Source organism: Gavia stellata, chromosome 12 (genome assembly GCF_030936135.1).
Source record: "Gavia stellata isolate bGavSte3 chromosome 12, bGavSte3.hap2, whole genome shotgun sequence".
Lineage (NCBI taxonomy): Eukaryota > Metazoa > Chordata > Aves > Gaviiformes > Gaviidae > Gavia > Gavia stellata.
In genome coordinates this window covers 20,932,309-20,993,548 of record NC_082605.1, presented here as the reverse complement: position 1 = coordinate 20,993,548, position 61,240 = coordinate 20,932,309, and the positions used below count along the sequence as shown (strand labels likewise).

At 38.6% G+C, this 61,240-nt stretch overlaps 1 protein-coding gene across 1 annotated transcript; it reads left to right on the top strand.

Moving 5' to 3' along the window:
* The first annotated feature begins 5,149 nt into the window (after positions 1–5,149).
* Positions 5,150–59,970, top strand: SHQ1 (SHQ1, H/ACA ribonucleoprotein assembly factor). Its single transcript, XM_059823297.1, has 12 exons — positions 5,150–5,164; positions 7,469–7,651; positions 8,709–8,773; positions 9,658–9,780; positions 10,544–10,695; positions 12,555–12,667; positions 14,191–14,318; positions 24,838–24,992; positions 28,656–28,709; positions 31,288–31,411; positions 39,020–39,140; positions 59,180–59,970. The coding sequence occupies exons 2-12, from the start codon at positions 7,509–7,511 to the stop codon at positions 59,826–59,828; spliced, it is 1,827 nt and encodes a 608-aa protein (XP_059679280.1). The 5' UTR covers positions 5,150–5,164; positions 7,469–7,508; the 3' UTR covers positions 59,829–59,970.
* Positions 59,971–61,240: the final 1,270 nt, after the last annotated feature.

Sequence of the window (61,240 nt, the reverse complement as noted above, 5' to 3'; positions counted from 1 at the left end):
CAAACTTCATAAAAAAATCAGTACCTGTAGCAACCCCCTGAAATCCTCAACTTGTACAAATGTGTGATTTTATACTATTGATAAATTCTCTTTCATATATAGGAGATGTGTCAGCAATGTCTGCATAAAAACACCAAGGTAAACATTATGAAATCTGAAAAACATTCTAAGGGATTTGTAGAGACTTGTTTCTGTGACATGCAGTAGTGTACCACTTACCTGCCTACTTGCACCATTTTCTTTCAAATTAAGTTGTGCAAATTATCAACGCTTTCGTGCCACCAGCGTGCATGCTCAAACAGAATCAGTTCCACTGCTGGACTGAAACAGAATTACATTGCACAGCTTCAAATCAGCACCGCTGAATCCACTGCACTCTCCGAAGTGTTCAACTTTGGCAGCAATGGACTGGCCACGATGTGTAGTGTTGATACATGACAGTGGCTACTGAGATATTCAGTCAAATGGCGTAGATCTAAAACAATAGTGAGAGCCAGCTTAAATAAAACTTCACATATTTTAGACTTGAACAAATTTATTAATACCAAGTGTGTTTGGTGTATTTCGTGTTGCCGACACAGTATCATGGCATCGTCGTATATATTAAAAGGCAAATCATTCAAAGGCCTGTACTACAGCGTAACATTTTTTTATGTAGCTCTGTAAGGAACTAATTTAAAGCATAGTTATATTTTGAGAAAAACTTAAAAATGAAGCCTTCTTGGTCAATTATTTTTTAATTACAATTTCTAAGGTTGTGTAACAGGTACTATTTTCCGCAGCAGCCAAAGATTCAGGCAACTCAGTGGAAGAGTAAATGACTGGGTTAAAAGAGCCAGGTTGCCGCAAACAGGGCTATAACAGAAATACACCCTCTACAGATCAGGCATAGAAGATTATACCACACACTATCTAGTGAGTAATAAATTTCAAAAATTCACTGTCCTACAACTGGGCTAAAAACCCAGACTAGCAAACAAAGGTGCTTAAATGCTACTTCTGGAGTATAAGTTGAACAACTCCAGGGGCTCTTAACACACAAGAGACCACAACAGATCCCCAGGAAGCTGTTTAAAAACCTGAAAGTTGCTTCAGCACAAAACCCCACAAATACGTGCCATACCTGATGTGCCTGCCTCTGCGCTACTCCATGGACTGTTGATCTAAGAACTCTCTTGTGGAGCAGCAGCAGGTCAGGCTCTCACATTAGGGCCTCTGTGTTACAGTTACTGATATTACAGTTTATGTCCTTCAGTCACTAAGAAGCTAAACTGTAACTTAATCTCTCACAAGCAAACTTTACATATGCCTACTTCAAAGCAAATCGGACATCTGTCTAGCAGGTAACACCACAAAATGTAACACCAAGAAACACATTACATACTTATATCCCCGACTGTTACTATTTTATTCTCGTAAAGACTATTTCAAGTTTGATCCTGAGTTTATAAAGACAACCATCCTGCCTCTAGAAACCGATGTTGTTTTCCTTATCTGAAAAAGCACAGAAGGCCTTTGTGATCCAAGATCCTTCCCTCCTCTGCAGAAATAAAATGAGAAGCTTTATTATCTTTGGATAATGGAAACTGCAAGAGGAAAGAGCAAAAATAAAGCTATGAAGATATCATGGTATTATGAACACAGTACTTCTGTAAGTGAAACTGTTAAGGATTATAAACTCCTGGAAAATCAAGTCTACAGGGAAAGCAAACTCAGATTAAAGTGCATTAGATTTGGAGAAATGCTTCAGGCCATTATATAAAAGAAGTAAAAATATTTGGTTTTCACCTGTTTTCAAAGTTAAAGGGAAGAATAATATAAATTTTACTCAAGTGTGCAATGGTATCTTCTATTTCCATCTCAGGAAAAGCCCTCAATTATCATTTACATTGTTAATTGACACAGAGTTTTTGCAAAGTCTAAGTCTGACAATTACAGAACTATTTTTAGTTGTTTATAACAATTATAGCACTGATAATTTAGATAATGGAAATAGTTATGTATTATATTGTATTTCACAACATATTTCACAGAGAAATATGTTTCTGATTGAAACATATACCTACTTTATTTCCGTTTGTTTCCTGGGTAGAGAAACAGTTTTCTTCCTCTTTTTACTTGTTAAACTAAATGCATATTTTGTATCTGATTACCATTTTTATGTACATGCCAATTATATAGCTAGAATATATTATGTATCTTATTTGTGGGATTATGCCAGATTAACTTGTTATTTTTAGCCATGTAGAGGTAATTGTGCTCATAAATTGCAAAGCTTCATGTTTCTATTTTTGAAAGGGACAGCAAGTTTTACTAATTACTTGCCCAAAACATTGTAGATAATGCATTTTTGTTTTTCAGTGCTCCATTAAACATATAGCAGCCAAATTCACTTCTTCATCAGAAAGATGCACCAAAAGATGTAGTCTTTCTACATTTCTAAGTAAAAATTTTTCATTACCATTCCTAAAAACTCAGTATACATTTTACAGAAGAAAGCAATACAAATTTCTTAGCGATGCTCCTTCATGCTTTACTTCGATGGAAAAGCAGAATGGCTGATGCACCAGTTTCTTCACTGAAATCAGCATATAAGTATTTCTTTTACAAGGAAAGTATTACCAGACAAAAAAGGCTGGGAGTTCTTAGACTCTAAAAAAAAATAATTCTGAGGCAGTCTCGGAAAGTGTCAGTTAGACAAGAATAAACTCTCTGATGAAACATCTTCCTTATCTTTCATAGACTTGTCTTATGCAAATTTGAGTTTATCCAGAGAAGATGGTGCCTACTGGTTCATAATTCAACTTCCTGTCCAATATTCTTATTATAGATTACATCAGTAAGGTCCAAAAGTTTATTAGTGCTGAAGTTCCCTGGAAATGCATCAAAAGTTTCTGAGGACTTGATCGAGGCCTTGGTCCAAGTCAAATCAGCATCTGAAATTAGATGTCATTAACTTTTTAATATAAAAAAATGCATTTTATATGCCATGCATCTTTAATTTCTGCATGTAAAAACCTGGGACACAAGAAAGTTTAGGCTGAATATTAAAACCATCCACCAGTTTTAGATCAAGGAGGAGAATGATCTATTTTGAAGCAAGTATTTATTTTTTGTGCATGTCAATGTCGCGTTAAGGGTACGAATCTGATACGTGGCTGAGGGAAACCCTCCCGTTGAGTCAGGGGGTTCAGGACAGACCCCCTTGCTTTCTAAACTCCTCCTCAGAGGGGAACTTAGGTGGGGCTGGATGCGGCCTTCGTCCCAGACTTGGTCAATGGTTTATGTCTAAAGAATTTTTGTGGTTAGCCACTTATCAGAGTCAATGTTTGCCTGTCAGAGCCCTCTCAAGGACTTTCACTGAAACAGTTTCTCAAAGTTGAAAAGATAAATGATTTATTAAGGCAACAGATATAAAAAGTTTGGAATTGCCATTGATAAATACACTTACTGCAAAAGCCGAGCTCGAGTTAGTAATTCAGTGCTCTTGTTAATATTTTCCCGGGTAACATCCGACGTAGTCAGAGGCACGAGACTTACCAAAGAGGCGTCTCTGCTTGGGAAGGAGAGAGGTCCAGGCCTGTCGACCTGTCCGGTAGTTGAAGCTCTCCTCCTCAAAATGGAGGATTCTAAATGCCAGATATATGCTCTTGGTGAGGTGGGACTGAGTCAATTGTCGTGTGCCCATTGGCTTTTAACAAGGCTTTTTGCATTGTTGATCAAGTGTGGGGTGAGAAACACTTTGCACAGTATTTAAACTGCTGGTTCAGTTCTGTACAGGAGTGAAGATGTTTTCTCATGAGGAGATGTCATATTCAGTGGATTTCCAGCAGGAAAAATCGATCTTTATCAGCCTGGAAGATTGTATATATTTTTTTTTTTTTTAAAACTTCATTAGCAGAAGTTATGCAATTATGTTGTTTTCCCTCCAGGAAAAGCATTTGAATGCATTTCAGGGGGGGCAGGGAGAAGAAGAGAGTCAGTAGCATTTAAAAATGTAGAGAATTATCTGGAACCAGAATACCTTTCACGGTCTAATGACAGAAAAATCAGATTAATTTTACATTAGGTACTATATTTGAAAGTAAGTAAATTATGGTTTTTAAACTAACTTTTCTGCTAAAAGCAATTTTTTAAGCTTCCTGTTGCATTCTCCCCTTAATGTTCTATTTCTTTTGATTCATCACGATCTGCCTCTATTCACATTGTCAATCTTGTTCACATTTATCAGCTGTCTTAGAAGACACTTATGTAATGGGGAATTCCTGTTCTGAGAGTGCTCATGGGGTCACTCTTCTGTTCACTCTATTTCTGCAGCCCTCCACTTCAATGTATTTCAGTTCTTGAAATCCTTTTATCCTTACCACCTCAATTTAAATTACATTAGGTCCAAACCTTCCATTCCTATTTACTCAGTTCTTAACTTCATTCTTTCCTCTCCAGAGGTACTTGTTCTCACCGCATGCTTTACTTACACATACAAGCATCTTATATTCTGAGCTGCAAGACACACAATCTACTTTCAGTAGCCTGTTACGTTTAAGAAACAGTATGCAACCGTGTCAGATACCTACAGTTTTAGGTGTGGCTGCAGCTATCACAAAGGAGGAATGAGCTGAAGTTATGTAGGCAATCTTCACACTACAGCACCCCATCCTCTGACTAGCATTTTGCTATCATTTATCAGGATTGCAGCTGTTGGGGGTTAGGATCCCATCAAATACTGCTTTCATCTCTCGAGATCGTTAGACCTCCCTTAAACCAGGACGCCTGGCCCACCATCTCATGACTTTTGTTAAAAAATAAGGCCAGTGGGGGGAACCTGAGGGAAGGTTCTCCCTCGCCGGCGCGGCCCGGGGCGCCCCGACCACCACCAGACCGTGAGGGAAGGCCAGGCCCGAGGGCTGGCGGAGGCTCCCTCGGCCTCCCCCCGGCCCGGAGACGGCCCACTTGTCGGTACTACGCTCTCACGCCTCCCGTTTTTCTCCTCTTCCGAAGGCGGGCGGCCCCTGAGGGAGGCGGCCGGACCGGGGCAGCCCCTCCGAGCGGAGCTGCTTCCCGCCCCGCCGGAGCTGCCTGCGCATGCGCACCGCCCGCCTCAGCGCCCGCGCGCGCGCGGTAGAAGGCGGGCGGCCGTGAGGAGCGGGACCGCGGCGCGGTCGCGGTGAGTGGCGGCGTGGCGCCGGGTGGGCCGTTGCCTCGGCGGGGCGCGACCCGAGGGGAACGGTGCGGGATACCCCCCCCACTAGCAGCCGCGTTCTCGTAGGGCTTGTTCGTCTAAGAGACGGTGGGGAGCGGGGTGGCGGCGGTTCGCGGCCCTCGGCCGTGGTGCGGGTCTGCTGGTGGGAGCTCGGCTCGTCCCGCCCCTCACCGCGGTCTTAGCGACTTCCCCGCTTGTCCCGCGGTCGTCAGGGGTACGGCCGAGGGGCTCCCTTGTGTGCCCCGCGGTACGGCTTGAAAGTCGGCCTTTGACCCAGGTTAACGAGCAGCGGAGGGAAATTATGCCTCACTGTAGTGCCTCTGAGGGAGAGCAGAGCAAAGCGTTTGGCCTTTTTCCTGCCAGCCCTTTGCGGCGACGGCAACACTTAGTTCTGCTGGGTGGCGGGTTCTTTTTCCTCTAGAGCGTAGCAGGTTTTCTTACAGAGAAGGCTGGGAAGCTTAATTATTTTGGGATACTTGCTTGTAGACTGGAGCAAGCGCTGCTGGGGATGGAGTAGTGCATTGCTGTGGGATGGGCGGCAGTGGTTCCCAGGCTGCGGAAAACCTGGGGTTTGTGGGGGAACCCCCAGATTAGTTTGGGTTAGTTAATTTGTGCCAGGGGTGCCAACAGTGCAGCAGTGCTCGGAGCGGGAACAGCGGGGCCTGGCTTTGGGGCTGCTGTTAAGTGTTACGAACCTCTGATTCGGGAAAATAAAAGTGCAGGTTGGCATATCACCCTTGAAAGGTCTAAATGAGCTAGTGGATTTTTGTTAGCTCCTATCCCATGTTGTTAGACAGCATGTGGTGTTTAAATAGATAAGAAGAAAGTCCACAGAAATGTACATTGGCTTGCAAGGGTTCTTCAAACCAGGTATTTCCTATCTAATTACAACTCGATAAGCGCACGGCAGCTGCTCAGCCTGGAAAGTGGGAATGTTGCTCTGGAATCAAGTGAAAGAGGGAGTTTCACTTCTTTCATACTTGTCATTTGAGGTAGCATACCCATATGAATTACTGATACGAAAAAATGGGTGATCTGTTAATTTAGCCCTATTAATGGTTAAAGCTCCATGTATGCTCATGAAGTTGTAAGAATGGGGATGTGTTTACTAAAGATAACTGTGAAGGTGAAAAGTAGCTCTTTCCTGGGTAATAGTTCTGTTTTGCATTTTTTGGTGAAAATATTTTTGTCTTAAAAAGTTAACCTTCAAAAGTTTGTGGGTGTGTGTCCCCCCCCCCCCCCATTAAAAAACTGGATTCTAAGTTAAACCGAGGAATTATCTTGCATTTTAAAGTTATTGAAGAGTCAGACGAGTAGTGTATCAGGTGAATGGTACTATGTAAATTCCTTTTCTCATGCTAAATATATATGCATGCTTATGTACCTATGGTTCTGATGGATGTTGACCTAAAGTGTCCTTAGAAACACTTGGTTAAGGAGATCCCAGATATCCTCTAGATAATTCAGTTACAATTACTGTATTATTTATGTTTTCTTTGACTCAATCTTCAGAAGGAATGCGACGTTATGCTGGTTTTGGATGCTTCTTCAAAATTCGTGAAAACACTGCAAACTGATCAAAATAGTAAGCATGTTTCCATTGGACATCCTGTGTGTGTCAACTGCTCATGTTTAAACTGTTCAGATGGCTCTTGTGACATGAGCCCACTGCAAAGGAGCATCTTTGACTTACTGTGCATGTACTGTCCCAGTGGCTTATGCGTTAAATTTGATGTGAAGAGCAGTATGCTTAGTGTGCATGCTCAGATAATCTTTTGGGGTGTACTGAGTCTTTTGCTTGTATTGTGGCTGATATGTTTATGAATTATAAAATACAGCTTGAATTTTTTAGAAGTAGTACTGTTTTTCAATATTTTTCTAATAGTGATTGGTGATCAGTTCACTAATGAACTGTAGAGATCTAACATCTGTTATGTGGAAAATTATAATAAACAATTACAAAAAGCTGCCAAGTTCTAGGACTGAATTTAGGGTGTTTTTTATGTGGAATATAATAGGTGCTTTCCTGTGCTCCAAATGTTTGCATTCATTTATGTTTAATTATTTCATTAAGGTGCAGAGAGGTGGTACCTTCAGATTCTTCATAACACTTTTTTCTTTTTGTTGCTGTTGTCATGAGTGTTTTCTCCTTGAGCATGTGGAAGACAACTTTGTGAGAATGTTCTTCATACAGAATTTTGAAGAGACACTATTTGCTTTCATAAATTGGGAACTGCAATAATCTTTCTTGTTTTCCTATTTTGATAGGGCCACACAGCCAGTGGTTGCTTTTCTTGCTGGACTCATCATGATAACTCCAGCTTTTGAGCTGACCCAGGATCCGGACTTTATTACAATAATAATCAAAGTACCTTATGCCAGAGCTTCAGAGTTTGATGTGTATTTTGAAGGGGAAGATTTTAAATTTTATGCTAAGCCGTACTTTCTCAGGCAAGTTGTGGAAGGATTTAAAAAAAAAAAATAATTGAACTTCATAAAATAAATAAGTCAGTAGAGGATGAACTTCATCTTGGTCCATTCAGAACATTCCTCATTTGCAGCTTTTACACTGTAGATGGCAGACAGCCCATTTTGTGCAAGGAATTGTTTTTATGGATCTGGCCTCTTTGTTTCTAGCCATTGAATCATGTTAAAAGGAGTTTAAAGAAATACTTTTCTAAATTTACTTTATAATAGATTTTTAATTGTAAAATGGCAAGACAATTCTGTGAATGTATGCAAGTTGTGTAGAATAAGTGTCTTTTCCCCTGTTGAGAGCCAGCTACAGTATATTTGGTGAAGAATGCATTTTCATGCACTCATAATAACATAAGTGGTGAAAAGTCATGTGAGTGGAGGCAGTAGGAAGTGAGGTTCCAGGCTGTATCTTTTCTCTAGATAGCAAGTTCAGCACTATGCTATAGAAAAGGAACAAGAGGCAGTCTCAGTATGAAAGTGTTAAGAGAACCTTCGGCATGTAAGAGCTGACGAGCTATTAACCTTTCTTATTTTCCATTTCCTGTATTCTTGGACATGCTTCCCCTACGTACGTTAGTAGACCACAAGGGATTTTAGTGGACTGGTAGAATGCAGTGAATTGGTTGTTCTGAATAAGCAGTACAAGAACTCTGGATGAGTTCTCATATCCTGTCACTGTGGGTTAGCTTAGAGTTTTTAAATTGCAGAGTCTTCCAGGTGTTGCACATAGTGCCAAGGCTCTCATCTCTGTGGTGGCTGTAACCTTGTCCAAGCTGGGAAACCCGGAGTCACAAATTTTCCCTGTCTCAGATGCTGATCCAGATGCTGATCTCTTGTACCAATAGTTAGGGAAAAAGATTTTGAAGTACATGGGGTTTTAACTGCATGACTTACATTAGTATCAACAGAAGTCATGTAGTTAAGTCCTTTGTACTGCTTTTGGAATGTGCTTTACATTTTTATAGGTTGAGATGTTAAGTTGCAGAATTAGTCAGGCATTTAACGAGGCATCTCATTTTTTTGCCCACAGATTGACACTTCCTGGAAGAATTGTAGAAGATGGCAGAGAAAAAGCATCTTATAATACGGATAAAGGTATTAGTTAATGTTCTTAGTATATGTGCCATTAAAAATGCTACTAACTCGCCAATAGTTTATACTTCGCTGCACTGGAATTGTATAGAACTTGAGTGAATTATATAGTACTGGAAATAAATGTAAAATTTCTTAAGACTTATACAGTATAAAAAAATCTTGCTCAGAATTTATTGTACTTATTTAGGCCATCCTTCAGCACAAAGGGTGTGTTCAGAACTGTCCTAATAATGAAACAATTGCGTACAAGTCCTCTTCAAGCCCTGTGGTGGCTAGACATGTCACTGTACCAAGATCATTAGTCTAGTAAATCTGCAGAGAAGTCAGGTGGTGCTGAGTAGAAGTGAGATAATCCTGAGGCAGTCTCTTGGTTATGTCTTAAGAGAGAAGACATTAGCCTTTCTCCACACATTTAAGGTGGAAGGTATTTCTGGAATAAAATATTTACCTTCTGGAATTAATGTATTCATTAAAAAAACCACCAGCAAAAAACCCTATGATTTGCTGTTTGTGAAGCCTTTATTATGTGCTTGACTTAAGATAATAATCAGATTACTGAATGTAGTTTCCTGTGATTAGTTGATTGCTGGATTGGTGGAAGGATTCAAAATAAGACAAAGCTTGTGTTCTGTTGGTTTGTGTTTATACAATATGAGTCAAGAGACCGCAGCTGGTTAGATATTCTCTTTAACGCTTTATCTTTGAAATTGTTGATTTTTGTGAAACTTCTGAACTAAGGTTAAAAATACAGAAATCGATGCATAATAAAATGCTACCTGCATATGTCCCAGTTTCTGTGAGCTTTTTTCATTAGAGCAAAAATGTACGTTTCTGTTTGTCTTGGATATTTTAATGCAATAACTATATTCTGACTTTCCTTTAAGGAACTTTTACAGTTCTGTTACCTAAGGAGATTCCTGGCCAATATTTTGAGGGACTAGACATGCTGACATCTCTTCTAGCACCAAAGAAATCAAGATCAGCAAAACCTTTAGTGGAAGAGATAGGTATGACAAAAAAATGTTATTTATACTAGTGATGCATGTACATAATGAAATATTATAGATCGACATAGCGATATATGTAGAAAAATAGAGTTTTTCTATTATTGTCTCGCCCAAGGTAGGAGAAGGGTGTGAATGAATCTGAAAGTATAGATAAGTATAAAAATAAATGTGTTGTAGGTGATACGCATGTCATCTTAGGCTTAGTTATGTTTACATTTTTCCAAAATGTGCTTAACATACGCTAATCCTTTGTAGATCTTTGTACCCCTCTAGTGGCTGTATAATACACACACATTTGAGAATTCTGCTTCCTACAAGCTAGCACAACGGGACTTTTAGCTCAAATAGTAGAAGCTAATTAAAACCATAAGTTCTAGTGGATGACTTGCTTAACATCAGTATTGAACAGACAAGAAGGTTTGACTTTCTGTGTTTTAACATCACTTTGCTCCTGTCAGGGTTCTCCTAGCATCAAATTCTCATCTTGTTGAAATCAGTGGAACAATTAATTCAGTCTTTGAGTGAGTATACTTAAACTTTAGTGTTCCTGGTCTTCATTTTCTGAAAGTTGGAGAATTTGGAGCAGGGCCTATGGATTACTGATGTAAGCATCTGCATCTATAATCCAGTGTTGTGTAAGATTTCTTAAAAGATGTATTGAAATGAGAGAGGCTTATTGTGTTATCAGTGTTTGCCTTTCTATTAAATCATACATATTTTCTATGTAATAATTTTTCTTTCTCTGACCGTGCAATGTATACAGCTGCCTCTGCTGAGTTGTCTGAGGAGAAGGAAGAAGAATTTGACTGGGAAATAGAGCAGACCCCTTACGAAGAAAGCGCAGGAAGCACTCTACCACTACGCTACTGTTACGGATTTGGGAATTTGCGGTCAGGGGTGTTCCAGCGGCTGCAGGTACATGCATTTTTGTCTTTGCCTACCATAAAAGTTCTGGGTAACTTTTATTGTTGGGTGGGCTTCCTGGCTCATTCCGTAGTCAGGAGGGGATCGTTAGGTAACTGTTCTTCTCCATTATACCATTCTGTGACTGAGAATATTAGGGTGTTGCAAGTAGCAGGACAGACAATCCTTGTTCCTGCAGAAGTAGGGTGTGGTGGAGACTGAGTTAATTGTGTAGCAGAGTGAACAGGCCGATCTGTTTCTGCAGTAATTTCAGTGTTAGAGGAAAGGGCTGAATGGGATCCTTGGTAAAAATGGCCTCTGGAAGTGGGCTGCTGTCACCAGCATGGTTCAGCTAGCCTGAGAAGGCACGGAGGAAAATGCCTGTGTGAAGTAGGCCACATGCCAGGTGAACAGTTCTGGCAAGCTGTCTACAGGCTGTTAGCAGCACAGCCCAGCAACAGTACAGCTGAACGCACAAGAGCAAAGTAAGTGCATTTTAAAGCTCCTATCCTACCAGTTAATCCGCAAAAGCAAATTTCAGTGCGTGAATGTAACCGTAGTAAATCCTGCAGATAGCAGGTGGGTAGCTCCCTAACTAAGGGAGCTTTAAAGTTGCTAGTGCCAAGGCCCAGCAGTGTGTGTACCCTGTCTCCTTAAGATAGCTGCCCTGGCTGTTAACAGCTGCCCCGCTAACCACTTTTGCGTTAGAATTGCGTTGTCTTCTATTCTGACTGTAAACATGCTTAATGTCGATGTAAAGTGTATTTCAAATGCCAAATTAAATTTATTTTTAAATCAAAAAGAAAATACTCTATTAAAAAAATAGAAAATAAAGCTGGCTAATCAAGAGGTCCTGTTACTGTTTTTGCATTAAAATTTTTTCATTGTGAACTTCATGGTAATTTTCTCTTTGTACTTTTTATTTTAAACTTGATTTTTCTCACAAGACAGTAACTTTTGATGTGTGCACTCTTCAAGGTATCTGCTCACCTGGTATTGGTAGGATTTACTAGGGTTATGCTGATGCACTGAAATTTGCTTTTGTGGATTGATTGGTAGGATAGGAGCTTTAAAATGCAGTTACTTTGCTCTTGTGTGTTCAGCAATTTCTTTGATTAATGAATAGACTGAAGCTAATGTACAACCTGTAGCATGCTAGGTAGTATAATAATATTCATAGTATACAGAGCTCTTATTAAAATAGTAGATGATAACTTAATTTTTTGTAGTGTTCCTACTCTAAGCAATTTAAGTTGTAACTGTTTAAGGCAACTTAATTTTGTATCTCTATAACTCATTATTGCATGACTTGTAGTATTTTCAGGGTTTGGAGCAGAAGGATTGCTATTTGTGGAGAAAGTATTTACATTCTGTTAGGATATGTACAGTGGTTTATTACCATGAAATTTGGGAAGAAGTACATTTCCTATCAGCATTAATGTACCACTACTTAATGATGCTCAAAAGGGCACTGCAGTTGCCCGTTAATGTATGGCCGCTTCGGAGTGTGAGAGTAACCTCAAAAGTCGCAAGAACAGTATCTATGTTTTTAATCTTTGCAGTTGTGTGCTTTTGTTAAACACTGCAAATTTTGTCGTAAGGCAAAATAACCTGCCTGCCTTATGATAAAATGGCCTGAATAGACTTCATAGTATCATGAATTCTAAGGAGCTTCAAATAATTGAATTTCCTTGGAATTTTCATGTTTTATTTGCACAATGGAGCCTGAATTTGGAATATTTGAAAGGGAGGTTGAAGAGCAACTAGGGATTTCAGAGTAGTGCTGATAAGTATCCTTCCTGAACTCTTACTGCATAAATCTTGCATATCATACCTGCGGCTTGGTCATACAATTTTTGTCCCATTTGCAGGATGAACTCAGTGATGTTATTGACATTAAGGATCCAGACCAAACTCCTGTAGAAGAACGTAGGAGGAAACGCCTGGCAGCTGAGGATGCCAAGTTTGAGCCTGATCATTACCTGTGAGTATTGGTTTACTTCCCCTGGTCAAGTAAAAGTACCTCAGTTGAAATATATTAACTTCTTCTTTTGGTAAATGATTGGTTTTGAGATCACTTTTGGAAATAATAGCTTTACTTCATATTTGTCTGTTTCTTTGTCTTGTCACAGCAGGCTTAGAGGGTATTCTTAAGTGTGACACCGACACAAGACATTGCTTCTCTGTTTTGGGGTTACTCTACTGTTTAATTACTGCTTAAGTCTGTATTCAAGCAGGGGCTGGTGTGAACTGTTGCAGAACATTGTTTCATAGTTCACCTCTTCAGCAGCTGAGTAGCCAATCCCTGCCAGCGTTTTGGGTTGTAGATGCCAGAACTTGTAGATGTATTCCCCTTGTGAAACAACGATTACTGAACCATTCTGGTCTATGAGGAAGTAAATTTGAGTTTTGAAGTTGTGAAGATTTTGTCTAGGCCACTTTGTTTTTTGCCTTCATGACATGAAACCTTTTTTCAGCAGAATGAGGAAAAGTTCCAAACCAAGGCTTTGTTTCGTTGTGCTTCATCCCATGTAATGAAGGTGGAAAGGATACCAACCTTTCTACAAAAAAAATGTTTTCCTGCTTACCCTCATGAGAAGGACAGCTCTGGGAGAAACAGTGGCAAACAGAAGTGTTTTGTGCATTTGAGGAGAATGTATGCTGGCTGATATTTTTAAGTTACTTTATAAAGACGTTGAAGGAAAGCATCAAAAAATCTGTCAGTGTGAGAGTAAAGCAAATTACATTCTGTGTTCAGTAAACTGGGCAGGCTTTGTATGATGATTGAGAAAGTGTTAAGAAGTTTCCTGCATTTTTTAGTTCTCAGTATTTATATTATTGTTTGGCTTGAAGAAAAAGCTGAAATGATAAGAGGAAGCTTAGAACTTGAATCCTTTAGTATAAATCCTTCCAGAATTACTGTATTGAGATTTTTACCACAGTGGTTTTGTGCTGAGATGGAGGTCATTCCTCTTGCAGAATTCATGTGCAACTCTTCTTTTTCCACCTTGTTACAACATGCCTTTGTTTACCTGAAAGTCAGTCCCTATCCCTACTTCATCTTTGCCCTTCAGCTGTGTACCCTTCCTCCCCAAAGTATACGTAGTCTTAAAGTGGGAGAGCTTCCCAGTAAAATCAAGTTTGCTGCCAGTGACATTCTCTGAGAAGTCTTCTCTTTGGAATGTTTTCTTCTAGATTTATCCAGAACAAATCAGGCTTGTTCACCTTCATGTCATGCTGCAAGCTCATCAATTTCCTAGGCTTCTGGGTGGCTCAGGAAAGGTGGAGGAAGTAAGAAAGGGGTACTGTAAGATAAGAGAATATTGCTTATGCTTTTAATAATGATTTATTTTCTGGTTTTAAGTCAAAGAACAGATACTGGTCAGGTTTGTTCTATTGCTAATGTATGGAAAATAGCCTGGAGCCAAGTCACATGTATTCTATGTGTGCATTGAAATATACATACACTATAAACTGAAATAAATAGCATATGACTTTTTTTTCTAGAGCTGACTTTTTTGAAGATGAAGCTATCCAGCATGTTTTAAAGTACAAACCGTGGTGGGTTGATGCTCATAAAAAAATGATAGCCTTGCAGGGAGAAAGTCATCAGGAACATGACACTCATACATTTGGTGAGAACATATATGTATAGACACCTGTTGCTTGAATGATAATTGCTGTGATGCTATGTTATGTTCTAGGTTATTGTTCTTGAAGGAAAAAGTATGGTTTTACCCTACAATTTTCAGTCTTAACTGTTCTTTTTAGAGGGGTATTGTTACTTCTCCTGTCCTCAAAGAAAAATTTTTTTCTGAGGGACAGTTACATTCTGAAATCTTTGAGACAGTTGTGTGTGGAGCAGTTGACAGTGGATTATAAAGTGGTTATTTCATCTTAAGCGTTTAACTGTTAACTATGTAGTGTAATGTGTGATCTCTTTTTTGTCTGCATAACAAATTTTGAAATTAACTGTTCATAAAGGCCGTTGTAGAATTTCAGGTATCTGTGAAGAAAAAGTTCCCTTTTAAGGGTATGCTGTAATCTTTAAGATTTCAAAGGAGCTGCTGGTGTCAGTAAGTCATGGCATCTGAAATCAAATCAAAGCTATCTTTGTGTGGCAATTGTGATAGCTAGAAAGTAGGTCCTTTGTTGCTGGTGCTTATCTCCTCTTTCAGATTTTTCAAGTAACTGTTCTCCCTTTCCTAGCTAAGTTTTCAATGGAAAAAATAGTCAAAACTGTTTTTTGTGCGCACTTCCAAATACGGTGCAGACACCTCACAGCAAGTTTTCCAAGAATCAGCAGTGGAATACTGTACTAATATTAGCCCTTATCTCTGTTTGATGAACACATGTTCTGTAGGATGTTTTGTTTTATTTATACAGTACGACAGAAGTTCATGGTATTTATTACTCTACTGCTATTTTTATGGGTCTCAGACATTTTTTAAAGAAAATCTTTGTGTCCGTTTAGAAACTAAAAGGGATGGTTTCAGGTTTAGTAGATGAACTTGAACAGTACAGTTAACAGATAACTGAGATTACTTTTCCATATACAGTGATTGCAGAGAGCATTACAGGTTACTATTATGCATATTCTTTTATTGTCCTCTGTTCATTTCCTATGTAGTATGAAAATCCGATATTACTAAAATAGATAATGATAATCCCTTCACCAGGGGTTCTTAACAAATATTAGTGCACTAATAATGCCTGCACTTTCACATTTTCTACAGGAGAAGAACAATGGGATTTGGGTAATGTTGTGTATTTTACTGTGAATGAAATCTGATCTTCGTTACTGGTCTCTTTTCAGCCTCTGAAGCCAGAAATTGTTAATTATATCCATCATAGGCATTTGATTTAAAGCCTTGGACAAAGGTACAAGAGGCTTGAAAATAGAATAATGAGGGGTTCTTTTGTTTGGTTTTATCCATTCACTCCTTAGTAAATGAAACACTGCTAATGTTTTCCTGTGTTAAGGAATATAATGAAAATGAAGAGCTGCTGGATGATTTTACTGATAAAGAATGTTTTTACTCCAAATGGAAATTCTGAAGAAAAACATACCTATGTTGCTGGGGTTTAGGGCCAACAACAACAGACAAACTACTTGAAAGCCTGGCAAGCCTGCTGATGAAAGTTATGCAGAAAACGGGGCTACATAAAAGATCATGTTTTTCTCTAAACAATTTGTTATAACAAATACTTATTTAATAAGGATGATCAAAACTTACTTGGACCTTTGCATGGCTGAGTGAAGAGGCTCACATAGTTTTGAGGATCTTGAGAAAAGTTAAGTAATGGCAGAGGCCGTCTGGTGTTTGTGTTATGTTAATGACAACAACCCAGCCTTTCCCTTGAAAAAAACCCCACAAAAACCTCTGTTTTGGTAACATTGTTACTAGTGTTTGAATGGCAACAGTGGCTGGGGATGGCAGGCGGCTGTGTGAGGATGTGAAACACTTGGAGGTTCCTAAACCAGAGTGAGCTGTGGTGAAAGAAACCGCCATGAGAGGGAGTACAGGTTCCAGTTGAAGGTCTGTTACGAATGGAGGTACACCAGGGCCGGAGGTGGGTCCAGGCTGTCGGACCTGGATTCTGATCATCAATAGGACGAGTTCCCTGTGGTTTTGTATTGCTTTTATACTTTATCCAGTCAAAGGGATGGTCCGGCTAATCTGAGTTGCAGATTCAGGAATTCTTACAAGCTGAATGCAATTTGACTGCATATCTGCATTAATATGTATTCCAGTATGCATGCTGAGTAAGTGGAAGAAGTGACATAGAAAAGGCCCAAAAAAGAAACAAGGACTGTGCTAAGTGAAGGAGCTTCCTTACTACTTGAAATTTTATGTTACTTCCAGTAGAACCGGGGAGAAGTCTGACTGCATTAAGCCAAGGTGTGCCATACAGCTAGAAGGATAAGGAGGCTGTCATTGGTATTAGAGTGTGCTTGTAGTAAGAAGCCTTTGAACACTAGTGCTTAGCCATAAAAAGCCAAAGGGTACTCGAGCACAGAAGCTCTAGGGGCACAAACGTTATACATATTGCAGTATATTTCAAGGTGTTTTATCAAGTGGTGTGTGGTGATTCTTCGTAGGCACTTATCCCCCTGCAGGTAGGTGTGAGGCCAAACCTTTTTTTATTATAAAAATCAGATACAAATGTCCCCTGTTTATTTTTAAAACTGTTTGAGGGCATAAAGGAGGAGGGATTGAAACCTTCATGCAGTTAGTTTTTATTTTTTAATGGAAAAGAGGCATAAAATGAAGAGTACCCGGACTTCTTACTCTTCCTGAGTTCCAAATTCATGTCCTATATTAAGGAAAGCATCAAAAATAAGGTAATTTTCATCATCTTCCATGATGAGGACTTCCAAGCCTACAACTTGTAAAGAGACTGCAAATATTAGGGTGTTTAAAATGTGTACAACTGGTGGTAGGTGTACTGCCATGGTCAGCTTGCAGAAACATTTGTGTGTCCTGTGTGAAGGAACGTTATGTAATGATTAAACATGTGCTATCCAAAGCCATTACACAAGAACATGGAAACTGAGAGATATGATGGACATCGCATGTTGTCAGATGTGTAGCATCTCGTACTGGGGAAGTCCGCTACCCTCAAACATGAAATGGTGTATCTTTTTAGGGGGTTCTTTATTGAAGGTAAATGGCTGTTTGGTAAGACAAGAAGATAGTAATGGTAATGTTAAAACTGATGGTAGATTTCAGTACAGGCTATCACAATATTGGGGTATTGGCACTAGATTTTGACACCATGTACTTTTAGAGTCCCTGTATTTTGTGCTTTGTTACTGCTGCCATTAGGACCGTTCCCACCTACACAGTGTCTGTGGAATTAGGAATGTCATTGGGAACGTGACTCCAAGTTACTACACGGAAAAGTGAGTTTAGCGTGGGAAAGTGACATAAACTAGCAGGTTCTTTAAAAGTATATTTTTCTTGTTCAGAAACACTGAACTAAGGGAATTATTTTGTTTCTTCCTTTTGCTGATTTACATTTATGTCCTTTTGTTTTTATCTTCATTGGTTTCTTGGAACCAAAAACTTGATTACTTTTGTCATTATAATGTCTTCAGCTACAAGGTGTAATTAGAAATACAGGTCGCAGCTTTTTTTTGCATGGCATTACAATTAACTGAAGATTTTGTTTGGTTGATTACTGCTCTTACTTTCATCCCTGGTTATTCTCTCTTTTGTTTTCACATCATCAATTTTTTTAATGTCTTGCTACCAAATTTTTTCTTTTTGGATCAGCTCTTCTCATTAGCATTTAAAGTCTTCACATCTCTTCTGTCCTTACCTTGAGAATCTATTTAACCTTTTTACTTTTTTCTCCAGCTTGTGTGCATGATGTGTGCATTTTGTCTTTTTTTAATTTCTTCTTCTTTTATTGTTCTAAGTGTCTCTTCTTTCTTTTGTCCTTTTTTACATTTTACTGTGTATTGTCTCTTCTTGCCCTTCGTGGTTTTTTTTTGTTGGTTTACTTCCCCCTAGGCTTGTTAGCCACCAGGCAGCTAAGATTATTGCCTTTGCAGTACTGCTGAGGAACCAGAAGAAATACTAGAGAGCAGGTTTCACCATCATGTTTGTAGCAAAATATCTTTTTTGGAGTGGACATTTTCTAAAGCTGAATGGCTCATATTTTGTTCACGCTTACAATGTCTAATGCAAGTGAAATAATACTCCATAAAGCCTAACTAATTACATAGCCTTTCCCATGAGGGAATAAAACTTTTGGAAAGCTTGCTTGCTGCTGCTGCTGAAGTTTACATTAGTCTTGCTTCTACAGGTTCCAGATGAGAAGTTCTGTATTTTGTAACAGTCACTTTCAACATAGTTAAAAGTTCATTTTTATTCTACTTCAAATTGCACACCTCTAAAAACTGCTTTTTAAGCAACACAATAATCTTCAAAGGCTCAGGCTGACGTACGTATTATATATGACATTTATATGCTCGAGGGATAATTTATTTTGTTTATGGTAACTTCTCATGCTTACCAGTGACCATTCTCTCTTTCTGATCTCTTTACAGAATGCAAAGCAATTTCTTTTTAAAGAGCTACCTTTCAGTAGGGCTCTGCTAAAATACAAACCATTACTGCTAGATTCATAAGTTTAAGATGAATCACTTTTCTTTTTTATCAGATATCTGCAATTGTTCTGTCTACCTGTTTTACTCGGTCTTTTGGGTATGTGTACCTTCCTGGCACTGTTCTGCTGCAGAGCAAGTATTTTTCATGTGAGGAAAGATGGCTGTTTATTCATGCAAAATTATTAACATATAAATGATAGGTTCTCTATTGTAAAGTATCTCAATTTTTAAAAGGCAAGAACAGTAAGACACGGCAGAAAGAATGATGTGTGGTTTTGATACAGTTTATAGGAACTGCAGATTTGTTAGAAGAGTAGTGACAAAAATTAGTATAAAGGAAATTGCAAGATCCTGGAAAGACTGTCCAAGTCTGGTAATTTTATGGAGAATGCCTGGAGGCAGAAGGTCAGAAATGATATAGAGGAAATGTGCTGTAAATGCTGTTTTGAGAATTAGAGAAGGGTGGAAGCTTGACATGGAAGAAAAGATACTTGTGAAGGAGCTAAAATTTGAATGAAAGAATTGTAAAGAAAGGGCAGGGATGAACAAACCAGACTTGACTGAGCATAACGTGCAGAGAAAGACAGCTTTGTGTTTTCAGGACTTACAGTTTACTTCCTGAAGAACTGAGGCTCATCTGATCGCAGTCTCCTTGACAGAGCTTTAGGGCATCTCAAAGATGGCCACTTCCTTCAAGTTCTGCAAAAATGGCCTCGCGTACAAGGGAAAGAGTCCCTTTATTGATTCATCAGTGCCACCTTTTTAGATGTTGTAGAGTCCATACAGGAAAGAGCTGTTACCAGTATGTCAGCACTGTGGAAAGTTTCAGTAACCTTTCATACTGTATCAGATAGCAACAAATTCAAGCACAAGAGACAAATCAATAGAAAATCAGCTTCATTACTTCAGGTACTTGTTTACAGTATTATTATCAAGTATTTTTAAGGCAGTATCTAGCACTGGGGGAAACGCTGATCCTGAGCAAAGCCTTTGGACATCTTTCTAGTCAGAGTAGTGCTGCCTTTCCTCTTTTAATGTCTTAGCAAGAGCTTGAAAAGGAGAGAGTTGTTTGCTACCAATTAAAATCAATAGCTAACTTTATTTCTGACTAATCTGCTCTCTGCTGACTAATCTCCTCTTTTATCTGGTATTGCCGATTCCTTAACTTACAGGGATAGAAGTACACATTAAAAAAAACTTAATATTGTAACATAGTATTTTAGTTAACATAAAAAAAAAGGAGATCAGTTCTGCTCAGTTATTTTCCTTAGAGATAGCTGTGGAACTCAAGACTTGGCTTGATGGGACCATAAGCCAAGGCTCTGCTTCCGCCAGAAGGCCAGACCAGCTGATTATCAGAGGTCCTTCCTGACCTATACTATACTTTTCTGTAATTTTCTGAGTGACCACTGAGTCAGCTATCTGTCTAGATAGCACATTTTATCTAAGTACCCCTAACACATTTGGAACCATAAGTGTCATAGTAGTCTTGAGATACAGATCTTACACTGGCTTGATTTAAGTGATGTGATCAGCAGCGTAAAAAATCAGTAAGATCGTAACAAAAGACCTTCTAGCTGTCAGACCTCATCGTCCCCTTTAGAGATTGAACTTCATTGCCAGTTGGATACTGAAGGGCAATTTGAAATGTGTTTATTTTAACATGATGAATGGCTAGTTTAAAATAAGTAAAGGAGATGAATAAAAAGTCAGGGTAATCTCTGTAGTATGATCTAACAGTAACTTTGTATGTGAGATGAATTTCTCCAATTCCTTTAGACATGCATATGTTAATATACAGTTATACTGCAGCTAGAAGAAGCATGATTTTGGCACTGACAAATTTACAAAACATTTTAAAATCCAACTTAAGGAAAACTTGCAAATTTAGTACTCAATGAGTAGCAGCAGATGCTGCTTTGCATTAGGTTAATATTAATTGAACAGATATTGTTAGATAAAACATTGGTAACACAAATGTATGAAAGTGTACGGGCTTAATATAGCAGAAAATGTAATTACAATTTTGCCTGTTCTGTTAATCTTATACTATGTACTTGTATTTTTGAATTGGGAAAACAGAGTAGGTGGTGGTTTTGATGTGTTAATAATGAGTTTCAGGCCTGGATAATTTATTATTCAAACACTCTGAGGAATAGATAGGTATTTATTTGTAAAATTGAAGTATTTTCTCCAGAGAGGGGAATTTTATTTAGAACACCTGGCACTTTGCAGTGAGTTAATGAACATCTTTTAACATTTACCTTTGGGAATTGTGTAGTCTACGGTCTTGTTTGCTGCTGTCTGTAGACTTGCAATTTCTGTGTTTATGGTTCAGTTGTATATGTTATGATGCTTCAGAGAGTTTGCATTTTAGTGGAAGAAAACTTTATCTCATATGTTCTGTGAACTTCACTAGGAGTTTCTTTTGCTTTCTACTTAGAAGGAAAGTATGGTTCACATTTACATATTCCTCTAGAATGTGGATTTTGGGGAATCTAACAAATACTTGTTAGTAAAACTTTAAAAAGTCAATGTTTTGCTCTCTGTTGGACTGTTTCTTATCTCTGATGATAAGAGAGGTTAATTTTGATCAGCTATGAGACAAAAACAAACTTCAGGTGATAGCCGCTGATTAAGAAGAGCAGCTCTGCAGTAGTGGATCCAGTACTGAATATAATGAGTTTCTGGAGGAGACCAGTTGCATTCCTGATGCGTGTGCACCTTGACTGCTAACTGTAGCAAGCACATTGGGGAGGGCCTAGAAATATGAGAGTGCTGGCATTAACTGTTTCACGGGTATTCTGTCTGTGGTAGATGCTCACGTGCTTTGAAGGAATTATTTAGCTTCTTTGTTACAAACTTCTTTATCACCGTAGTCAGCAGAAGCGATTTTAAGCTTTATGAATCTGATCTGCTCTAGTAGTCTTTGCTAAGAAACTTCTGGCTGTTTACTTTTCAGAATTTCTTTTTTATCTTTAGCCTTAGTTTCATTTCTCCTCTTTTGTGTTTCTCTTCAGGGTGAAAGTACCACCTGCATATGATTTAACAATAAATTGTGTAGTACTCCAGGAGAGGGTTTTCTAGGGAAAGCTGGCCAAAATTGGAAATGCCTTTTTTCTTTCTAATTGGACCTTCTTCTAACTGTAAACACCCTGTTGTGATACCTCATTAAACCCACCCTACTGTAGCAACTTATGAAGTGGTTTTATGTTATGTTTTTCAGAAAATAATTTTTTTCAAATGTGCTACAAAATTGCAGATACGGTTTTATGGAGAATTTTAATGTGAATGATAGAGGGGACTCACTGAAGAATCAATGCGATTTAAGAACTTATAAAGGACTTCGGTAGAATATAGGTACATCATCTATATATGTGATTTAAGGGGTAATACTGAACTGATTGCATTAACAGAAAAACAGAGTTAGAACAGCCATAGTCTTGCTAAATTGTCACTTTGTACGAGATCATAGCGAGTGGAAGAGATTGGCTTTCTCAAGATGATATAAAAGCTGGAATTTCTTTTTGTGGGAGCTTGTAAATAAATGGAGACTGGCTTGACTCCAGAGAGATGTTCAGCTCATCAAGAAGTTTCCATAGGAATTTAAATCAAGTATTTCATGGTTATGAAGCTGATAGAAACATTAAAAAAGTTCATAAAGAAGAAACATTCAAAAATGTTTTCCTAATTTGTAATTTTATGTCCTGAGATGAGGTGTGTGCATATGTACATGCCTTGGGCATTAGACATTGGTTTCAAAACATGTCATAAAATTAGAAAGCTTGTAGAAAGCTCTTGGGATAAAGAAGACCACATGTCTTATAGACAGAGTCTATCCCTGGGAATGTATATTGTGTAAAATAATGATGAGCAATGTTTGAGGAGAAACATCTATAAGCACACTTGCAATCATCATCCTTATGCTAGAGAAATGGGCAAGGCGTGTAAAAAGAAACTTGGTTTACTAGGAGCTGTAACTTTTTCTTTCTGTAAACCATGCTGTAATGCTGCCCCTCTGCCCCAGGATTTAGCTGCCTGTGTCCCAGGGGTCCAGGGCTCTGGATTATGGGTTATGCCCAGCTGTGTGACCTTGGCTCATGCTGCTGAGAGAGCTGTGAGAAAGTCTGCAGAAAAATAAGAACAGTAAAATTGTGGGTAGGATTGTTGAGACAGGATCATTATATCTCAAGGATTCCAGGGGTAAATAGCAATGTAGAAGATAAAAAATCCTAAAATGGAAAAACAGGGAGTCAAGTTGGGGCAGGAATTGTTGGGTTATTAGGTCAAGTTGTTAGTGCTGATGAGGCTGGTAGAAGATGGCAGCTCAGCAATATTCAAGGATCTGTCTCGAGGAGCCACAAAGGCTGACCCTTCCCAGCTGCTTGCCTGGCTAACAAGGATTCTGTAGGTGCTTTATCGGGGCGATGAACATATTAATGTTTAGCCAGTATCACATCCTCATCTTAGTGTGTTAACCATTAATTTTAGATTTCTAAGTTTGTACATCTTGCCTACAGCTTTTCTCTGCCCCCAGCTAAGTATGCCAGAACATAGTGACTCAAAAAAGGGGTGGTGAAAGATGAAGAGAGATTTCAATAGTAATTGTAAGGTGTTTTGGTTTTGGTGTCCCCCCCCCGTCGTCCCCCCCCCCCCCCCCAAAATAATTAAAATTCAGTGAGTTAAAGGGTACATCATGTATCTTATGGTTTATTTCGAAAGTGTAACAGGAGCGCTGCATTAGGCTTGTTCCTGTCCTCGGAGAAATCTCCTTCAATGACTGGTACTTTAGACCCAGTGTTACTGAATGAATTAATGAGTAGGACTTCCTCAATGCAACAAAGCATCGGCTGTCAAGATAGTAACACTTCTGTCAAGCCACCTCGTGCCTGTAACTTTCTTCTATGGTGTGACCAAAATGTGCTCAGTACATCTATCCTATTCAGTAAATCAGAGCCTGTTGACATTGAATGCCTGTGCTCCATGGAGCCTGGATGAAAATCTCTTAGCTCTGTCTTCCGGCTGTTTTAATGGTACTAAAGGGCTTCTTGATTTACTTTGAGTTTGTACAGAGATGGCTTCTAGTCAGTTATCTACTTAATCTCTACTGTTATTTCAAGGCAATTCTGCCATCCTTTCTGAAGTGGTGCAAGTACTGTTCAGAAGGGTTGCCATTCAATATTCCATCTTAGCTATCTATGTCTATACCACTGTTTCCTAGAGAAATACTTTGATGCATTGTCACAGCATGCATCCTATGTTGTTGTTGTTGTCGTCTGCCTTATGCATCCCAAAGAGAAAGTACTGGGTGAGAAGATTCTTTGGGTTAGTTCAGTATAGTCATTCTTAACTAAATGAGGTACACTGGAGATAAGCAAAATATGGTGGTCACTGATGGTAGCTACCATAGCTCTTTGAAAGGAGATGCAGCTTTCATACCAACATTGGTGGGGACAGGATTTTGATCTTTCTTTGCTCTCCCTCAGACACTAGAAGGATGTTATCAGAAAGCATAAATGAAGCTCCTAAATCATGCCTAGGTCATGAGTTGAAATTCGATGAGGCTTGGAAATATAGACTTGTACCTTTCCTTTTTTCCTTCCCTATTTCTTTAGTTCTTACTTTTTTCTACAATAACAAAATATATTTGGTTTTGTTAACCTGTTTTCTTGTTTTTATCCCATAAGATATGGACTTAAACTTCAATTTACTCAGATCCTGATTGTGCATTTATCTCTATGTAAGATACCCGGGCATCCACAGAAATCCTTGGCACTTTCAGAGGGGTTCAGAATTGCCGGTGTGTACATGCAGTACATTGCAGGGCTGGAACTTGATGTTGAAAGGAATGTATCAGAGTCTAATAAAAGTTAAAAATGAAACCAAGAATGATTCAGGCTTTTTCTTGGGTGATGAGTGACTTGTGATTAGTTACACTCTTCTTTTTAAAGAGACTGTTGAAGTAGTATTACCACCTATTAAAATGAATGTGCCAGCTTTAAATTAATAATCAATTATCCTTTTCCTTTTTATAGTTGTCTTCTCTGAGGAAGAGAGAGAGCAGCTGAGAAAGTTCACAAATAAATCTTATCTTCTGGATAAAAGAAGCCGTCATCATGTATATCTTGGTTTAATTGATATCCTTCTGGCATATTGCTATGAAGTCTGTGTCAATGAAGGAGACAAGAATGTAAGTTAAAAAAATAAAAAATTAAGAAATTTAGTAGTTTTAGGAACCTAGTGCTGGACCCTGTACTGTCCTTTAGGAAACTTAACTTCTAAAGTGAACTTACTTCCAAGCATTAAAAATATATAATTGTGTAAGTTAAAATGAAAGACTTTCTATTGCTAGATTGAGCTGTTGGGATGTATGTGGGATTAATATGATTTCTAAATACTTCTGTTCTTCTGGAGCAGCATTTTAGCTGTAGGAGAGAAGTGGAGTTGCAGGAGACTCCAGACAATTCTGTTAGTTTCTAATTTGTTTTGTGTTGTGATGTGCCTTGATTTATGTAAATGCGGATTTCACAAAATGATTGTTCTTTTATATTGATGGTTCTTCCTTCTGTGTTTTGGACAGTTCTGTAACAGGTGTGTTTGTCTGTAATAACACCACTACTGATTTAGATTCTGAAAAAGCATGGGAAATCATTAATCATTTGGATGAGGAAAAGGCTGAGGTACTTAATGCCTTCTTTGCCTCAGTCTTTAACAGCCACACCAGGTATCCTCAGGGTATCCGTCTCCCTGAGCTGGATGACAGGGATGGAGAGCAAAATAGGCTCCCCATGATCCAGGAGGAAGCAGTTAACGACCTGCTATGCCACCTGGACACTCATAAGTCTATGGGGCCTGATGGCATCCACCCAAGGGTGCTGAGGGAGCTGGCGGAGGAGCTTGCCAAGCCGCTCTCCATCATTTATCAACAGTCCTGGTCAACGGGGGAGGTCCCGGATGACTGGAGGCTTGCCAACGTGACGCCCATCTACAAGAAGGGTCGGAAGGAGGATCCGGGGAACTGCAGGCCTGTCAGCCTGACCTCGGTGCCGGGGAAGGTTATGGAGAGGCTCATCTTGAGGGCGCTCACGGGACACGTGCAGGATAACCAAGGGATCAGGCCAAGCCAGCACGGGTTCATGAAAGGCAGGTCCTGCTTGACCAACCTGATCTCCTTCTATGACCAGGTGACCCGCCTAGTGGATGAGGGGAAGGCTGTTGATGTTGTCTACCTGGACTTCAGGAAAGCCTTTGACACTGTTCCCCACAGTATTCTCCTGGAGAAGCTGGCGGCCCGTGGTTTAGACAGGTACACTCTTCGCTGGGTAAAAAACTGGCTGGATGGCCGAGCCCAGAGAGTTGTGGTGAATGGGGTGAAATCCAGCTGGCGGCCGGTCACAAGCGGAGTCCCCCAGGGCTCAGTTTTGGGACCGGTCTTGTTTAATGTCTTTATTGATGATCTGGATGAGGGGATAGAGTGCTCCCTCAGCAAGTTTGCTGACGACACCAAGTTGGGAGGGAGTGTTGATCTGCTCGAGGGTAGGAAGGCTCTGCAGAGGGATCTGGACAGGCTGGATCGATGGGCCGAGGCCAACCGGATGAAGTTCAATAAGGCCAAGTGCAGGGTTCTACACTTCGGCTACAACAACCCCAGGCAACGCTACAGGCTTGGGGACGAGTGGCTGGAAAGCTCCCCCGCAGAAAAGGACCTGGGGGTGTTGATCGACACCCAGCTGAAGATGAGCCAGCAGTGTGCCCAGGTGGCCAAGAAGGCCAACGGCATCCTGGCTTGTATCAGAAATGGTGTGGCCAGCAGGAGCAGGGAGGTGATCATGCCTCTGTACTCAGCTCTGGTGAGGCCGCACCTCGAATACTGTGTTCAGTTTTGGGCCCCTCACTCCAAGAAAGACATCGAGGTGCTGGAGCGTGTCCAGAGAAGGGCGACGGAGCTGGTGAGGGGTCTGGAGCACAAGTCTGATGCGGAGCGGCTGAGGGAGCTGGGGTTGTTCAGTCTGGAGAAGAGGAGGCTGAGGGGAGACCTCATCGCTCTCTCCAACTGCCTGAAAGGGGGTTGTGGGGAGGTGGGTGTTGGTCTCTTCTCCCAAGTGACAACTGACAGGACAAGAGGAAATGGCCTTGAGTTGTGCCAGGGGAGGTTCAGGCTGGATATTAGGAAAAAGTTCTTTACTGAGAGAGTAGTGAAACATTGGAACAGGCTGCCCAGGGAGGTGGTGGAGTCACCCTCCCTGGAGGTATTCAAGGAGCGTGTGGATGTGGCATTGTGGGATGTAGCTTGATGGGCATGGAGCTGCGTGGTGTTGGGTGGGTTGGTTTTTGGTGTGTTCTGGTTTGTTGTTGTGTGGTGTGGTTTGTTTTTTTGTTTTTGGTTTGGTTTTTTTTGGGTTTTTTTTTTTTTTTTATTGGTGGGACTTGATGATCTTACAGGTCTTTTCCAACCTTAGTGATTCTGTGATTCTGTGACGTGAATTAGCGAAAGTCTGTAGGACTGAAACTGTGCTTATTTTTTTATATAGGCTATTATATGCCTTTAACAAAACTGACTTTCTTTTAGTGTGTTTTTTTTTTTTGTTTGGGGTTTTTGTGTGGGTTTTTTTTCGCCTAAAAAATAACTTATGCCCTGAGTGTGGAAGGTGTTTCCTGAGGCATTCTGGACACTAGAGTGAGGCATTTAAAACTTTTAAAATTGACACAAAAACTAAAAAAATGCTAATGCAGTGTTTTCGTTTTCTAGTATTCAAACACTGGAGGGAAGTAGGAAGGCATGTTTCCACTTTCAGGATTTTGGTGTTTGCCTGTCTCTTACACAAGCAGCAGCTAGCTTTATTTCATGTTCTGTATCCTAAGCTTTTTACAGGCTATAAAGAATTAAGAAAATAGCAGAAGTTTAGAATGGATTCTGTGCTGTTCTGTGGATAGCTTGCCCTTTTGAAATGGACTTACTTCACAAATACAACTTTGTGTCCAGCATCTCCTCTGCTGATATTAAGGAATGAGATGTTTTCTCAATGCTTTTAATCAAAATATTGGAACATATAATCAAGACCATTCTGTCTTAACCAGACTGAATGGTGGGGCATGGATTTTGGAATGGCAGACAGAAATGTCCAGACCTGCTTATTCAATAGAATAATCTAGGATGATAGGTGTATTAAACGTTCATGTTGCACAAAATTGCAAATATGTGAGGAACACAATTGTACAATTCTTTATTGATCTTTGCAATAACCATATGGTATATGTGGAAAACACTGTAGGGTTTTTCCCTTTTTTTTTCTTTTTAATAGGAAAACCAAGATGTTCAGGCCACACAATCTTTACTAGAGCCAGGATTATAGATCAAGGCTTCCTGGCTTTTTGCCCTAATCAACCCCCTAGACCACACTACCACACAAATACTATGAATCTGTCACATTTTAAGAATAATGACATTTTACATGTCCTGCTGGCTTTAGGACTCTCTCAGAAAGCCAAAAGTCTTGAGCTGTTTTCACGAAACAAGGCATTGAGCTTTGTTAATTCAAGTTTCTGTTGCTTGGTGAAAAGGAACAGAATTCCACTAAAATACCATTTTTCTGTGATTGCCGTTTATATTTTAAAGGCTTTGTGCATGGGCTAGATATTCCCAATACAGAAACCAATTCAGTTATTTAACATCTGCATTGCAATATAATTTTTAATGCTGTCCTGTGGCCATTTCAATGCACATAATATAATTACTGCTTCATATTCACAAAGGTTCTTAAATTGCTGCTAGAGTGTTATCTTAACTAGTTTGCCAGCAGTCTTGAATGTTGAGTTAGATAATACTTGTTTTATGCTCTCCTCTTAAAATCAGGTTGAATCATCTTGGAATGTCAGGAAACTGAGTGCAACATTGTGCTGGCTGGAGGTAAGTTAAAACTTAGGTTTTGCATTATGTGTTTGCTGTATTATTTGGTTTTGGTATTGTATGTTGCTTTTGTGGAAAGCTTACTGTTTCAGTATTGAAGATGAATTAAGTGTATGTCCTCTTCTAAGAAATGCTACAGGAAATTGATTGTGACTTCTGGGCTTCCAGCTGCTAGAAGCCTCAAGAGGCTGGAGTATGACCTCTTATGTTTGGGTGCTGGGCCTTATTCTGGCCCATTCTGGAAAAGCTAAGGATAGGCACTACGAAAAAGCTGCTCGTCTACATGCTGTCCCTAGCTCCTGGGCTTGATTCATAACTCCTGACCTTTATTTAAGAAGTAACTGTAATTACTCCTCACATATGTCCACAGTATGTGTGTGCAACTCCATGCTTAGGGCGAGAAAATACAGCCTTCTAGCTCCTTGATCAGAAGTCGTAGATATCTTCCTGTTTAACGGGCTAAAGCATGTTAAAATAGAAGGGGTGTAAAGGGCATAAAAAGCAGGGAATGTAATTTCTTAGTGTTGTGTCCTTTTAAGTCCTACCTCAGATACATGTTTTAACTTTTGAAGATGGCAGGCCTTAATAAAGCAGCTTATTGTTCACTTCTGGGGTTTTGATTGTTAAGCCTTTCTTCAGCCTTCCTACTTCATCATTCTGCACTCCTAGCTTGCTCTTTTTCTTGGCTGCAAATCAGGTGGCTTCTGGCTTCTCCTCTGTTCTGCTGTGTGGCTTCAGAGTATGTTTGAGAGTGGAACTGGGAAGCCCAGAAGTAAATGCAAACCCAATGATAGGAAAAGCTCTTAGAACGCAATCAAAAGGTGGTTTGTTTTTTTCCCCCATCATGGGGAAGCTGAATTCCATGTTCTTGTAGCAAAAAGACCTCAGTTCTGTAGTTGTAGAACTGTTGTCTCATTAAGGCTTTAATGATTGTGTGATCTTTCAGACATGCGCGGGATACTTTTGTTTCAGGTTTCTTGCAGAGTTAGCGGATGTGTGTTGCTTTACCTGCCCCCTTCTTTTCAGTGATATTGCCACATCCCTGTTTGTTTAGCTGCTGCTGGCCCTTTGAAACTATAGACTAGAGGAAACAAACTGATTTCTTTGCACTTTCAGGTTGTTTACAGGCCTGTGTAATTAAGTAGTTACAGAGTTGGAAGTGGAAGGACTTAATCTGGCCTGTGATCCATTATTTATGACGGCAGCAAGCTAGGAAGGACTGTCCCATCCTCATTCCTGAAATTACTGAGCCAAGTCTCAGTTTGCAGGATGAAAAACGAAATTTGACAGGATTTTTGGGTTCAGTCCTTCAAAAGTTTCTAGTATTGGCAAATGTTATATTCAGTAATAACTTGTTCTATGACAACTGGTTTGCTAGATATGTTAGTTTTAATGTGTTGCCAACTGAATGTTCTGCAGTAGCAAGTCACAAAGGAGTGCCGTTAAAATGCAGAGATTGCCTTAACTCTGGATTTTTTTTCAGATCCCTATCCTAACATAGTGAAGGAGTTTTCTGTATGTGCTTATCCTATAATATAGCAGTTCTTGGCGCAGCCTGTGCCAACAGTGTATTTCACACCCAGAAAACTCAGTCTCCTGGCACCAAGCTGTTAATAACTATATCTGTTACACAAACCATGTAGAGGCGGGTGTTTTCATCAATCTGTAAACAAAATTGCCTCAGCTATGGTTTGTTTGAACTGACTGCCATTTTGCTGTGCATGACATGTACACACCTTGGACTCTAAATATTAAATATGAAAACATAAATGATTCAAATGCTTATTGGTGATCCATTAAAATAAAAAATGGGTTGAGGTAGGAATATAATGCAAAAAAGTGCTGGCTGTCAGCAAAGCGTTTTTATTGATTTTAATAAATTGAGAGTTCAAGATGAAATAGGTCTTTTTATTTGAATTCATAAATGGAATATTTTGTCTTGAAAAGTGAAAGCTGGAAAGGAAATCACTCTCAAGAAAGTCTTTAACTCATTAATGCCTCTGGCCTGAGTAAATTAGAGGTCCTCCTCACTTGTAAAGGAGGACAATGAACTGCTTTCCCTAGGCAGATATATTTATCCCTGTCTTGAATATCTATAATTTTCATGAAAGGCAGAGTCATGTATCATTTTTAAAGGTCTTATATGTACACATGTATTTTGTTAATATCATGTGGTTTTAATTTTTCTTTATTCCTAAAAGGCTCTTTATAGCTTCCCTTTAATATATATAATAATGTGGGACATACGTAATTTATTGCATTAATTTAAAGAATGGCAAAGTCTTGAGTTAGATGTTTTATTCTAATGTTCCCTGCATTCTTTTTTTAATTCAAAGCCACTGAAACGTATAGGACTTCTGTTATCCTGCCGTGCAAACTAAATGTACGGTGCCTTGTCTCCATTTAACATGTCGATTTCCATATCTATTAAAATACAGATTTTTAGATGCATAATGTATAAAAATGTGCTTTTTTCTCTATTCTGCTATGACTTTCTTCCTTAAAGGAAAACAAACAAAATAATTCTTTGTATCGAAAAGCACACAGACTAATTCAGATTTTTCACTGATACACACAGAGTTTCACTAGCATTCATGATGTCCTGGTATCTTTTGGAAGAAGAGTGCTATGCTATCCCCTACACAGACATTTTGGATTAGTGACACGTGCCTTCAATGATACAGTCATGATACTGCAACTAGGTAAGATTTTTCAGGATTGGAAGTGATGCCTATGTAGCCACATTGTTTGTATGTCTGTTAATAACTTACGAATCCGTTGGCCGGTTTCACCCAAAATTGATAGATACCGACATTTCTGCACATCTTGTGGTTTTGTGAAAATGGGGCTGGGGAGAGAAGAGAAAAAAAATCAGTGTCTTTGGCAGGAAAGAGCCCCTGAAGCAACTAATTTATTAACCAGCAGATAATACATGCAGATGTGTAAATTCAGCTGTATTATTCACACCAGAAAACCTACACAGAAGAAATGTTATGAATTGCTTATCCTTAGAAAAGTCTTTGATCAGATCTGGTATCTTGATAAATCAGGATAGTCCAACTGTGATTTGTAAAGCTTTAGGGAAAAGGTCTTTACAGACAAATACAGTATAGAGAAAAATACTTTAAAGAGATTTTTTCTGTTGGAAAAGAACATTTTAATGAAATGTTTGTTACACTAGGTTAGATACTATAATTTTTTTAGACCCTATTCTAATGTTGTCTAAGTTTTTCTTTCAAAACAGGGTCACTTATTGCTATGAGTATAACAGCAGTCCTGTTTTTTTCTGTTGCTCTTTGTGTTCTTTAATTACCTGACTGAAACCCTGTTAAAAAAGACTGGAAGGATTTCTGATAACTTCCATGATTTGTCTCCATGTAAGGGAGGTTTTTAAAGCATCATCGTCTTCAATTGTTCCAACTGTTCTGTTAAATTCTGCTCATCATGGTTTTGCAGTTGCAAATCTGGGCAGCTTCCCTGCATGATTTACTGTTTGGAAGAACTATTGTTTTAATTTAACCCTTGTCAGTGATGTTCGGATTTTGACAGAAGGGAAGCTTACCCTAATGTTGAATTCCTGCTTTCCTTGCCAGTTTTCTTTTTCTAGAATTAGGTCTTCTGTTGTTGTGTTTTGTTTTTTTTTTAAACTGAACCAGTTGGTTAATTACTTTCTTTTTTCCTGTTCAAAATAATGGTATTTAACAACTAGCCATCTTAATTCCTAAAGTGTTCCATTGTGTGTGCCAGTTGAGTATTGCCATTCAGAATCACACATTTAAGAGCAAGAGGTAGTTTTGTGGTTCATATTCAGTGTTAGAATTCTTCTTAGGATTAAGGCAAAATGGTTGAGGTGACTCTGTGCTAAGACCAGTGGTAGTCTGCGAAGACCAGAAATCCTGAATTCATATCAGCACCAAACTTGTTTTACATCATTGTTCTTCTAATACTTCCTAAATAATTTTTCTCTCTTCAGAGCAGAGGCCAAAGTCTTTGACTTGTGTATGTTATCTTAGTTCTCTGCTTGTTATCAGGAAGATAAGACAGTTCTAAACAACAGCCAGTAGAGCTGTTCATAAAAAGCAGGCAGTGAATACCATGAAAACTATTGTTGAAAATTAAATAAATAATAAAAAAAATAATTTAAAACTGAAAAATAAAAAACTGACTACACACTACATATTTGTAACTTTGTTTTGTTTCACATTCAGGAGTGGAGCTGTCATCATCTTAATGACTGCAAATTATTCTTTCAGCAGTGATATTCTTTTTATATATTCCCTGTTTATCCCAGACAGCTTTCATGTAACAGTACAAATTTTCAAACCTGTGGTTATGCCAGCTTCAGTTGCGCACAACCATGTTTGTCTTGGGTTGTTGAAGTTCCTTGCAACTTTTCTCTTTATTGTGAGTTGCTACTTTCAGAAAAAGCATTCAGTGTTAGATTTTCCTTTTTTTGACAGAAGAATCACTGAGAAGCAGCACTTTAGTTTATTTTCAATGCTTGTGAGTTGCAGGATTAAAAAAACCCCATAAATGGCAATATTAATCTCTACTACTGCCAAAAACTACTGATGATTCAAAATACCATTTCCATTTACATTATAACAGTCAGGTAGTGAAGTTTTAAGGGGAGGATATATGCTGTCCCTCTTCACTTATCTCCACTGGCTTATGCTGCTGTTCGTAAGTGTGGGAAAAAAAATTCTGATAACAAAACCGAAATGATACAGCACTGCCAGCCTTTCAGATTTTTTCTTAAGAGGATAGTACATGAGAAGTAAGCTATTTGCTTTTCTTTTAATGTTATGATGGAAAATGGTATTGGAGTGAATGTTCAATGATCCAACAAAATATCTTCAGTAGTTTTGGCATCTGCAATAACTGTGTGTCAGGTTTCCTACTCCATCCTCCTACACTGGGCATGTGGCTGCTGTTGCCTCTGAATCCTCTGCTTCTAAAGCACAGTGGCCGATTAGTGCTTATCGTCATGGGCTCCCTGTGTGACCCGTGATGGTCTTGCTCCAACAGCAAAGTCCCCGTCTTCTCTGGAGAAGTAGTTTGGGTATGCTAACTCAGTCTCTACTGGGACAGGAGATAGGCTAGCCTTGGTTTTTCTGATCTTGGTGATTTGCATGAAAATTATGGCCATAAGCTTTCAAAGAAATTCAGCTTTGTTTAGTTGATGGTTAGAATGGTTTAGAAGCAGTGGAAGAAGCAGGTCTGGCTTCAATCTGTGTGTGTCTGGGCTGTGCTGGTTGCCTGGGAAACGGTGCAGGATGGGGCAACCAGCTGCTTCTGCAGAGCTGGCCATGGATCTTCCAGATGCTGAAAAGGCACATGCAAGCCTCAAGGAAAAGATAACGTGCCCATTTCAACAGGAGTTGTTAATAGTGGAGAAGAGGACGCTGTCTTGAGCATGAGCTGTGATAATCTTCCAGGTGCTGCCTGGGAAGCAGACACGAATATATTACTTCCTTCACGTGGACTTAAATCTATTGGGAGGGGCATTAGCAAGTTAGCAGTGTAGTGATAAAAGTAATGATGATTAATGTTAACTTCTGAAAGTTCTGGGGTTTGTGTATCAAATTAGTATTTACTATTATGGTGTGTGGATAGTGTGAAAAGCTCTAAGTTTTTAAGTAGCCAACTTCCAAAGAATTGTCAAAGATACAAAATGGATGTATTACCTATAATCAGATGTGGGTAAAAAAAAAAAGTGTATGTCTATGTATTCTTAAAAGAAATAGATTTGTGGATAATGCTTGTACTGCCAAGGTACATTTGTTCAGTCAAAATGTTTCCTCCTTCAAGCTTCAGTGGAAGTTAAGCCATGCGTTTGAAGAATTTCTGTTTTTAAAAAAATACTTCAAACTGTGCAATGTGCAAAGCATAATAGTTATAGATAGCATTAAATACTCTGTTACCCTCTTTGTTTACTGGAAATGATCCCTTACCAGTTTGGCACTGTATTGCAATATGCGTGTGATGAACATAGGTAAAAATGACCGTCAAGTAACAGGTAATGAATTCAATTAAATAGTACCACAAAACTATTCCTTTTCATGTAGATGCAAGAGGACTGGTGTTTAACTTGAAGGAAGAATCGGTTTGAGTTGGCCTCATCCTGACTTGAGGTTTCTTTCAGGATGCTGGTAACAGAAGCTGGGACGTAATATAATACAACATTTCGATGATAATAAGCACAGTAAACTAATTTATTTATAAATAGTAAAGAATTCTGATGGGACTTAATTGTTATGGCCCAAGTTATACGAGTTGACTTTAAAATTATTAGTGCTATGTTGATGGATCACTTCCAAGGTATAGGACACTGCGTTTTTAAGCTATTAAGGATCCTTGCGTGTGGTTGAAACACTTTTTATTTTGAATTAAGACTTCCTGCCAAAGTGTTAATTGCAAGACTAATGCATTAAGCTGATTAATACTGAGGTCCTCAGCATATGTTCTCATGTGCTGTTTTAGTGATCTATAATACATAAAATAATTCAGCAAAACTGCTCGAAATTCACATAGTTTCCAGGATATCTACTGCATTTATCTGTTCTTTGGGTAGGATTAAAAAGGGGAATGAAATACAGTGGTACATCTAGCTACAATGCTATTTCCAACAAAATGTACATACTGCATTTGACAGTTTGACTAACAAAAACTTATCAGGTGTGTTTTTATGTAAATATATGGAGCCCTTTTTCTTTTCAGTAGACCTGTAGTAAGTAAGTGGTGTGGGCTGGTGCTGTCAGTATTTACTGATACTGCATTACCATTGCGTAATACGGATTTGGAAGTTATCTATGAGCTAATAATAAAGAGAACTCATTTGTACTCTCTCCTGTGACATAAAATATGCTTTGCTTCTTTCCATACAGCAGTTAACACTAATAGATTTAGGATGATATGATTATCCATTAAAAACAGATAGTAGTGTCGCCTAGCTGGGTAAGTTATTACCAGGAAATTTTCATTTAAAAGTCTGTCAGAGTTCTGTTCTTGTTTTTAAGAATGCTGTTCTTCTCACTTTTTAATGAGACAGTGCAGTTCAGTTTATCTTTTTAGATGAATGCTTCTCCTTCTTGAAAATATGGAAAAACGTCTAGAAGTCTGCAGGAAAAATAACTTCATGTAAAAGAGAATGATGGGACTACTAATTTCCTTTGCTTCCAAATATTCAGTATGAAAGCTGGTAGAATTTCATGATGGTGTAAAATCAGTAGGTGGTTATATCAAATGGCAGATACAGAGCTGGGGTCAAATTGTATCGTTGCTTTGAACTAATCTGTGGAAAGGGGACTGGATTTCTAAAACTGTAGAATTAAAGTTGTGGGCTGTCATCTACCAGCTGTCATAGCAATGAACTCCAGAAGAATCCAATGGTCTGCAGACATACGTTCTGACTCTTTCGATTTTTTGCCTTGTCTGCACAGCCACTCTGCTGCTTTTCCTCTGAAGTTGCAACTCATGCTCTCCCCAACAGCAGCGTAATGATTTTTAATGGCAGGAAAAGAAAACCACCTTTGTCTCAGAAAAACAATGGGTTAGTACTTAGATTTGATACCCCATCTACAATATATCCCAATTTCAGGTTGATTGTTACCCTCCTTTACCACCAACACAGATCTTAAGGCAAAAAATAGAGGGTATTAGAGTCTGTCTTAAGTCATATACTTTCAAGTTCTACATCTTAAATTTTAATAGCTGAGAAGATCAAATATTTTTGATTCTGGTACAGAAGTTGGAATCTTTGTACTTATAAATATAACTAGTTGGTTTTTTGAATAATCAGGAAATTGTACATAAAAAGCAGTGTATTTATTGATCAGTATAATGCAGAGCTGTAACTTTACACAGAAGAGATGCAAAAACTGACTTAAAAGTAAATAATTAATATTTTCCTGATATTATTATCAAAGTTTCTTGTGCCTGCTCTTAAACATATATTGCTGTTTTTCTAAACAGACGATTTTTCTTCGTCACCCTTGAACTTAAAAGTGCTTGCCTCTTCAAGCTATGTGAAGAAAATGAAATTGGTTATCCTTGGCATGTCTTAATCTTCTATTCCATGGCTTTCTTAACTCCAGTATACAGTGAATTTTAAAAAATGACAATCCTAGGGCTACAAAAGAAGTAGACTTTTAAAACTAGTGCATCTTAGGTTTGCTTTGATAGACAACCTTTCAGTGAGTTGGACTGACATAACTGCCGAAAAAAGCCCCTAGCCTCTTTGTCTTTTGGGTTCATTGGTTCTCTGATCCCATTTGCCAAATGGTTTCCCAAATAGCTGCACTAGCACATCACGAAGAGCTGTGGAAAAGAGGGAGGCAAAGGAGTACAGCAAAGAGTACCTAAGCCAGTGTAAGTAATAATGCTACTGAATACATAGCCACAGCCTGAAAGTTAAGACCAGATGTCTACTGAAGGCTGAAGAAGATAGCCAGAGACAGAACCTATGGCGTGGAATTCCACAGAAATAGGCCAAGAATCATCTGTATGTTACGGAATAGTCTACATTATCCTACATGGCTTAAATAGTGTTTGCTCTTCATATCTTTTTTTTATTCCTGTGGTAAGGAGTTGAATGCAGTTTTGTAGAAGGACTTCTTGTTTATAGGGTGCATGTGTAAGATTCATATTCTGAAGGCAGAAATTTAGTAGTTTGCTGTGCTCTGTGTGTTTGCCTGTATGTAGGGTTTACTATTTTATTAAGTCTGGCTAGATTTTCAACCTCTCTGATTAGAGGCCCATTAAGCTACTATAATCTTAAAATGTAATTTATGAAGAAAGTCTACTTTTTATTGAGAATTAGTGTTATAGTCACTAATTTACATTGTTACTTGGCAGATGAGCAACAGTAGTAGATGTTGTAAATGGTTCAGGCTGGCAGCTTGACAGCTGGAACCTAAAAATTAGAAAAATTTTAATCCCACACTTCTATTAAAACAGCACATTTCTTTTTAGTCAAAATAGTTAAGTTTGACAAGCTTGTCTTGACAAGCATTGATGGTGATACAATCTAAAAGTTCATCAGTTATAGTTGGGATTTTATGTTTTTCTTTTGCATTTTTTCCTGACACTTCTTTAATTGGTGTCTTCCAAACCAGTGGGTTTTTTCAGTTCTGTTTGCCATGGGTTTTTACTCTCCAGGTTCTTTCTCCTTATTGCAATCTTCCACATCTTTTAACTTTCATTCTCTGTATTTTTTTCAGCATGGAATTACTTCAAACCAAATTTTGTGCTTGAACAGCAGGGGGAGTTCTGATCTTTTTTTTTTTAAAAATCTTTAAAATGTAATTTCATCCATGTTCAGGTTTCATAGCCTAGGAGGAGCCAGCCTCTTGGGAGAGGGTTATTAGATTCCATTTGCAGTAGTGGGTGTTTTCATTTGAATGTTTTTTTCTTTTTTTTCCCCCCATTAAACAGTGAAAATAATTTTTTTTTTTCCTTAGTGTTCCAGCACTTAACCCTTTAGCAGCTTTCATCAGAAAACTAAAGGAGATTCCAGCTAACTGGAGGTTACATTAATCAATTCTCTTCATAAACAATGGTTGCATATGAAGAAAATTAAACTGACTACAGAAAGATTTCTGGTTGTAGAATGAGAAAACATTCAAGTTTTAATCTTTTACTGCATTTATCAACTGTATGTCAAATGGCACCTTCTTGGGCCTGAATTGAGTTTTTTCTTTGCCAAATTATTATGTAACTAACAGAAGCAGGAAAAGTTCTGCTTAATTTAAGGCAATGGTTAGATGTTAGGCGATGGTATTGCTTACATTGGCTTACACAATTGCTATGGCTCCTGCGTGCTTGACTCTGCTGTGGGCTGCGTGTTCCCAACCTTACTATTTTCCAGCACAGGTATTTGTGGAGGCATAGAGGGAAATAAGTTTTTCTCTATCTTCAGATAAATTATGGGGCATAACTTTTTGTTATTTGTGAGTTACTTTTCAGCTCCCCCCCTATATGGTTCACTGCTTGACTGTGCTGATGTTTGGGCCAGCACAGCTCAGAGATGTGGAAAAGCTGGGGGAGGGGGCTTCTTCAGCTGTAGAGAATTACACGCATGGCTATGCTTTTGAGGCTTTAGTCTTGCAGAGAGATTCCTGCTGAATTCAGGGACTCCACATCCCCATGGATGTGGATAGTGAGGGGCATAGTCCTATTACTGCTGTTCTGAGACTGTGAATCAAGGTGGTTGTAGATATCATGGTTATTAAAGTCTCAAAGGTGAGAAGATGGTAAAGATTATCTATTATGATTTCTAGTGAATTACAAAAATAAAAATCTATTTCCAGGAAAAGCTGCAGTTTTGAAGTGTCTGCTGGACATCCACAAGATTTTTATGGAGAGTGACCCAGCCTACATCCTTAATGATCTCTTCATTACAGACTATTGTGTCTGGATTCAAAAAACCAAGTAAGTTCCTAAGTGGTTATTGATGTGGGAAGTGTTCATAGATGAGGTATGCTAAAAACAAGTATCAGTAAAATCAAAAGAAATGCTATCTCCATCAATGGAAGTGTGATCGGTCTCTTTCATTTAGTAACCTTGGCTATCCAGCTAGTCTTACTACATAAGTGAAGACATTCAGTGTATTTTTCTTTGGTAGTGACATCATTGGAGGAGGGAGGGAAGAATTGCATTTTAAATAAAAAAATGTGAATTTTCATTAATTTATTAATGGCTGGGGGGGGAACAGCTTCTGGGGAATTTTCATTCCATTGTGATCTTTTTTTAGGAGCAAAAATGTTTGTATAGCACTTACATAACATTAGGAAAAAGGTTGGAAACAACTCCTAGTTCTGGATTGAATTTATAACTTCCAATAGAATTGACAACTTTCAATTCTGATCAGAGCACATGCAAACCATTTAAATGTGTATGAAAAAGTTGATTTATGGACTGTAGCAGTTGTACCAATTGATTAACACCAGAATAAGTGTCGCAAATCTCTGCGCTGTGTAGTTTTGCCCTTGTAGTTGCTTGCCATCTCACTCTCCCTGGCATTGTGCTTTGGCTTCCACATCACTTGAGAGGAAACAGTGACTCTGCCACTTCCAAAGTCCCTATGCTTCACCACTTCTGTGTCTCACCTGTGTTCTTTCAACGGAGTCAGCATGGCTTTACTTATTTTCAGAGTCGGGAACTTCGCAACCAGACTGGTTAGAAGCGTCAACATGCTTTAATTGTTTAGAAGCAAAAGTATTGGTAAGAAAACAGTGAGAAATGGATTAAATGAACAAAGAAAGCTGCATGTTGAAAGCTGCATGTTCAAATCTTAGTAAGCTTTATATTGTTCTTGTCAGATTTACTCTATTTTTCATACAGTTTTTGTTTTTTCTGCCTCACTTTCTATGTCTTCACAGCCTCCTCTGAAGGCCCACTAAAGTACATGTATGAGTGGCAAGGAATACTTCTCTGAAAAGGAAGGCCTTACTAATATAAACACAAAAATGCCATTGTCATATTTGTTAATATAGCAACATATAGACTTCTAAAACAATGGTTAAAAATAGTCTTTGCATTCCAGTTCCCAATTTAAGAGAGACTGTGGGAGAAAAAAATAACCTAAGTGCACAAGACACAAGAAGCAGTGAGGGGATATAGAGGGAACTCTGTAATAATCATGATCAGAATGGAGAAAATGCAAGAGAATTGAGCCAGCTTGCATAGGCTGTATATTTAGGTGTAGCCTTACCAGTACTTCTTGGAGAATTAAAGGCCTTCGGTTGATAGCTGCTTATTACATGTTGTAGATACTGTTGATTCTTACTCTTCTCTGTATGCTTTCAATGACTATGTTACTACAGGAAAACAATGCACAAAATATTCTAGAGCAGCTATAGTTGTTTCCAAACATTTTGATTCATCAATCCTGATTAGTTACAGGAACAGCCAGTTCATTTTACACTGTCATTTTCAAGGAGGCATTTTTTGGCCACACCTTAAATACAAGTATGGGGAAATGCATGTTCAGGTTGAAGTTGAGTTGAAAAAGTACAGTAAATGAAGAAGGGAAAAGTTATTTCATGCATCTTTCATGAATAAATGAGTAATACCACTGCTGCCCATAGTGAGGAATATAATGTCTAGCAAGTCAATCATAAAAAACAAGGCTTTCTTTAAATACAGCAGAGGAAATGTATGGTAGGTATAAGTGACTGATATTAATACACTCCCAGACGCATACATTAGGTACCAGTTAAGCAGAACTGACAGCGTCTGGAAAGAGAGCAATTAAGCTATCTTATTGTCATAATGACATGGCACAATAGTTGTCTGTCATTAGGAGAACAAGAGAAAGAGGAACTGCAGAAACCATTCCTATTTTTAGGCTCTGAATCAGGAAAGCATTTGAGCACTTGCTTAAGTCATTCCTGTTCAGTTTAGCAGTGAAGCATGTGCTTGGAGTTAAGCATGTACGAAGTAAACAGGAACACTTGGTTTTTTCCCTTATGTTGAAGGGAACAACAAAGTTCACTTGTCTTTCAGAAAATCCTTAACAGATACAGAGATAGGTGGCGACTTGTCTGTTAAGAACAAGGGTTCTCAGCTCTCCAAGGTGAGGGGGGTGGTTCACCTTCCATTTCAGGGGAAGACGGTTATGACATCCCTCTGGTAGTCGCCTTTGTGGTGAAAGAGTTTTGCGAGGGGCAGGTATTTATAGGTATTTTTGTGGTGGTCTTTCAAGGAAGTTATTTGTGTGTCTGATCAGTCTGGATCCTTTCTCTGTTTTGTTTCTTAGCTATTCTTCGCTCTATGCAGGCTTCATTAACTTTCTTTGTCTCCATTTTTTCCCTGTCTTTTCATAGCTGTAGTCCCAAGGCGTGCTCAAAATCTGTGGAGGGTTTTTCTTTTCTTCCCCTCTTTCCCTGGTATGTAACCAAGTCCTAGTGGAGGTCAGGGCCTCTTTGTTTAAACAGTTGAAACAGATTGTAGGTTCTTTTATTGAAGAATCTGGGCACTTTAAAAACAGGTGGAACCAAGCTTTTTAGCTCACCTGTACTGGCAGAGAAAAGTCTGGGAGCTGTAGGTTTAGAAAAAAGTTTGGCACAGGCAAAAACATAATGGATGTATCAAGTGGTAGTAAGCGTACAGTCCTTTTCCCAGATTAAGCCTCTGGGACAGGAATGCCACTGGTGGGTACTAGCTTTTAAATATTCAATGTGGAAACAAACACCTTACAGTGTGTCAATAGCTGATTACAAATTTGGTTTGAGATGATAGTTTGATTGTGGCTAAATTAGATTAATAAGTAAATGTGTCACTGGGCTGGCAAAAGATGACTTATTTTAAGCAGAATCTATCACGAATTGGAAATGATTAAGCTGCTGAATAAAACACAGGTGGCTAATAGTCAATTGGATATGGTGAGTCCAATCTAGTTCTTTAATTCTAAAGATTTTTTTCAGGTAAATTATTTCATTTGGGTACCTGTGATTAAGAGGAAAGTAGTTTCTTAGAAGTCTTAGACAATGCAAGATATTAGCACGTGTAGCTAAAATTTTGTCTTCCTGTTTGCAATCTTAAGGCTAGTTTTACCTGCTTTCTAGGTTTCTAGTATCTCTCTCTGAGCTGCTTGTGAAGTTACTATTAATAATTTGGTCTATTATATAAAGTGGCATAGAAAATCCTTTTAACTCTTCATTAGGCTTTGAAGAAAGGGAGCATGTTGCTCAGCAAAACTTCTCAGAAAAGAGGGAAAAGTAAACGTTAACCTGGGTAACAAAAGCTAGACAAAGACCTATGGAAGCAGCTTCTAGTAAATCTCGGCAGGTGGTGTCAACATTTATGTTGAAAAGCCAGATGCAGCCAGATGGAAAATTGCATCTTTACCCCCTGAGGTCATAATGACATGTCATCACTTCATTTGATCCCCCTGCTAAGTAAGCTTATCATCCACCCTGCTGTCACTTCTGTTATTACTTGCATTTCCATAATAAAATTAAATTTAATTTGTCTGGTTTGCATGCTTTTTTCTTTAGGTCAGAGCTTTTACAAACCACTGATACATATGGCAGCCTCTCCAAGGTGAAGTTATAACTGAATTTGTATTGTAAGTCTGAGCTTTTCTCCATCTTTCATGCCTTACTCTGAGCAGAAGGAGATGAGGGAGAGGAGAAAGAGGTTTGGGGAGACCACTGGTTGTCTGATAGCTGCAATACGGGCTGCTAAGACCAGGTGAATGTAGATGTGGGTTTGTTGCAGGAGGCCTTTTTCTCTTCTGCTAGGGGGGAGTTATGTGTCTGTGACCCCATAGGAGTTGTGTCCTTTATAGATCAGAGCAGTTTACCCACTGACTCTTGCTGTGCTGAGGTTCCTTTGTGTAGCCTGACATCTTTCTCTAGTGCTTTGTATTCGTCTTTGTGCCAGTCTCTATTCACATTACTTTTTGTTGTCCGCTGTTGTACATATGCGCCTTCTGGTAGCTCAGCCGCGTGATGCCTGCTGGCCATAACACAAGTGGCTACATGGAAGGCTCCTATGAGTCCTTGTCCAGGCAGGCATTTAAGTGCATGCTGTTCTGCATCCCTATGTAAGAGAACAATTGAGTCCATACTGATTTAAAATATTTTTACCTAACATTTTAATACATGTTTAATATTAAACATGTACCGCTTCAGTATTAGTAAATGTATGTTTTCTGTGTTCCTGAATTGGAAGTGAAACTGTTAGCGTCCCTGGCAGTTTTCCAGGGGTTAGTACGCTTACTTATGCAGAGTTTATAGTTGTATATGTCTCAAAGCTTTATGGGTATGAGGAATGCAAGAGAATAAGGTGTTTGATCCCATGTAATTGGTATTATATTTCTCATTATAACTATTTTTCTACTTTTTAACTTGCCATCTCACATTTTATTTGTGACCTGTTCTATTGCAAAGAAATAGAAAATCATTGTGTTGTGTATTGTAATAGCTTCAACTCATGCAGTAAAGGAGATCTGTATGTTATGAGATCTGAGCTGTGTCCTGTGGAACTGTATCTGCAACTTGATTTGTTACACTGGTATACAGACTGCTTTAATTCATGTGTGCTCTGTAGTCGCACCTTCACATATAAGTATATGTCCTCAGCAACCTAGGACAAATGTAGTCTTGCTAATTTTGGTCACTGTAGGTGTAATGTGCCAGCTCAGGCATGGACTATTTGCTTTAGGATGAAAACCAGCATTCCTGGTGGCATTTATACAGTCTCTGTAGAAGTTGCTATCTTTATTGCAACTAACTAAATTAAAGCTAACTCAGATATTCCTAAGCATGTTCTATTTGCTTCTCTTGATTTGCAGGTGAGACATACTCTAAAAGATAAGCTAGCTTCATAGGTCTGTTTCCTTTTCATCTCTTTGTTATAATCGAAACCTAGTCCTTGTTACAACATCATTACCTAGTCTGAAACCAGCAGGGAGTTGCTGCTTTATGTATAGGGTGTGAAGTTCTCTAAATAAATGTAGAATTAATTACATTCACAGCATGTCATTGAGGTGATGAGACTGACTGTGATTGTTCAGCCCCCCTTTTCTTTTCCCCAGGTTTTCTGAATTACTGTTTTAATCAATATAGTGTAATGTGGGCCTGCAGTGTTAAGGCCTGATGTTGCAAAGGCATTAAGGAGCCCAAGTATTTCAGAAAAATAAGATCAGTGAGATTTAGGATTTTTACTGCCTCTGTCATATCGGATTGTAAATTGCACAAGGGAGTAAGGAAGTCAACCTTCAGCATCATAGTTTCAGTCCATTGCATTGCTTAAAGTTTGGTAGAGGGAAGATTTCTTTATGTTCATTCTGACCTCTTTCTTGGCTTTAACTGACTTTAAAGATTCATTTTAGAAGTTATCTCTTTTACATTCAAACCCAGTCTTTTTTGCAAATATATGACAGCCTCCTAACATTTTTTAAAAACAGACATTTGATAATCAGAATAGTGCTCGTAAGTCTAACTGCCCTGTGCCCATTTAAACACACTGTACCACACTGAATCTTCAAAAGCCTTTCTTTAGTTTATATAAGTATTTGCATAGCTGTATAGGTCTGTTATTAATTTACGTTGCTCTCTCCTCTATAGAACATCTTACTTATTTTCCTTGTATCTTGTTACACATGCCAGCTCCCCATATCCTATGCTGTGCTTGCTTGTAGGGCAAAAAGCATTTGAGTATAGATCATGTATGACAGCCTTCCTGAAAGAACTACCTTAAGCTTTTGCTAGATTTGGGAAAATATGTTGTAACATATAACATATTTAAGCTTAACGTAGTGAAATATTATGATCTTTAGATGAAGGTAAATAGAATTTTAATGTATACTCCAATTGTATGTTAAAACTGTTTGTGAAACTGACCATCCATCTGCAAACTTAAAAAATTTGACCTGGTTATTATTTGCTAAGATCTGGAAAGCTTTGAAAAGTGTTTCAAAGTATGTAGAAACTATTTTCTGCTGCCATTTTTGCAGCTGTTTCTTCTTGGCATTTTTGTTTTCTTTAGTGGCTTAGGGTTTTGTAAAGCTCAAAATAGTTGAATAGAGTAAAAACAGGCTTTTAAACATCTTTTGGTCTTTGCTTTTTTGCTGATTGTGGGGTTGATATTCATGAAGTCCTATTTACTTTTTGTTGCATTGCCATGTTCCTAGGAATGACTCGACTAACATCTGAAACTCAGGACCGTACTGCTAGATGAGGGGTGAATAGAGTAACTTTTGTTGACTGTGCACTTCTACTACGAAAACGCTAAGTTCAGACAGGAAGAATCAGGAACTAAACTATCCTAAAAGGTTTTCAAATGGTGTGCTACTAACATGTTAGTTAATTAAATTTTCGAGCTGTAATGGGGGGGAGGGAGATATGTATTAACAGATAAGAAAAATTTACCAGTGCTTTAAAGCATTCTCAAATGTTAGAGGACTATGCTAATTTTCAGCTGTTAACCTCTTGGATTCAGCCGCCATGATTCAGAAGAACAAAGGCATAACCAGTAATATATTCTGGATGAAAATCCTGCTTCTTGGCTCTGTGGGATTAAACTGACTTGTACAGTATGTTTAAAGCACTTCATATTGTGAAGACCTTAGGAGGAACACACCTCATAGTGTTGTATTTTATGTGCATTACAGTTTCATGGTCAACAAACTCTGCTTTGGCTTTAGCTTAGGTTTTACTTTGCCTTCGTTGCTGCCCATGTTAACCTTAGCTTAGTGAAGGCTGCGGTAATTTCAGGTTTGATTAAAAACTCCAGTATTCAAAGTAGGTGGTGCAGAGAAAAGCCAAATTGCTTTCACGTTGCTGCTTTGAAAGCAGCCTTGCCATTAGCATATGCTTTTAGCATATGTTTGGATGTAGCCAGTTATGTTATTTATCAGATAGCTTAACAACCCCATTGCCACCATCACAAAATCCCTTCTTTTGATCTGTCTTGTAGTTAGAGGATTATATTTTTCACTATCCTTCTTTAATGGTATTGTCATTACAGATACACTGAGGCCACTTAATTACCTGCTCCCCACCCCCCTGCAAAACAAAAAAACTTGTTGGATTTTGTAGATTTTTAATTTGAAGGCTATTCTTTCCTTTGCTGTTTTGGCCTAAGAGCCATAAAGGTACAAGGTGTAAACCAGAAAAATCTTGGTGCTGCTTGAGATTACACCTTTTCCGTGAACACAGTAAGAAAGCTGTGTTTTACCTGGTTACATAGGCTTCACCCTTACTGTCCTGTGATGACTTGCTATGGTAGCTCATGACTGCAATCCCCAATTACTGTAATTCCTTCTTAGCAGGCTTTACAAGCTGGCACTACTACTGCTGGCAGCTAGTTCCACATGCAGCACTGCATTTGCTTACTGCTTTGAGTAATCATGCGGCATTAGGTTTGCTTTTCATTCACTTCTTTGGTGGCCTGTAGTGGTGTATTAACTTTCAGATATCCCAGCTGGTTTTCAACCTTTACCAATAATGGGAGTGGCCACTTCAGATGATCTCTTTGCAGGCTCTTTGAGGTTTGTTTTATGTGTATTTGAGTTTACATACCACCAACCGTAGGAGTTACTAATATGTCAGTGTAGTAGGAAATATTGGAAAATGGAGAAAAAAGACAAGACCATTTTTTGTTGCTTTATAAAGTTAAGATCATCCATTGTTTTCAGAGTTTTTGTCAGAGTAGTGTCCTGTATCTTTAACAATCTGTAAGAAAATACAGTGTATGTCTTTTTTAAATAAAAATTTCTGGTGACATTAAATGTTACTTATTTAAAGGTAGAAAATGAATTGCACAGGCTGACCCAGATTGGCAGCATGTGCTTATTTGAACAATGTGCATTTAATACAATCAAGTATAAGAGGGCATGTGCACAATAAAAGATTGTAGATCATAGTTGTGGATTGGAGAATATAAAACAGTTGAGGGCAGCAGCTCCAGAAAAATAGGTTGGGTCATGTTTGAGAACAGTTTGAACCTGAGCACCTATTAACATCTGAGGACGTAAGAGGGTGAGTACAATCTTCAGCTGAAGCAGCAGAGTAGTATCATTTAGGACAAGGAAGTGACATGACCTTAGAATGCATCATTTGCGAGACCATGCTAAAACACAGACTAATTCTAGTGTCTGTTCAAAAAGATGTTGAAAAATGGGGAGAATTAGGGGAAAAAAGGTTCCATGAATGTACGTGTCTGAATGAACTATGTTATCGCAAGAGACTGAATAAAATCAGTAGTTCATTGGTAAGAAAGTTAAAGATTGATTTGGACTTGTCTGTATGTATGATGGGACTGACATTTTGGGTTTTAGCCATTGTGTAGTATAACAAAAAAGAATTACAAATAAAATCCATCTAGTTGGACAGAAACAGGAAAAATTCAGACAGCAGTAAGTTTTCACGTTTTACTAGTGAAGAGTAGTTATGAGTTGGCTCATCCTCCCTAGGTTGTTGGGTAATTTTGTACTGTCTTGTTTCCATCAAGACAACATAGCTCAAAAAAAACCACCTCGTGGTTCAAACACTAGCTATGGGACTGGTGCAGAAAGTATTTGAGATTCTGTGCTATTTATTATGCTACTAAAACAGCCTTTTCTAGTCTTACAAGAAGAAATGCTACAATTTTCCTTAGAACTTTGATAAGGGTTTACCGGTTTATCAAGGAGTACGTTGACTGTTGGTGCCTGAATTTGGTAGAGAGCACAGTTTATTTATTTTCATCCCAAGTCATCTGCTCTTAATCCTTAGATCACAGTTCTCTGATTTAAAAATAGTAACTAATAATTTGCCAGCATATTATATGTCTCCTCTTTCACTGTTTTGATGCATGTTTTTAATACAGTTTCTTTTTGTTTACTGTCATCTTGTGCTGCCATGCCTCTCATTAAATGTTGCATCTTATTTAAGTCCTGAGCTGTCACTTCAATTGTCTGTAAAGCGGTAGGTGCACACAGAGCACTTTGTAAATAACAATACCCAAGTAATGTAATATACTGACTTAAGAGGCTTAAAGCAAAATACTGTTTGCCCTGAAGGCTAAAAAATGTGATAGACAGGTGGATATAATACCAGAAATTCCCCTTTATATATGTTTTAGCAGGCCCTGTAAAACATGGATTTTTAACAAGGGATTTAATCTCTCCTCCCAGCTGCTAGCTGCAGTTTGCTTTGATGTTTTTCCTCTCCTTTTTCTCTGTTGTTTTTTTCTATTTATTCATCACTACTCTATAGCTTACGTGCCTTCAGGCTGTGTCTGAATGCACCTTGCTGTGGGTATAGAAGGCAAAGAAAGCCAGTTTTTTTTCCCCTCAGGCTACTGCTTTGATTTTTCCAAAGTTGTTGGGAGGCAGTTCCTATCTGCCTACAGAAGGGTCAGCAATCTGTGTCATGTCTTTTCAGTTAGCACATCTCAGCTGACTCTCCTTCTCTTTCGACTAGGGGAAGGATGAGCTTGTGTAGTTGTTGCCTTTCTAAGCAGGTGGAGTGTGCAGCTGTGATCAAAGTGGGAAGCCGATCTGCAGGCTGATAGTCTTCCCGTTTTGTTTCCAACCTTGTCAGTAGCTGGCTTGGTCTCTTCCACCTGCCCTCCACCCCTTGCAGTGATTGCCCCACAAATCTGAAGACAGAACAGAGGTAGAATGAGAGAGAAAAAATGCTGAATGAGATGATAATTTAGTCTGGCCTAATGCCCCCTCCCCACTGTTCCCTGGGGACTCCTTCATGCAAGAACTGGGCAGTGTGGGCCAGCTATGTGATGCTGCATGCATGGCCTGCAAGTTTCCCTGTCACGATTAGGAAGCCAGATCTGCAGCCAATTCAGTGGGGTGTGGTGGTCGTGCTGTTGATTATTATTATTATTCATAAGAGACATGATCATGCTCTAGAGCATCTGATACTAGGTGCCCTACAAACACAACAGGGTGGTGGAGGGGAGAAGATGGGAGCAGGCTGTTCATTTTAGGCCCTTGCAAAACTCTGCTTTCCTGCCAGGAATTTGCAAGATGCTCAGATCTGGTGTCTTTTTATGTTCAGATTGTGTGAGTTGAGAATGGACTGTGAGTAGGAAGGCTACAGGTGGTGTTTTCCCTTGAAGTGTTACGGGTGTCAGCCAGAAGCAACGGAGCAGTGTCAGAGTTAGAAATCTGATCGACCTCACTAGGACTTTTGTTTGGTGGATAAATTCCATTGGAAAGGGTTAGGAACATGTTGGAGTAATGTGTTTGTAATTATCCCTTTAAGCCTGTCCGTTGTCATTGTTGTTATTTTTGTAATATGTGACTTTACTAGCATTAGCCTGACACTAAAATTCACATCTTCAGCACTGCTTTGTGTGAGTACCTTTCATTGCCATGTTGTAATATAAATTGTATAATTTACAGTGTTAGGAGAGCTGTCTCCTAGATCACCAGCGGTGAAGGTGAAGAGCAAGTTCTAGGTAATGGCAGTTAAGAAATTTGAGGGAGACGAGGCTAATGCAGAACAACTGTAAGCGTTCCATTTCTGTAATGCAGCCAGTACTTCCTATCACATTATAAAATCTGTTCCTTTCTCTTCATCTGTTTTGTGGCAAGTTATCTATTAATCTTTCATTATTTGTATTTATCATGTATAACTTTGGAAGCTGTGCTGTTGTTAGATGTTTGGACTGGCTGCAACTTATTGAAGCTATTTTGGCAACACTGAGCTGCTTCTAAGCTCAGTTGAAGTATTCTTAAAACATATACATACTGTTCAGTTTCTTTTTATAGTCTAATATTAATTCTAAGTGTTTTTCTTTTGAATATTTTCATGGTATCATCTATGTAAGTAAGCTGTACTTGATTTCTTTTATAATCCATGATATGTTTGCTTTCAACTTATCAAAAAGACCGAGTAATGAAAGTAAGATGTTATATTGGAAATCTTCATCTGTTTTTTAAATATTTTATCAGTGTGAAGTTCAGCTCATGCAGTATTTAGATTCATTATGAAAGAAGCACTGTAGAATTTCAGAATAAATATGGAGGGAAAGTCACTTGAAATATTCAGACTTATTAACATAAAAGAAGTCACTTAAATTGAAATGATGGTGCTGTGGTTTATATTTGATTTATTGTTAACAAGCTGTGATACTTTAAGCTATGTAGATAGCAGTTCATGTTTACAAGACTGCAAGTTGGATTGCAGTGTAAGTATATCACTCTTAGCTTCAGAATTCATGTAATGTCCTTTGAAAGCCAGAATTTCAAGATGAAAGCATTTTATGTTCCCCATAAACCTGTTGGATTCTTCCACATCAGCTATTATTTTATAGTTCAGAACTGCTTTCTGTCACCTGAAGATAAGTGGTGGCTTTCTCTTGTCAAAAGTAGTCTCTTTGTTGGATTTCTGCTCTTCTAATCCTGTCAATTTAAAATGGTGGCATCTTGCTTACAGGGAGATGTATTTTCCAGACTTCTTTAATCCTATGCTCGCATTTTGGTGGTGTGGTTTTCCTGTATTTAAGGTAAAGATTTGGTGTGCAGTGAATGCTTTTCCAGTCTCCGCTTTGTCTGATGCCTACAAGGGAGGGAGGAAAAAAAATTCTATGAACTTCCTACAAACTCAAGCCTTGTGCCCTAATCTCTTCACCACATCCTTTGACACCTCCACCAGGCAAGAGGCAGAATATGTGGTAGCTGGTCTTAGTGCTGATCAGCTGGTTGGTATGTGCATGCCATGGTCTCCTACTGAGCCAATACACGATAGCTATGTTCTGCCGGCCTTTTCTCATGAGGGTCATTATTTTCGATCTACCTCTGCTTATTTTCATGAAATATGTAGGAATTTAAAGATCTTTTTAACCTCTAGTTGCTTTTAAATTTGAAGTTGCCTGCTATTTCCAAGAGTTGTTAGAAAGGAGATAATTAACTGTAAGTATAAACAGGGACAGTATAACTGTGTAAACCTCAGTTATTTAGGCTAAAAATCAGAATCCATCCTCTTGAGAAATGGAAAGAATGAGTTCTTACCTGCAGTTGCATAAATGTCTTAGATATTTATGTATGTTTTAGCAGCTGGGTTTTCATAAGGAAGTATAGAAATGAAGCAGTCTTCAGTGCTGTGTTGTGGAGAAGGTTTGTTTCTTTCCTGTGAAGACAGTGGTTAATCTAGTACTAAATCATGTGAACAAATGTTGCGTTATTTCTGTTGTGTTTACTCTCATCCGTCTTTCTTTTGCTGCAGATAATGTAGAACATTAGTTAAAGTTCAGGTCAATTTTTACCTGAGTCCTGAAGAAAATGGTCTTGTTTCTCCTTCACTAACACATTAAATTCAGCTTTGTTCTTACATTATCTTCTGTACTCATTGATCAGAGCTAATGAGATTTTAATGGAGTTATTTATTTGTACCTCTTACTATAAAAATGTATAATAAACTAAGCACATGAAACAGTTGAATGGTGCTGTTTATCTTGCTGGCTGTTAATTCTACTACCTATTCTGTGATTTTTCGCCCCCCCCCCCCCCCCCCCCGCCGCTCTCGATCTCATAAGCCAGGTAGGGTCGTTATGAGCTAACTAGCTAATAAAGGCTGGAAAGAGTGATTTAGTAAATGTTGCGTATTCATCTTTCTGTTTAACTGATAGAATAAGGAATTATGTGGATAGAGGTGCCATTTTAGAAGAAGGGATGCAAAATAGCTTTTAGACTTTTCTGTTCATTAGGAACCTGTGGTATTTTCTGTGCACGGGATGAGAATAAAAGAACATGATCTGTGTTCTTCAGAATGAGTGCCTTTTGCTTCCATGGAAGGGTCACCATTTGGTTCAAGTGCTGTGTGTATTTTCTTTTCCACTTCATGCCCCTAACTTTGGGGTAGTATTGCTACGCTTTAACTTTTAGCCATGTTTCACTGTAGAGGATGATTGAGTTCCCAGAGCTGGATGAAATAAAATCTGTGCATAGTTTCCCCAAGCTTGTGAGGAATTGGGGTAAAGGGGTTTATATGGTACTATGCAATAAAAACAGTGTAAAGTTAGGTTCATCATTACAGCCTGTAATACGGCAGTGTGTGTACAGATAGGCAACGTGGTTGTCATTGTCTGTTAAAAGTTACCAAAACTATGGGCTTTCTGCTGTGAATTTCTTTCAGAACTTGATTTCGAGTATTTCTGTTCACTGATTCTGAGCCTGCTTTTTCAAAACTATTTCACTATGATTGGAGGTCATTGCCTAGTGTATAACTTGAAGCGCTCATTAGCGTTAACCTTGAAAGTGAAATAAAAACTGGTGAAATATGGCATCCCATATAAAACACATGCTAAAATGTGTAATTGAGTCTTAGTCTCTTATCTCCAGGCAGATTTTGAGGCTTATGTTCTTTTGTAACCCATAACTTTTTAAAGAGTAGTTTTGGCAAAGGATGGTATGTTTAGTGTGGTGAGTTTCTCATTATTGCAGCTAAATATCCATTTGTAAGGATTCTTTTCCTGAACTAGAGGATTTTTTTGTTATTGAATCTCATTGTTTGACCATTTATGCTTTTTTTTGTGCATGTTTACTTTAGATGTTTCTACATCTTAATGAAGTCTGCGTTTGCATTCAATGCCATCGTTATTGCTTCTATGTTTTACCGGTCAGGGTTGATCAAACCTAGGCTGTTATGTTTTTAATATTTTATTAAATTCAAATTGTCTTTCAATTCTGTATCCTAAGAATTAAATAATATTAATTTTACTTCTAGCTGTTTGAAATTGTAGGTCAATGTTTGGAGGTATGTTAGACTTTGTTAGTTGCCTTTCTGAAGGAAGCATGCTACTGTTGGTCTAAAGCCCTGAAGTTTAAGTTATGTTAGGGTAATTCAAGAGTACGCGTCTCTCTCCCACTTTATCCTCCACCCCTGGGTGTCAGAATATGCTGTTCCAGTGACTTATGGTGTTGCCTGACAGGGTGAGCTCAATTGTCAGCTTAAGAGACTTTCCCCAAAGATCGCCAGTTTGGTTGCTCAAGCAGCTGTGCAGGACTAGGTAGAAGCTGACACCTGAATTTTACATTGAAAACCAACTTATGTTCTTCTCAAGTATATATAAGAATAATTGGATGCTTTGTCAGCTGTGTTATTCTTGTATGAGCTTACTTTCTTATTTCTTGGTATCATGTTTGGCTGTAACTTGTTGAGCCTTCTGCTTCAAGGGAGCTTAAGCAGTAGACTTACTGCCATAAGGATATTAATTTTCATCAAGATCGTGACAGAGTGAGTTCCTGTGGGAAGTTAATGTTGGCATTATCAAGGGACTGAATGTTGAACAATGTCTCTTCATACTCCTTGTGTCTGGACAGATAAGGCTTGGGCTGGAAGACAGTGATGGATGGAATAGAGCAAGAACCACTCTGGGCAGGGGAAAAATAAGATGATCTGAGGGGTATGGAGAGTCTGGTCCTCTTGCAGGTGCCCTTTTGTTCACCAGTGACAGTCCATGCAGAAATGTCAGTTAACGTCCTGTTGCAGCCTGTCCTCAACCAGTCTTGTGCCAAGGCAGAAAACTTCATTATCCTTATGGTTTAATGGACATTTCGGTGTCTTACAGATGCTGAATTTATGCATCTTCTGTATCTGAACTGCTGAGGCTCTACTTTGGGATAATATTTGGTGATGTCTGAGATAAGTCAATTCTAGAGTTAGTACTAATACTTACGCTCCCTCTGGCTAAAAGAATAATTGTGGGAAACTGTAAGCAATGCTGCCAGGTATGTAATTTGGAACACATTTAAAGTGGTTATACTCTTGGCTGGTTGTATTGCTTGTTATCTTACCTGTTTTATCTAAGAAAGAGGGTGTCTATGGAACTTTCTCTCTTAAGTCGTGAGTTTTGACAGGCCTTGTTGAGAAAGGTAGTTTAAATATAGACTGATGCTTTCTCCTTAACTTGGTAGTTTCTCATACAGTAAATGTATAAAATTAGGCAGCTGGGAATACCTTGTGATCCAGCAGGCAAAGCCTTTTTGCTCAATGCAACAGCTTTGCTATTAGATGGATCCTATCTGTCCAGAGCTTCTGTTGAGTGGAGATAAGTTAAATAACTGCCCTTTTTATATTTGTCAGTCCTGCTGACTGGCACAGTGTGCTGCTGAGTTTGTGTTTGAATGCACCTCAAGGAATTGTAGGCCTACCAGGGGATGGCAGCTTGGCTATGAGACAGGCCCATTTTCATATTTGGTGGAACCTACGACACTGCAAAGGCATGTCTGCACTTGAAGTATCTACTGTTTCTTTGAGACTTGTTTATCTTGCCTGTAAGGCTTAAAGATAATTAATGTAAAGTGTTTTACATTTAAAAACAGGGCTTGTCAGCCCTGTAGAGCCAAGTTAGAGCATTGCTAGCATGGAGGACTGATTGCCATTGTAACGCTGTGGAGAGGCCCTAACCACATTCGAGCAACATAATATAACAAGACTTTAGTTGGTTCCAGGATTAGTTAGGTTCCAGCTTGGTTCCAAGACCGGTTAGGTCACATTCAAACATCAGGCTGGTAACCAAAGCTGTTGTCAATGTATTTTGCTATATAGGTTCCCATGCTTTGTTGCTTTTGTATAGTGCTTGGGCAAGATTAGCTCAATCTGCCATCACAGCACTTGTGCACTGGACACTGACTTGACTGTGACTGAGCAGGGGTAGATAATAAAAAAATTCTGTTGCCTTATAGTTGTGTTTTGCCATGTCTTATGCCCAGTTTACCCTGTGTACTGCAGAAAAGTGGATGTTTGTATGCATCTGTGAAATGCAAAGCCAAACTTATAAGGCAGTAGAAATAATCCTTCCATTGTTTACAAAAACAAGCTAGAGCTTGTGCCTGTGCAAGAAAAGTTCCTTTTCACTCCTTAGTGAAATGCTACTGACTCCTGCTTTGAAAGGCTGTGCTGCCAATTTGACTATTTACTCCCATGTTTGCAAATATTCCGCACAGTGGTTTAGACGTGTAACTCCTATGCCATGATCAAGTATGCAGTGCCACCCGTCATGCAGAATGAGGAGCAGAATGCCGATTTTCATATTTTTCAAGTTCTCTGAGTTGTTTGTGGGTGTTTTGGTTTTGTTTTTTAACATAGCTAAACTGCTAAAGCAAGAGAATTGGCTATAAGGCAAGTACCAGGCAGATGGAAAGGTCTGGCCCGTTAACACTTTTTTCTTTAAACCTTTTTCTTTTGTAGTGCTGTTTCTGATTGATTGGACATAGTATACGGAAGCATAATTACTTATTTTTATTTCAACATTTGGGGAAAAATGAGAGGATTTTGTGGCTGGATATATCCCCCAATTCCTGCATTTATCTTTACTTTCTCTGGCTAGATAGACTTTTGTCTTTCCTTCCAGCTGACATTTAATCTTCCTTGGAAACAATCAAATCCCTCATGTATGTCTTCTGTGAGACCTTTTTTTAGTAGCTCCGTGTTCTGTAGATAACAGCTATCTTGATTCATCAGATCCTAGTGCCCTCTTTACTCCTTGAAACAGAACCGGAGTTTGTAGGAGCGTTAGTCACTGGAGAAGTTGTGTCCTGCTCCCCTCCCACCCCGGCTGCTGCTTGTGTCTCAGCACTGCAGTCAGTCCCCATCACCATCACTTCTCTTCATGCTGCCACAGGTGGGCTTTGCTGTGAACCTATAATGATTTCCCTTTCCTGTTGCCATAATTGCCCTTTTTTCCTTGTTTGATCCATCTCCCTTTATTTGCTAAATCTTCTTTTGATTCTTTGTTCTTTTCACCCCAGTTTTACTCTTTTATAATCTCAGACCTGTGGAACAAGATTTTTTTTCTTCTTCTAGCTCATAGAGAAACTCTCCTGCTGCCTAGACAAGGATTACAGTAGTTCTGTCTTGAAATTTTAATTCCAGACTACATGGACAAGACCGGAGATGCCTCTGTTGTTACCTGTTCCTCAAAGCTATACATTAAACAAAACATGCATCTGATCAGTTTAACCTGTAATTAAATATTTTCCTTAAGCAACTGACATCTTGATAACTAATAATTATCAGGTGTAACACCTTTAAAGCCTATTATACATGTTTATGTAAGAACACTATTACCATAATAATAAGATATCATTACAGCAAATGTGCATACTGAATGAGCATGTCTGAAAGTAATCATGCGATTCCATTAATCATACTTGAAAAATTAAAGTATTTGCTGTCTAATCTCTAAAACGATACTCAAAAGATTCTGGAAACAGCAGGACCTGTTTACTACAAGTCTCTAATACATGATATCTCATTTCTGGTGTCTCATTTTTATTTCCTGAATTGTTGCTTATCTTTCAGTGAGGGAAATCATTAGCTCAGGGACCCACAGTCTCCCATTGAAAGCATTTCCCTGCTCTGATTTTTGTGTTGTTTGCCTTGTCTTTTGCCCGGGGAGTGTTGCCACCTTTTCTTAAGGCTGATGTGAAATGCACTCCTGAAACTCGGTTCTCCTTGAAATTAGATAATTGCCTTAAGCGAGATAGACTGATAGCTAATTGTGATTCTGTTAGTCCCTTGCACAGGGGGAGAGGAAAAAAAAGAGCTGTTCTTCAAGTGCTCTTTTTTCTTTTAATAGAAGATTGGAAAGTTGGGGAGTGGAGTTTTCTGCTTTTGTGTATAAATTTGTCATGAGTACGGCAGTTTGAGTTTGTTTCTCGTATTGGAGTGTTGAGCTCTGTAGGCTGTCCGTTTTAGTTGTGTTAACTGCATTCTAAGAGAAGAGTAAAAGAGGAGGAGAGGATTTTAAGGGAGTGATTTCAAGGACTGAGAGTATCTAGCAGGAAAATATGCATGAAAAATTAGAATAGCGTAAATAGGGAAAAGGCAAAAAATACATATAGGATTGGGAAACAAAGTGACAGACATGATGGAAGAGATGTGAGGACAAACAGGACTTTGAAAATTGATTTTCTATCTATAATGGCAATAGTAACAGAGGTAGGTGAGTCTGAGGTAGCTGGAGCTGAAGATATATCACCAGAGGAAATCGTTGTGCCTACAGGTAGTTGCTCATGGCTGTCAATGAAATTAAAAGGAACTACATATAAAATGGGTACAAACCAGTGTTCTCTGTCCCAGTGCATATTTAGCTTTTGGAGCTGCTTGTATTCCTGTGGACGGTCAGGCAATAGGACAGGAAGAAGGATTGTACCTTCACATTATTACCAACTCCTACAGGGGAAAGGGACACATGCACACACATACATGCGTATAGTTAGAAGGAAGGGAAGAGACTGTTTCAAAAGCAAAGCAAAATGGTTTCTGAAAGGGATATAAATGTGTGACTTCGGGTATAAACCAGCTTCTCACCAATGTGTTCAGGAAACAAGATTCCCCTGCGAGCCAGTTAATCTGGTACCACCTACCTGCAAGGCTTCATGAACCTTTCTGTGTATCACTTGGCTGCTTTTTCTTTCTTTTTACCTCTGGAGCAGGGAGAATGCTTTCTTTGTTCCCAATTAGGTTGGCAATTTCTCAAAGCCTCCATAACTTTTCAAGAAAAATTCAGGTTCTTGACAAAAATAAAATGGAAATATATCACCAAAAAGAACAAATTAGAATAGTGTTAAGTAAGCAGCTTTTTAAAATTTGGTACTCATGTTTATATTGGAGGCTGCTAGGATAATGTTGTGATTTAATTCTTAGCTTTAGATTTAAAATCCTAGAAATATAAATTGTTCTCTCTTGCTTCAGTTACTTCTGGGAAGCACTTATTTTTTAGTTTTCTAGTCTATGGGTCAAACTAAGGAAGTTTAATATGTTTTATTCCAAGTTCAGCTTTTAAATGTTGCGCTGTCTCTGTAAAGCATGTAAGAAGCTGCATGTAAGAAGCTGCATTGAATTTCCCTTCCCCCACTTTTAAATACAATTCCTTTAGGAGCAAAAAAAATTGAAGCGTCTATGTTATACTGAGTAATTATGCCCCCTGGGAAATAGAATATAAAGATCTTTAAAATCATTCAACTGAGAGAACAAGCACTTTAACTTTTGCCTCGCAGGAGTCATGTATTACATTATCAGCTACTTGCTCCAGTGTCAGTGTGTCATGCCTTGCAGGTTAGCAGGTTTGGCAGAGGAAATGAAACCCAGTCAGTTACTGCAGGATTTATAGTAGACCTGCTGCTGCAGGAAGTGGTGAAAAGTTGATTGATAGTCTGAGGCAAAACTCTACAACAAGAAACAGGATGTATGTTTGTTATTTTATACCTGTTTTCTCCTCTGCCAGTCCCCCCCCTCCATTTCAAGGCACACTCTTACTTTTTGTTCTGTTTATAAATCCATCCACTTTTCTGGTAAAGCATGTGCTGACTTCAAAATGCTTGAGGAAATTGATATGGCTGTACCAAAGATTTGAAGCTGACATAGCATGCCTGCTTTATTAGAGGTGTTTATCTAAACAGTCCTGATATTTTTGTTGAATTATATTTCAGCGGAGTTACAAATGAAAGGTAAAGCATATCTACAGACAGTGTATTGAACATCTCCTGCTACCATGGGTGCATAAAGCTAGCTGTGGAGGGAGGAGAATCCATCACTGAGATGGGCTTGATCAGCTATGCTCTATTGGTTCATCTGCATTTAAGACATATCCTCAAGGGTAGTAAACCAAAATGATTTTGCTGCATATGAACTTAGTCCAGCAAGCCACGTACTGCAGAGTTCACTGCTAAAGGCAGCAATCCTGAAAAGGTTTGTTGTGAAATCCATGTTTTCCCTTACTGTGCACTGCTGAAACATCAAAGAAGCAGTATCTTTTCTGAAAATGTCACTGACAACTTTCAGTGGGATGTTGTCTAGCCTTGTGGGAAAAGTTATCCAAAATAATAGTAATTATGAATACTTTTGACCAATTTTTCCCTATAGCATCTAGTTTTACAATCATAATTGAAGAAGAAAGTTGTTCGCAAACTAAGCGAATAGCGGAAATGTTTGAGATTTGTGTTCCTGTTATCAAATGGGAAAGTTCTGTTTGTAAAGTTAAATAATATATCTTGTTCTTTGTTAAAGGTCAAAAAAGTTGGCTGCACTCTCTGAATCCTTGCAGAAAACCACACTTGCAAAGTCCCACATGGGATTTGAACTAGAAGAGCTGGAAGCAGCAGCAGTGCTGGTACAAGAGGAAGAGCGCACGTTAAAAGCTGCTGGCACAGTTTCCAAGCAACAGCTGCCTTCCTCTGAGTCGGAGACAAGTGACTCTGAAGAATCAAGCAGTACTTCATCATCTGAGACAGAAGGCTCTGATTCAGATGAGCGAGAGTCCTCAACCAGTGAAGATGAGAAAATAAATTCTTTACAAGGCACGCTTCAAGAGGAGAGGACAGCTCCACTTATTGACTGTAATGGATTAAGGCAGGGCACAAACACTTCGACGTTTGAGGTTAGTGATGAAAAATCAAAGGTTTCTTTGCAGTCTACATCTGTTCCTGGAAAATTGATAGAAGAATTAGAAAAGCAAATGCACACTGCAATTAGACTTTCAGAACAGCCTGAAGGATTGGCTACTGCAAGCTGCATTTTACAAGAACAAGAAGAAAACAGTGTATCTGAACCTGACAGATTTTCAAAAGATACTACTGGGAAGGCAAATTTCTTGGAGGTGTCTTCAAAGACAAACCCATTGCTTTTTTTTTGCAGCACAAATGAAGATGAAGACTAAAGGACCATGTTAGAACACGGTGTGACCCACTAGCAACACAGCTCATTGCTATAATGAGGTGTTCCCAAGGCTATCCTGAGCTGCAGAAAGAAGTTGATGTTGTTCTTCTTTGTGTTGACGGTTTGGAGGACAAGACTGCTTTGAAAAGAATTGATATGACTGTATGATAGATACCGTCATAGTTTAAATTTTTATTTTTCTTCTCTGATTCAACAGAGTCTCACATTTGATCTTTGCATGTTGGAATGTGTAATTTCAGTAAACGTTTAGAAATAGTTTTCATTAAGCTTATTCAGTAGTAGAATGATGTCCTAAACAAATACAACTGAAATGAGTTGTAGCATCATTTTAGTTATCTTTAGCTGTTGGGATTTACTTGAAAAATATTCTCATTATGTTTGTATAAACTTGTTTAAAATTTAAAAAAATGCAGCAAAATGTCATAAAATGTTTATAGCTAACCACTTCAGAAGTAATGGTTATAACTTTAAAAGTTTAAATAATGCTGACAAATTATTTTAAAATGTATAAATATTTTCTATTTTTTGTATAAAAAAGGAAATCTCTTTATGATCAGTGCAAGATAGAAAGGTTATAGCTTATTTCTGCAGTTCTTATGTAAGTTATTTCAATGGTTTTTTTATGTATTTATTCTTTTGTGCTGTTTTTGAAATGTTTCCACATGTGGATACTACTGTTGCTCTTTAAAGAACAGAAATCCTAATTATTTCTTACTTCTTTCTGCATATACTCTTACTATCACCATGGTCATGTTAACCAAACATGGTACAGTGGTCTTGAGTATAGGACTGAAAGCAAACCTGTCATGTAGCTTTGGCCAACTCATTTGCTCCTTTTTGCCTTTATAACATCAAAATAATTCAATTAGTCAATACATTTTGTGCTAATTTCTGTTCAATATAGATAGGTTCTTGAAATCAGGTGGCTACTACAAATTATATGCTGCTATTCAATCTCTCTACAAAAGGATTTGTGAGGGAGGCAGGATGGGACATGACCACCAGGTTTGGTTCAGCAGTCTGACAAAACAGGAGCATCTGATTCATGCCTCTGGAGGAGCAAGCCGTGATTTACTTTTCAACCTTTTTACTATTAAAAAGTGTATAAAAAACCTCAGCTTAAAGACTTATTCTTCACCAATGCTACACCCTGCTGGAAATCAGCAGGCTAGCTCTGTTCCTGTGCTGACTCCTGTTCAGTAAGAACTGCAATCCTGATCTGCCAATATTTTTTATGTTCTTAAGTACCTACCGGTCCCTTAATCAGTCTCTGTGTTCTGTTCCCCAGGGGAGGAACCTTTCCCATCTTGCATGTCAGTGAGCACTTACTCTTCTAAATGCTAGCAATAAAATCTACACTGTAGCTGCAATTATGCAGCATATGTCTGAGAG

Excerpts from the sequence above, each read along its gene's own strand:
- SHQ1 (XM_059823297.1), top strand. The coding sequence starts at position 7,509 with ATGATAACTCCAGCTTTTGAGCTGACCCAGGATCCGGACTTTATTACA. Across the intron at positions 12,668-14,190 it reads TTTGAGCCTGATCATTACCT|AGCTGACTTTTTTGAAGATG; the intron begins GTGAGTATTGGT and ends TTTTTTTTCTAG. Across the intron at positions 39,141-59,179 it reads GTCTGGATTCAAAAAACCAA|GTCAAAAAAGTTGGCTGCAC; the intron begins GTAAGTTCCTAA and ends TCTTTGTTAAAG.